At 39.0% G+C, this 72,089-nt stretch overlaps 1 protein-coding gene and 2 pseudogenes across 3 annotated transcripts; all 3 read right to left on the bottom strand.

The window, feature by feature from the left end:
* Window positions 1-13,874: 13,874 nt before the first annotated feature.
* Window positions 13,875-31,650, bottom strand: LOC143540293 (uncharacterized; annotated as a pseudogene). The gene is made up of 7 exons (XR_013136574.1): window positions 31,633-31,650; window positions 31,447-31,588; window positions 16,491-16,994; window positions 16,225-16,356; window positions 15,443-15,590; window positions 14,683-15,013; window positions 13,875-14,569 (listed from the first exon to the last, which is right to left on the bottom strand). The product of XR_013136574.1 is annotated as an uncharacterized LOC143540293 (transcript).
* A 4,979-nt stretch (window positions 31,651-36,629) lies between these two features.
* Window positions 36,630-54,743, bottom strand: LOC143540309 (uncharacterized; annotated as a pseudogene). Its single transcript, XR_013136576.1, has 6 exons — window positions 54,579-54,743; window positions 38,969-39,472; window positions 38,609-38,743; window positions 38,139-38,296; window positions 37,377-37,703; window positions 36,630-37,298 (listed from the first exon to the last, which is right to left on the bottom strand). The product of XR_013136576.1 is annotated as an uncharacterized LOC143540309 (transcript).
* A 5,221-nt stretch (window positions 54,744-59,964) lies between these two features.
* Window positions 59,965-60,684, bottom strand: LOC143540292 (uncharacterized). Its single transcript, XM_077033397.1, has one exon. The coding sequence runs from the start codon at window positions 60,682-60,684 to the stop codon at window positions 59,965-59,967; it is 720 nt and encodes a 239-aa protein (XP_076889512.1).
* Between the last annotated feature and the right edge of the window lie 11,405 nt (window positions 60,685-72,089).

Raw genomic sequence — 72,089 nt, 5'->3', positions numbered from 1 at the left:
CTATCCTCATGTGCAAGGCACATGACCAGATTTAACAAAAAAATATTAACTAGGTTAGTGCCAAAGGACGTAACATGAAAGAAATTTGAAACATGAAATATGTCTTTTGCTATTTCTTTCATTAAAGGACGTCTAATGAAAATTAGGTCAAACGTAAAGGACGTCTTTTGCCATTTTGTCAATTAATGAATTACTTGAATGGAGGCAGAAGTGACAGATGACAACTAGGTTTCGGAATTCTGACTGGCCACACAGGAGACTAAGGAGGCCATCATATTCACATTCATTCAACTTCCAATCTATATTCATGGCCTACCAAACATCAAGTGAAGACCAAATCATCACCATGAGCGGTTAGTCTTCTCGAGTTAGACCCGGGATGTAAAGTATTGTATTTGTTCAGTTTTTCTCATGTTTAAGAACTAAATATCTGTAATTATTGACTGTCGATTTATGAACATTGATGTTTGGTATTATTGTGTACTCAGTCGGTTTAGGTTTATTTCGATTAGAACAATTAGTTTATCAGTTGTTGTGATACGTGCTCCTAGGGTTGCATTAATTAGTTTGAATGTGATAAAGCATACAATTGCCCTTAATTGAGTCATATTGGCAGGGAGCGTTTGATAACCAGTGTTATGTGTTTGCGATTCCTGATGCTCAAGGCTTAACTAGTTGATTAACCAAATTTGATTATTGATAATTAATTTGTTAAATGACATGAGATTGTTGTTTGTTACATGCTTGAACCCCGGGTGTGATTTGCTTTTGTGAATTGTTTGAACTTTAAAATAATTGCTTATGTGACATTAAAAACTAAATCATTACTAGTGTGATCAGCACTCTTAATAGCTACTTCATAATTCTATAAATTAGTTACATGTACATTGACCATATACTTCTCATGATTCGACACCCTACTTACCCTAGTTATTTTGGTGACTTAGGTTTTTGCATGACTCGAACGACGATCATCAAAATCGCGCCGTTAATGGGGAGTTAGTGCTCTTAGTGTTTTCGTGTTACTTGATTTCTTCATTTTTTAGTATAGTTTAGTTGTTATTTTTATTTTTGTTTTTAGTTTTTATTTTCCCATTTTACTTTGGGTGTGTTTTTCGGTAGATAACAGGTTTATGCACACCCAGACAGATTGTCACCGCTTATTTTTGAGCCTGAGATTGAAAGAGTAGCTCGAAACCGAGCTCAGTTTAGAGAATCAGCTATGGAAGGTCAGAACCAAAACCAAAACCCGTACCAAAACCAAAATGTCACACCCCAACCTAAAGCGGAAATGCCGGGGCGTGATCTGATTGCTCACAGCTCAAAGATACTATCATAATATAAATATGACAATATCTATTTAATTATTTATTTCAAATGTGCACACAATATTCAAATACAACAAACAATTCAAATAAATAAACAAATAAATAAATAAATATATATATATATATATATATATATATATATATATAAACCAAAACCCTAAAATTCTATGTGTCGCGATGTGATCGCTCCCTCCTTTTATGGAAGCCACCAGATTGCTTAATTTTTAAATGGAGGCATCTCATTAATTTAACCCAAAATTCATGGGTATGGGTCTTACCAAAACCAGATAGCTTTTAAATGGGTTATAACATCTAATTAAATTAAAAATTAATCTTACCAATTATTTGATTTGAAAATCCTATAAAATAGGGATATACTAAAATTTAATATCCAATTAAAAAAAAGATATTATATATAATTAATAAAAGATTTTATAGTTAAAAAACATAAGCGGGTCATGAGTCACCAAATCCAGATAGCTTTTAAACAGGTTATAACATATCATTTACATATGAAACTCTTTCATCATCAAACCCTAAGTATATTATTAACTTTCTGACAATAAAGAAAATTAAAATCCCAAAAATAAATATTAAAAAATGAAAAATGTAAAACAACTATTCTCTCAAGCCATCATATTGCTTTATTTGTAAATGAAAGCTTCTCACGCATTTGACCCAAATTCACGGATAAAGATCTCACCAAACCCAGATAGCTCTTCAACGGGTTATAACATCTCATTATATTAAAAATTAATCTCATAAAATATTTGATATGAAAATTATATAAAACAGGGATATACTAAAAATTAAAATCCTATTTTATTTAAAAAAAAGATATTATTTATAATTAAAAAATAATTTTATAATAAAGAAAATAAATGGGTAATTAGTATCACCAAACCCAGATGGCTTTTAAACTGGATTATAACATATCATCTATTTGTGAAACCATTTTATCATCAAACCTCAAATATATTAATTATTAACTTTCTTACAATAAATAAAATTAAAATCCAAATAGGCATATATAAATACTGAAAACGAAAATGTAAAACAACCCCCGTAATACGGGGGGGATAAAATATAGTATATATATATAACAAGTTAAATTCATGTTTGTCTTCAATAACCCTAAGGTCTTTCTAAGTGTCCGAACTTCAACTCAAGCAACCTGCATATGCGTAGAAAACAGAGTTTGTCAACAACACATGTTGAGTGAGTTTACCACTAGCTTACCAAAAAAATAATGTTTAATATAATAAATAAGAGAAATAAGCAAAACATAATAAATGCGGTAATGAAATCAAACCATTGCCAAGCGAATCGGGCGCCGGTAAATCAACCATGAGCAAATAATAATAAGACCGTTGCCACGAGAATCGGGCGGTGGTCAATGAGAACCCTCCACAAGGGGATATGTCAAACGAATGCACACATAAACAAGTAAGCACATAACAAGTATATTTGATTAATCACACACCAATTACACGTTTGCTATTATATATATATATATATATATATATATATAGTATGATATACGCATATGTCCCCAAAACGTTGTGAAAATTGAGTAAAATAGGGGAATGATAAAACTCACCTTAGATTAAAGGCAAGTGATTAATAATTAAGATAAACGAACTAAAGATTAAGCGAGTCATCCACTACGCGTTAAACGAGATAAATGATCAGAACCTGAAACTTGGAGATATGCTAATATAAGTAAAAACGAACTTAATGCCACTAGAATTAATCCAAATGGAAGTCTAAAACTCCGGTTATGTTAAATTTAAGATTTAAGCGAGCTGGTACTGACCAGAATCGGAACAGCGATTCAGAAGTCGGGTTTTGGTCAGCAGCCTTAAAATTTCGTTACGAGAATAAAGTCTTCTGGACCGAACGTTGAATCCAACCATAAGTATGAGAAAATATAAAGTCAAACTTGTTGACTGTTTTGCCCTTTAACGAGTTTTAAGCGAATTGACCAGTCAGCACCCTTCAACCACAGAAATTGATTAAAGGTTATTGACTAGGGAATATATATGAACGATTCCTATGTGTATAACTGTCACACCCCGTTAAGCGATTTGCGGAAGCGTAAAACGGTAATGTAACAAACACAACTGGTATCAAATACATTGTTCATAAAGAAACATTATTAACTAATTTTACAATATATTACGTTGTTCTAACATCTTTTACAAACTAGGTGATACAATCAAAACTAGTTCGTTAACTACTTCACTTTATACTTGTATCGGTTTACACGGCCTCGATCACAATCCAAACACGTAGTACATAATTCTACTTCACTTTTCTGAATACCTGAAAAGCATGTTAAAACAAGTCAACTACGAATAGTTGGTGAGTTTCATAAGTTTTAACGAAATCAGTTCTGCGTACCACACAGTCACAGTTTGTATGTACGCGTGTATGTACAAATATATTTATGTTTATATATATGTACATCTGTATGTTTGAATGTATATATGTATGTGTGTAAGTTTAAGATATAAGTTTGAAAACTACGATAAAATCGTGACTGTTTACTCGCACTACGTGCTTCCATTTTTCCATGTAAAATCAACCATTGTGGCCCCCCTTTCGCCCACAACGGTTCCACGTACAATCAACCACTGTGGCCCCCTTTCTGTCCACAAAGGTTCCACATAAAATCAATCATTACACAGAGTATCCATTATATATAGTATTTCCTAAACCTAACCACATAGTATATATATATATATATATATATATATATATATATATACTATGTGGTTAGGTTTAGGAAATACTATATATAATGGATACTCTGTGTAATAGGCCATACTCAACCTTGTTTATTAAGTTGCAGTAGAACTTGGCTCGTAGGCCATACTCAACTTTAGTTTAGTAAGTTGCAGCAGAACTTGGCTCATAGGCCATACTCAACTTTGTTTATTAAGTTGCAGCAGAACTTGGCTCATAGGCCATACTCAACTTTAGTTTAGTAAGTTGCAGCAGAACTTGGCTCATAGGCCATACTCAACTTTAGTTTATAAGTTGCAGCAGAACTTGGCTCATAGGCCATACTCAACTTTAGTTTAGTACTATTGTGGCCCCCCTTCCGCCCACAATAGCCCCATAATCATCACAGACCACGTTATCCCCATGGCCATTACAGACCACATTGTTTCCCAAATTAGTTATGTTTAACATTACATAACGTTTTTGTATAAACATGTTGTCACGTGTAATTTCATTATGTTTTGCAATTCGTATTATCTCCACTCAATATATCAATCAACGATAATAATCATCTTTCATCAGCACGTAGTCAATCATTATGTTTGTAGGGACTTTTCATATATAAATGTTCAGATAATTTATATCCTGAACCGTTTCCAGATAGATAACGTGTATAAACATGCTTTCCACCCCAAAAGTTCGTAAAATAGTTTAAAGAGTGGGGTCATGAAACTCACGGTTTTGTAGGCACTCAGTGCGAGATCAGCACGGGGTTCGTTTCCCTTGCTATCACTTAGTCCCTATAGTCCATATTATAATAATATTAATATTTATAATCTCAGTACTAAACTGGGCTGTATAACTGGAACGCCCAGAAAGTGGCAATAGGCTTAGGTTGTGATGTTGTTCAATGTTTAATACTTAAAACGAAACTTGGCTCAGATTCCCGTTTTCCCAGCTGGGCTAAGTTGTTTGTTTACGCGTTCAGAAAATAGTTATGGGAAAATAAGCTTGGGTAAATGTATTTGTTAATAAAATGATTAAGTTATAAAAAAGGATCACATACTGGGGTACCGGATTAGCCTCGGGGCCCGTTTCCGTTTATTCAGTTTGATTTAAGAAGAAACGCGCACAATCTATCCGGATTGTCCAGGTTTCTCATAGAAAAGTTCGTTTTTACTTAATTAATTCAAAAATATGATTTTTGATCACTCTTGGTGTTTTGATATTCCCGCAGGTTCGTTAGTCGCGAACTTGCCGGTTTTTATAAAAACTGAATTTGTTTAATCTTCAAATTAGCATAATTAATTAACCGTTAATCATTAAATTATGAAAATTTAGCCACTTATCAATTAAAATATGTAAATTTTAATAAAAATATTTATGGAATAATTTACTGATTTATTAATTTATAAAAATTCATTTTATCAGCTATATTTTGCCTGAAAATCGTCCGTTTATCCCAAAAAATTTCCAAAAATTCCACAAAAATTCCTGAATACTCAAATCATGTCCCAAAACAACCTGTATTAATTCCAGAATGTAAAAAAGCTTTTTCAATATTCTTTTCGGCCCAAATTCGGCTATAAAAATTCGCACGAACGCATATGTACAAAACACCTTTAGACCTCTCCAAATGATCTCAAAATTCATATGTGATCAAAATACATAAAATATGAGTTGCCAGAAAAATTTCATAATTTTTGGAGCATTTTAACTATTTTTCCCCATTAAACGTCCCAATTCGGTAATAAATTCGCCAAATATTCTCGGATGGTCAAATAATTTCCAAATTTGAACAGGGACTCAATGACATTGTCTTTGATGTGCCTGAAAAATTTCAAGGCCTAATAATATGCACATCACAACCTTAACCTAAACAGCCCGTAATCGAGTAAATCGGTATTACCTTTGCGGTTTTGGTTCGTTTTCGCTCTCTTAATCCAATTTTTGGGTTCTTGTGCTTCTATGTAGGCTAGATACAAGTCCTATATCACAAACCAAGCAATTTTTCATCAACATAACAGCCCTTAACTTAGGGTTTCGGCTAGTGCACAAAAATGAACTTTTGAATCGTAAAAACGCCGTTTCAACCCTTTAATCCGTGTTTATGGCCAAAAAAACTATCAAACCAAGTTCCTTACCATGTGTATGATCAAAAAATATTTATGGACCATTTTTAGGGTTTTTACATGGTTAGAAATGATTTTTGGCAATCAAACTATGTTTATTTGATATTAATCAATGTTAAATAAGTGTAAAAGTAGCTTATTTAAGTTGTTTACCTTAGGGTTTGAAGAGTTTCTGGAAAATTAGATTGCAGCTGCTTGGACTTGAGCTTTTGGTTAAATGGAATGAATAAATTTGGCTTACATAACAAGTTTTATAAAAATAATGGGGGGTGGGGTGGGCTGGCCGATCAGAAGGTTCATGGGCCCATTTTGGCCCAAATTTCTGATTCTAAAGGCCCAAAAACGAAAAGCCCAGTCCAAATTTAGTTCGGGTTCAGTTTCTGGCGCAAAAAAACTTATCGGGTGCGTTAAACAGTGCGAAAACGAGTGTTTTTCGGCTAGTTTTGTGTAAAATTATAAAAACATACTATATGTTTGTAAAAATCAAAAATTTCACGGATCGCTTAAAACATTTCAAATAAGTGTTTGGTAAGTCTTTTTCGGCTTAACGGATGATACAATACTTGGTTTGTAACTATCTTTCGCGTTTAAATCTATAGCGGGTAGTTAAACGAGCATGTTTTCGTTTAACTTGTTTGCTATCAAACTAAGACCATATTACTAATATTTTAGCTTATATTACACGTATAACACTTATAGATGGCCCCCCGGGATATCTGGGTCATAACCCGACCCGTTCGGTTAATCGTTCGTTTGTTACACAAAAAGCGTTTATTTGCTTAATCGATAAATACCTACTGAGGTGTACCTTGTTTTGGCTCAAATGTCACATTCTCCCCCCGTTAGAAAATTTTGTCCCCGAAATTTGATAAGTCAATTACGCCCCTTTAGGGAGAAAGTTTATAATTATATGTTACGGATTTCATTCTTTTGTTTCCGTACACAATCGATTCCCCGTTGTGGATACTTCCCAAACTTATTCAATGAGATTTTATTGAGTCATCAGTGTTTGATTTTCCCCGTTCAACATTTTCTCGGGTTCTTTTACAGAGTTTAGTTGTATACAAGATTTCAGGTGGTACTAATTTCATCCTGTTGGTAAGGCACTCGTTCTGATTCGATATATATAAAATATCGGGAATGAGGTAATTTTGTTTAATACGTTATGGGATTAACCTTCGAGGCAATTTTGTACAGTTCCATGTATTTTCAAGTTAACTCGTCGGTTTCATTAACTCAACTAACACCTTTCAAGAATCGTCACCTTCTCACATTCGTCGGTATAGTACTCTGGTTAGCCTTAAGCGACTTTCAGTTTGTTTTCGATATTACGAGCTTTATCTATGGTTTCCGGAATCGATTCAGGTTTTGTAATTTGGGGGTCGCCAATTTTCAATTGAATAAGGTAGCGAGTTACATTCTTGCTCGTATAATATCTATATCTGTGTATCGGGGATTGAAATTACTGGTCTCACTTTCCTCTAATGTTTGAATATTAATTGTTTGTTAGAAGATTAAAGACCGTATTTGTGTCGATTAGGGATCTAAGTTTCATACATAACTTACTAAGGATAAGATTTTGTTAAGGCGCGTTTTTTTTTTCAGTTGGGTAGTTGTTACAAATCAGAAGAAGGTATTTGGAGTGGATTAGTCAGGGAACTATCATTCAGCTTGAATTGCTTTCTCGGGATCTTTAAGGAACACGTGTTAAGGGTTCCATTTTAGTTCGTTTCCCACTTCCAATGGGGTATCTCGAATTGTTGTAGCATCTCCGAGGATCTTTAGTATTCCCCCAGAACTTATAATAGTGCACACTTTACAACACATGAGCCTATGATTCCTTCATAGATTTCGCTTGCATCTTTATACTAGTACTCAGTTTATCCAAACATCTAACCTGACTTTTCCTTGTTCATCACTCGGTTATTAAGGCAATAAAAGTTTAAAGTTCAAGTTTCGGTTACGGATAGTATAGTTCTTCTCATCCGTGTTTCGTCATTGGGGTACTAGGTTTTGTTCCGTGTACGGGATCACTTCTTTATCTAGAAGAGGCAGTATAACAGTTCTATTTCTATATATAACCTTCATTTGAACTCAATTAACTAGTCCATACTGACTATTACACAATGACTCCTCACTTCCACCGGGAGTGCATGATAGGGAATAGCTAGTTATTTAGGTTAAGAGGGTAGTTTTTCGGGTAATATGGTTAGTATTTATAGTCTTACTTTTGGCGGCTTCTATAGTATACAGAATTGTTATTTTAATAGACGGTATATTTTCCAAGGTAATAACTTGTAGGAACGAAACGTCTATCATTGTCCGTAATAAATAAACTAAAGTATATTAGGCATTACTAAGAACGTACATGTCACTACATTTTTTCTATCCGTTTTATTCACAATACGTGTCCCCTAGTCGAGTTGGACGTCGATGCCGGTCCTTGCCTTTGTCTTTCCATCGCAATTGGGTTCAATCTAGGGCAGTCTTTCTTGATGTGCTCCATACTACCACACTCATAACAGGCATTACGGTTTATTATGGGTTGGTTTTGGTAGACTGGTTGTTGTCGTGTTGGTTGCGGTTGGGGTAGTTGTGAGTCCTGGAGTTGGGTTGGTGGATTTATATTATTCATAACGGTTCTACAATTTCGGGCATAGTGTCCCACCTTCCCACATTTGTGACACGCATTGGTCCGACATTCACCAACATGATGATAACCACATTTTCCACATCTAGGCAAAGGCCCGTTATACTTATCTTGCTTCACATCGGAACTGATCATAGCGTAATTTTGTATTGCAGGGCGCGCACATTTATTCTGTTGTCTTTCTTGTATTCCCGCTCCATAATTGGTTCGTTTTGTACCAGATGATTCCCCGGGCATTCTTAACGCACCACTTCTAATCAAATCAGAAGTTACAATGCCGGCTTGTAACACGGCATTTTCGAAAGTTACAGGGCCAGTTGAATTAACCGATTAAGCGTGTATCTTCAAAATTAAAGCAAAAACCGAATAAGATTGGTGATTAACAGTAGGGATGATGGCTTGGAATTGTGAAATAGGGTTTAGGGATGATTTATGGCAGAGAATATATGATATGTTTATATAGGATACACTAAATCGAACTAAATATGGTAACTTACTCGTTTAAGAAACCGAATGGGCCTTTAATGATCAAATCAGTATTATAACCAGTAAATTTCGTTCTTGATCAAGGGTTAAGGAGTATGGACATGTATCTAAGCTATATTAGTTTTCTTGGGTCTTAAACACTCGATTATATCCTAAAATAAGCGATTTCGGGCCAAAAACGAACTAGGAAACGATCACAAATGAAGCAGGCTGTGCAGGTGGGTGAAGGCGCTGTGCGACGGGCTTGGGCACTCCCACAGCGTGGCGCTCCGGCCTAGGATGGATGGAGTTTTGATTTTGGCAAATTTTGGTCCTTTTAGTTTGAGAATTGGACAATTAATGAATCTTTTATGATTAAATTAAGAAATGAACTACGTATGAAACCTAATGGGTATAAAATGAATATTAGAAACTTAATTACTTAAATATTTGATTTTGATTAATATTAAAGATCTAAAAATGTTTCATTCATAAACGAATACGGGTTTGGAAAATCCAAAATGTTACACAAAACCCGAACCAACACCTTAACCAGAATCAAAACCAAAACTTACCACCCGAAGACAACATATTTCACCCAAAACATAAAAAAAATCTAGATCAACCCGAAAATAACCAACTCCCACCTATCAATACCAACCAACAGCCAAATAACTCAGCCCGATAATCTAGAAACCGAAATTTCAACAGACCTGGACCATCAGCCCCACATAACACCCCTAACCGCAAAGTTCGGGTAAACCGAGACGAAGATTATGTCAGTATTCACACTGAGGAGGAAGAAGACGGGGAGTGGAATGAAACAAATCCGGGGCAAGACGGTAGTAATGGGGATGATTGGTGAGTCAGACAAAATGATGGGTATGAGCCGATTAATGAAGAAAATGGTGATTGGGATGAAGAGGTAGACAAGCTGGTGAATTGAAGAGGTACCGGGTTGAGGAATCGAAACAAGGGTATAAATGGAATTAGTAGGTATTGTGTTGAAAGAGGACAAGGAATTCAGGTTAACATGGGCGGTTTGGTAAATCAAGGGGGCGAAGGAGGAATTTTGTGGCCCCGGTTCAGGGGGTTAACAGTAGGTTTAGACCGGCTATCTCAGACGGTGCGTCTTCGATTGTCCACAGGTTCATATACCGGGACAACAAACATTTAATTCACGGCCATATTACATAAACATTGTTCCACATTTTCACTGGATGGCGTCTAAGGACCCGTATTCGCATTTTTCAGATTTTTCAGCTATTTGTGGCTTGATTGGTGATGGTATATTTGACCGAGATGAGATTCGATTGTGTTCCACGTTAACCGGGTAAGTACTTTTAAGAAGTGGTAAGAAATATGATTACAAAGTTAGGCTTCCACCACTATTGGTTGAGGGGGTGGTGGAAGAAATTGATGAAACGGTCATCAAGCGATGACGAACCAGAACCGGTTACTTTAACTGAAACTAATAAAAGTGAAAATAAAATTAAAAAACCGGTTCTGAAGGATGGCACCAACAACTCTAAGGACAAGGGGAAGGGTACAACTGTCCGCTATCCCGATGTTTTGTTGGCGCCATCGAAGGTGAAGATGACATCTAAATGAGGCCCACAACATGAGGAAACGTGGGAAACGTTTAAACAGGTCAATGTAATGTTTTCGGGTGCTCTTCCACCCAAGTTACAAGATCCGGGGGCGCCCATTATATCCATTTAGGTGGTGATTTTAAGATGACATGGGCACTCCTAGATCTTGGAGCTAGTATTAGTATCCTCCTGGGAAGTCTATACGATCATTGTGACTTTGGTCCTCTTCGGGCAGCCGCTAGGGCTGGCATATTGTGTATACTCGTACATGAACACGATAAGACACGAACATGAAATGTGTATACCTGTAGAAGGCACGAAAACTAATCGTGTACATGTATCCCAAACACGAACACGAACCTGTTACTACCTGGTATACACGATAAAACACGATAATACATGATAAACTATAAAGATCTAAAAACTAGATAAATAATAGGTAGGTAGTAAATTGAATTCCAAGTATAGAGATTAATAACTTACTAAGTAGGGTTAACGATAAGGAAGCAAGTTGTGACGACTGGAGGAAGCACCGGAGCAAGCACCGTTGACGGCGCTGATGGCTGGAGAGGGGCTGATGGCCGAACTGGGAATGTCGTAAGTTGTGACGGGTGAGAAACAGAGAGTGAGAATGTTTTAGGAATTTAGGGTTTAGGATAACTTATAATTATTTATATATATATACATATATATATAATTATAAAAATCTAAACAGATACTTAACATGTACTTTACAGGTAAACAGGTATTTTACCTGTTTAGACACGAAAATTAACAGGTAGATTCGTGTCTACTTGTTTAGTACACGAAACATATTAAGGCCTTACATGTTACCTGTTAAAGTCGTGTAGGCATGTGTCGTATATCGGTGTCTCGTGTTTAAATTGCCAGCCATAGCAGCCGCCACCACGGTGGTTCTAGCTGACTAGACACTAAACTTCTCTGAGGGATGCTACATAATGTGATTGTTGAGGTGAAAGATTTTTACTATCCAGTCGACCTTTTGGTTCTTGATTATGTTTCGGGTGAGAAAACCAAACGACCCACGATTATACTCAGTAAACCATTTTTGGCCATCGCAAATGCCAAAATTGATTGAAAATTGGTACTATTGACTTGGCATTTAGTAACCATAAGCTTACGTTGAATGTTTTCACACATGTAAATAATTCTCCGGTCGATGACGAGTGCTTTATGGCCGGAATTATTGGCGAGTGCATCCCGTTATGCGACTCTGTCGTGGACACGGATGGCACAACGGAGATGTGTTTTATGTTTGACAGGTTACAGGTGGAAACTGACAAGCAACTGGAGGAGGAAGAAAGCAAGCTGGAGGTTGCAGCTTTGTGAGGAGATCGATCCCCTTGGTTGGTTCAGGTGGAGCCACTACCCGAGAAAATCGATACTGGGTTAAAACCATCATTGCAGGAAGCACCGAAAGTCGAGCTGAATGAATGGCCAAAGCATTTAAAATATGCTTTTCTTGGTAAGAACGAGACTTTACCTATGATTATCGCTTCTAGCTTGTCTTTTGAACAGGAAAATGCTTTACTGGAGGTGTTGGTTGCAAATAAGGAGGCGATTGGGTGGACCATCGCGGATCCAAAAAGGATTAGTCCCTCCACTTTCACGCACAAAATTTTGACAGATCCGGATGTCAAACCCGCACATGATGCTCAAAGGAGGTTGAACCCGAACATGCGAGAGCTAGTGAAGAAAGAGGTGCCGAAGTGGCTCGATGCAGGTATTTTATTCGCCATTTCTGATAGCACATGGGTGGGCCTGACTCAGAGCGGGTATCCAAGTCGTCAAGGACAACTCAAGTAACGAGGTAGCCACCCGGCCGGTAACCGGGTGACGTATTTGTATTGATTATTGAAAACTGAATGCGGCTACATCGAAAGCTCATTTCTCGCTTCCGTTTATCGATCAGATTGTAGAGAAGCTATTAGGTCAGAAATTTTATTGTTTTTTAGACGATTATTCAAGTTAATTATAACCAGATAGCTAGTCATCCTGAAGATCAGGAAAAGACCACGTTTACTTGCCCATATGGCATATTCACATTTAGGGGAATGCCATTCGGGCTATGTAACGCCCCAGCCACCTTCCAAAGGTGCATGATGAGTATCTTTGGAAATCTTCATGGGTGATTTCTCTATTTTCGGCATATCTTTTGAGTCTTTTCTAAATCAGCTTGAAAACGTTTTGAAAAGATGTGTCGAGACAAACTTGGTACTTAGTTAGGGGAAAAGTCATTTCATGGTCCAAGAGGGCATTGTGTTGGGCCAATAAGCCAATAAGCATTTTTTTAAACTCAATCCAAAACATGCTCTTAATACCATGCGCCTGATTTTAATCTACATGCTCCCAGCGTTCCACCACCAACCGAGGAGTATGATACAGCCTAAGGGAGGCTCATGGGCCATACCCTCACTCAACCTTCAACTGGGCCACATGAAATTGGGTTAAAAAATATATAGCTCAAAAAATACAATTAAAAAACAACAGCCCAATGCTCCATCCAAATTCCCTGCTCAAATCAAAATCAAAATCCCTGGTGGTGCAGGTTCCCCAATTTCAAATACAAAATCGAGTTCCAATTGCAAGTTGCTAGAGTGCCGGGTAAGAACGATAGGTTTTTGGTTATTGGAGAAGTTTAAGGATTATCATGCCAAGTAAATTAATATGTGCTCGACTTTGTTGTTATCTACCGCTCGTTCTTTAGATATTGCTGTGAATAAGTGTTATTTTTGTGATGCTTAGTATCATATGAAATGACAATGCACCTTGTTATTTGTTCCTTGTATCTTTATGGTGATAGTTTATAGATGGAACATGTTTGATAGTTTTGTCATGGGTAAATATTAAAGGCAGCAGACAGTGATGTAAATGAACACACTAAAAGTCACAATATTTATGATTTTAGAAGCATAAAAGATAACAATACCAACAAAACATATGCAATGTCCAACCATTTTACAAAGCATAACTTTAAACAAACTTGTTACATTCAAAACATGACCATGTTTAGACCTTTGGGTTTTTATAATACAGAACATGTTTCTTAGGCTTGAAGTGGTATCTAGAGATATATGTTGAGCGAATTACATCGTAAAACAAGCCATATTGAAGCCATAAATATAACAAGACAGGGAACACCCCAAACACACTGAAAAGGACCGGCATCCATAACAAACCTTTATGGTAAAGTACAAAAAAGCTCACGCCAAAAGCAACCGTCATGGTTATGATAGATAGGAAAAGAGTCAATAGACCTGAAATCAACTTTTTGGGTAATGATTCCAAGAAATCAATTTCAGCATAACGAGATGTGAGAATGGATAAAATTATAAGTATTGAGGCAGAAGATGCAAATAGAGAAATGGCATCCGCCACAACAAATACCATAAATGTTGCTTTCTAATGGAATACAGGGATACCATTGTCTTTGTCATCGGTTTGAGCATATCCGCCAGGAACCGTAAACGCTGCAGCAAATACTATGGTAGCAATAAGGGCTGCAACAACCATGCATTGACTAGCAGTTTCTTTCATCCATTTCTCCCCTTGTGTAACCAACTCTTTGTGTTCCTTTGTAAACAACTCATGTGGTGTTAAGCCGTCTTTGTTAACTCGTTCTCTATATAAGGGATGAATCATTTTACTTACTTCCTACAACACATACAACTAGAGTAGTTATATACTACTTTATTCTCCAGTCTACACAAATTAATCATGATAGAAAAATAAAGCAATCTCAAAAGACTAGAGATGAGTATATGTACCTGGAACCATAATAACTCTCTTTGCATTTGTAAAGCAACTCCTGACACATCTTCAAGTTGTTTTTGCTTAGGAATTTGTCCAACTAGGTGCAACATATTGTTACCCCTAGTATCTTTGAGAGGAGTTATCAAATCCTTCATTGCACCTACCTCATGTAAAAGACTATAGATACCCTCGTGACGATATTTGATAGCAATGTGAAATATTGATAGCTTGTCGTCATTTACTTTCCATATCAGATCAGGGTATTTACGGATGAGCTCAACTAAGAAAATTGTATTGCCCATTTCTGCAGCAATAAAAAGTACCCGAAAAGAGTGTGTATCCCTTAAAGGTCGTGGTTCTGTAATTATCTTCTGGGTTTCTGCTTCCATTTTCTTAATTTGTTCTAAAATAACTTGCTTAAGTTTTAGAGCCTGATCTTCCATTTTATTGGTCTCGATAATATTTTGGGTTTTGTCATGCATGATTGCTACATGCTCAAAAATGAGGTTTTGTAGTTTCATAGCCAAACTTTCCTTACTAGAAGTTGGTATGTTGTCTTGCTTGATTGAATCAGGGGGTCCTTTGATTAACTTTTGGGTTTCATCATGCATGCTCGCAAGTTGTTCGGAGATAAGGTTTTGCAGTTGCACTTCTGAATCTGGAGATCTTGTCATTATGTTATTGGTTTCTTCTTTCATTTTTGCAGCATATTTGGAAATGAGTTTTCGAAGTTGCATAGCTTGAATGGACCATCCAGATGCTGTTTTATTGTCTCGTTGAATTGAATCTGGTGGCCCTCTGAGTATCCTATCGATTTCCTTCTTAGGCATTTTTGCAAGATCTTCCCAAATGACTCTTAGCAATGTCAATGCAATACTCTCCTTTTCATGAGCTGCCACCTTTAAACCAATGAAGCCAAAAGCTGAAAGCAACAAATACAAAAGAAGTCAGGGTGATGATACCCATTACCAAATATTAACAAGTTTAGCAACGATAGATACATGAAGTTAGACTATAGTAACTCGACTAATGAAATATTAAGTAATGTTGCATATACATTATTGGTTTAGAAATTTCTGACATTGAAATGAATCACGCCTGAATAAAGATAAAGTTTCAACTTGTTTTATTTTATAAAAGGTTTTAGGCAATAACATATTTTAGAGGTTATAATACGTAAGAAGTTAAAAACCTTGAACACAACCATTTATTATATTTATTATTTAATAATCTAGTGACTCCCGTCATGACAACTTGCCCTTTAATAATGCTACTCACTTTTAAAATATTTACAAAAACAGATTCCTTATCTAATTCTTTATAGTTATAAATCGAGAGAATATAAATTGAAGACCGAAACAGCCCCTATGATTTATGATGGTTCTCGTTTGAGTCGTTTCTAACACACATAAATCTATTTAAGTGTGTGTGTGCGCGCGTGTATGTATGTGTGTTAACTTTAGTTTAAATTTAAAGAGTGCTATGTTTGGATCTCAAATTAAAATGGGGTGCAAATTTTGAGACAGTTGATATATACGGTAAGTAGAGATGTCTACCCGAGTTGATGGCTGTTCGGATGAAGTTAGATCTTGTTTCACGAAATGCTTCAGGCTTTAGAGCCAATACCTTGAGTGCACTCCATTGTCTGCCAAGTTCTGGATACTTTTTTACAATCTTTAGTGCCACGTCTAAGAAAAAGAAATAACAATCCTTCTGTTAATCTTACAACAAAAATATTAAGGAAGATAGAGAACACCTAAAGGTAAATCTTATGACAGACAACAATGTGCAGGTGTTCAATAACTAATGCTAAAATGCTTACCAAACATTTCATTCTCGACAAATCTTTCAAGAAGCCAACCACGATTCTTATGATCCCAACCATCATCACTCAATTCCTTTGATATCTTGTAAAGATATTTAACAACATCATAATTTCCATACAAGGCAGCCGCATACAGTGGCATCATTGTTCGATTAGCACCAGGTATTGTTGGTAAAACCTTGTTCATTTCCACCGTAATCTTAATTGTTTCAACGTTTCCAGCTACAGCTGCTAAATAGAGGGCAGTGTTGAAATTTTCATTTTCTAGTGCCAAGTCTTCTTCTGTCATCAACCCGACCAGATTTTTCACAAACTCTACCACATCTTTAGGATCGGCTTTTGCAGATGCTGCTATGTGAAGCGCTGTTTCTCCATTTTCGGTGATACTATACCTTACCAAGTCTGGTTTCTTATCAAGAATGGCTTTTGCAGCTACCCAATCGCATCTTATTGATGCTTCATACAGAGGAACACCGGTTTCGAGATACCTTTCTCTAGATCCTTCGAAGTAGTTCCAATCTTGTAGTTAGTATCTCATTTTTCACTAAGATAAGGCACAATTTTACTACATAGTTCCGGTTTGGATCCGTCAATTTGGACCAACAAGTTAACTTCAAACATACTATAAATATGGTTTTAGAGAGATCAAAACTAAAAGCAAAGAATGAGAAAGTTCAATAGTTGGCTAATTTAGGACTGAAAACTCACTTATTGACTTATTTCTTTTTGAATGGCCAACAATAAAACCCCGGCTACCTGGGGTAACTCAATGGCAAAAGGCGACCTCATACGCTCGCGATTGCAGACAGTGCTGGGTAGCCCAAGCCCACCATCTCGAGTTTTGGGGAAGCCGCCGCCCGAAGGCCCAGTATGATAAAACCCGGCTGGGAACAAATTCGAGATTTAGACCTTGAGGCCTTGAGTTTGAATCTTCACTTCCCCTTTAATTTTCAACTTATACATTTTGGCTACTTTATTGGCAATTCACTACAAAATTTATTAAAAATAGAACTGTTCGAGAGAAATTATTTTGTTTACTTTTTTGACAATTTTTCCTTAAATTATTACATATGAGAACTAAAAACAATTACACCTCATACGCTATGTATTGTGTATTGTGGGAGGCGCCCCATGTTCACCCAAAATCTTAGTTAAACATCACACCGGGCTAATTAGGGGTGGGGGACCTTTCCCTAGTCACATGTACACACAATCCGTTTTTTTATTCGGTAGTATAAATTTATCAATTCCAGTCAAAAATTTTTGTACATAGTGTAAATTTACCCGTTTTCGACCGAAATTGTGAGCCTGGCCCCATCTGGTTTATGAAAACCTTTATACATATTACGTCCGGCCCCCTCGATCGGTGCACAAATCGAGTTTTTCTAATACCCGATTCCATGAAACCAAGTTCGGGTATGACCTGGTATTGACTATACTCGAGTCGGGTTCGGGTATTGTCACTAAAAGCCATACCTATACACCAGGTTCAGATCGGGTATTCAAATACCATATTTCGGGTATTGAATAAACCTTATTCTCTGATTTTTTTTTCCAGGTTTTTTCATAGTATTCATCGGGTATAGATTGCTCTTTTTAAGGGCTGCACTTTTTTTTGGATATTTTTCAAGTATTTTTTGGTATAGATCGAGTATTTGAAAAACCCAGTTTCGGGTATTGAAAAAACCCGATTCTCGGGTATAGAACCGATTCCGGTTTTCGGGTGACTTCCGGGTACGTGCTTTGGTACTAAATTGCATACCCTATCCGTACCCTACGGGTAGGGTCGGTACGGGTTCGGGTAGTATAAACCTGGTTCTAGGTTTTTTTTACATCTCTACCCCTTGACGTATGTTCCAAGCTTTTAATGAAACCAAAAGGAATTGCCTTGGTAGGCTTTCAAGGATACTATAGGGGACCTAATTTTCTTAAAAGTAAAGTGTCATTTTCGTCCTTGTGGTTTGACAAATAATGTGAATTTAGTCTAAAAAGTTTATTTTTTTGCATATGGATCATCCGCGTTTTTCAATTCTTGCCAACTACATCCAAATCACCTAACCCCGTTAAATTGAATCATTAAGTCAAGGGTAGACATGTCTTTTCACTCTTTCTTTATTATATAAGTAAAGTGTCAAAATCGTCCCTGAGGTTTAGTCACATTTGCGAATTTCGTCTAAAAATATTTTTTTTTTCGCAATTAGACCCTCAATGTTTCCCAACCGTTGCCAATTTCATCCAAATTGTTAACTCGGTCTAAATTCAACGTTAACTCAGGGGTGCTACGGTTCTTTTACATTATTATTATTATTATTATTATTATTATTATTATTATTATTATTATTATTATTATTCTCAGGGGTGCTATGGTTCTTTTACATTATTATTATTATTATTATTATTATTATTATTATTATTATTATGTGTTTGTTTAATGAAATATATAACATCTCACGATTCCTTTGTTTGAATTCAATATAGTATTTGTTTGTTTATTCTTCTTTATTTTTAGTCATATAAAGGGTTTAGCTAAGTGTAATAATAGTAATAATGAAAACAAACACGTCAAAGTACAATAACACCCCTGAGTTAACGTTGAATTTAGGCCGAGTTAACAATTTAGATGAAATTGGAAACGGTTGGGAAAAATCAAAAGTCTAATTACGAAAAAAATATTTTTGGACGAAATTCGCAAATGTAACCAAACTTCAGGGACGATTTTGACACTTTACTCATATAACAAAGAAAGAGTGAAAAAATATGTTACTCCTGACATAACAATTCAATTTAACGGGGTTAGTGATTTGGATGTAATTGGCAAGATTTAAGAAACGTGAATGATTTATATGCAAAATATAAACTTTTTTGACTAAATTCGCATTATTTGTCAAACCAGAATAAATGACGAAGATGATACTTTACTCTTTTCTTAATTATAGAAGTTAGACTATTTAAAAGGTTCTCTTAATTAACAAGTGAAAAACATGTAGCGCTAGTCCATAGTATCTTCTTCTTTTCGATGTTAATATGAAGCGGAAAAAAGCAGTGAAGAGGTAGGTCTCCGCAAAGCCCAGTTGGACCCGCAAGACACACCTTGATGGGGTACGTCTGCGCAAAGACCAACTGGTTCCGCAAAACCCACCATGCTCAGAGAGATGAAGACCTTACACGCAGTAAGCCAGCTGTTCCGGCAGGAAAGCCTCCCTTGGTACAGTACCCTGCCTGTTCCCGCAGCTATGGGTACAAGCTGAGAAGGAAGGCTACCCGCACTAACAGTAAAGCTACACGCATAAGGCACTAACTCTTAATACTTCAGCAATGTCACCTGAAGAAGGAATGAGCAAGGCGGGAATATTCCCGCCCAAAAGAGCCAGTCCGTATACTTCTGGAAGATCTTTTGTACTATACCTGCCAAGGTATGGACAAAATAGACAAGATCTGACCAAAGCAGCCCATGAACCAATCACAGGGTGACAGCTCACCGACAATAGTACGAGGAGGAGCATGCTCCAGTACAAAATGTCACTATCAGCCGCTGCCTACCCACCAACCCTCATCGTGGCACGTACATAGCCTGTAGTTGGTGGAAAAGGAATAGTACACAGCCGGCCATGTCACTATCAGCCGCTGCCTACCCACCAACCACCAGCATGGCACGTACGTAGCCCACAGTTGGTGGAAAAGGAATATTATACAGCTGGCTGTACCTGCTTGGAAACCTACCTTCGGCTATAAATACTCCAACACCTTGGAACGGTATCAGGACAGATCATCTGATATTATCTTATCGTCTCTAGCTATTTCTCTTAATATACACTTATATTCAGAGTAATCTAGTCTGATTCTCACGCCGGAGGGTGGTCACAAGGAGGAACCCCCCATTCTCAGTGACGAGCTCACGGTGTCTGTTTTGCAGGTTGAGAAGAATAACCATCTTTGCCGGACCTAACCCTCGTGGGAAACATCTACTTAACCCTAAGATTATCCTTAATCTGCCGGGGTCACTTAGTGTTTCTTCATTGGCGCCATCCGTGCATAAAAGCTAGAACTAATTCTTTTTCAGTTTTTTCAAAACCTCTGGAAAGATGGTTAAGGTTACTCCGATGCCAAGGCCAACGAGTGACCAAGAAACTCCGGTAACCATAACCCCAGCTACTGGGGGGAACACCGGCGAGCACAATTTTTACGAACACTACCCCGGTTACCCAAGCCGGGGCAAGTGCAGTAAACAATCCTTCACTGGGATTCACCGATACCCAGTTGGAGAGACAACAGACGAGGCTCCCCCGCCAAACACTTGATCAAGTTAAAGCGTGGGCGGAAGCACGTCAGAAGGAATTCCAAGCTGAGTTGGATGAACGCTTACGTTCACTCCAACAGGCTGACGAATTCGGAAGCACTCGAAAACAGCTCAACATGAGCAATGAGTGCGAGTACTTGGACGATGATTGGGAGGAGTCCGACAGTGACGCAAACCCTCGTCATAGGGCGAAAGGGAAGCGCAAGGAAACGGACTTCCAACCGAGAAGGAATTTTGGAGGAACCTTCAAACCAAGGAACGCGGGGGGAAACCCATGTGACTTTTCCAAACCCTTTAGACCAACTGTTGCAAATGCGGGAACGTCCAAGTTTGCAAGGGACATTGCGGAAGCAATCGCCCCAAAGAGTGCCAAACAGATGTCCAACATCGGCACTTATGATGGTATATCCGACCCAGACGATCACTTGAACAGATTCATAGCGGGGGCAACCGTCAGCAACTGAACGGAACCCACGTGGTGTTATATGTTCCAGATGACGCTGGTTGGAGCGGCCAGGGCGTGGTTTGATCGTTTACCGGTCCACCACATCTATGATTGGGCGGACTTCCAACACAAGTTCAGCCAGCACTTCAGTCAACAGAGGAAATATACTGAAGAGCAGTGGACGATCCTCAACTGCGTTAGAGAGGAGGATGAATCTTTACTAGACTTCATCACTCGCTTCAACTCGAAGAAGCTGAGTCTGGGCACCATAAGCGAAGATCTTGTTCGCGTCGCTTTCATCCAGGGCGCCGAATACCCAGAGCTTATCCGCACGTTGACGGGTAAAGACGGCATGCCATCCACATGGGATGCCATCATGACGGCGGCCAAGCGCTTTGCCGAAACGGAGAAGCAACTGGGTAGGAATCTTCCTCAGAGTACAAACCTCTACACGCAGAGGACTAGAGAAAACAACGTCCGGACCGCCCGGCAAAACAAAAAGAGGAAGCTAGGTATTTGGCAGTCAAGGGTAAACTTTGACACCTCATCCAGCTCTCGCCCTCTAGTAGGCAGAAGGGATAAGACGCACCCATCAAGCCGAAACCCCCGGTGGACGCCACTCACCAAAAGCGTCACAGAGATATTTGCCACCAAAAAACTCCCATGGCCAAAAGCTCCAATGATCCGGCAGCGACATAACGCGGATCAGAGCAAATCCTGTGACTTCCACAGGACAAAGGGTCACACCACTGAGGAGTGTACATCCTTGAAGGATATTGTTGAAACATTCGTCAAGGATGGAAAACTTACACACCTTGTGGCATCAATCAAGAATGGAGGGAGGAATGATAACCGATACAAAGGCAACGGACGAAAGCCCGTTAACATCAGCATCCACATGGTTCATAGTAACGTCAGATGAAGAAAAAGACGAACAACAGAACCATGCGCGTGGAAGGAAGCTGAGGTGCGCTTTCCGCGAGTGCCAGGAGGACCCAGCAAAGAAGGCCCTATTGTCATCAAAAGCCAGCTGGGGCACTACATCACTTCCCGCACTCTTGCTGACAACAGCGCCTCGTCAACGGCTATGTACAGGCAGTTCTTCGACAAGCTAGACGACGAAGACAAGGAACGCCTGGAAACGGTCTACGCCTCGATGGAAGGGTTCGACGGCAGCACAAACACCCCCTGGGTATCCTATCTTTCCCCGTCATTCTCACGGACGGGAAACACTCCCGCACAGAAGACGTGGACATTGTCGTAATGAGGAAGCCACACCACACATACGACATTCTCTTCGGGAGAGACGGGATGGCAAGATTCAATGCCGTGGAATCTTCAGTCCACGGCATGATGGGATGGCCAACAGCTGAGGGTGTAGCAATGATCACCGGTATTCCCCAGGTATGCATCGCATCTGTCTCATCTAAACCCAAACCAAAGATGGCTAAACCAACCATCACCGAACCAGAAGAATGGGCCTTCAATGGCAAATACCCTGACCAGGCTGTTACCATTGGCCCAACAGTCACTGATCCTACGCGCACCTTACTCAAACGCTTACTACAGAAAAACGCTGACATCTTCGCGTGGACACCAACTGACATGACTGGTGTACCTCGAAGTAAGGCAGAGCATAAGCTCAAGTGTGACCCGGCTTTTACGCCAGTCATACAAAAGCGCAGAGTAATGGGGGCGGAACAAGCTAACGCGTGTAGAACCCAAGTCAAGGAACTCCTTGACGCGGGCATCGTACGCGTTAGCAGATATCAAACATGGGTTGCAAATCCCGTCATGGTACCGAAATCTAACAAACAATGGCGCATGTGCATAGATTTCAAAGACTTAAACAAAGCATGCCCCAAAGATTGTTACCCGTTACCCGAAATTGACCTTAAGGTAGATTCGTTAGCACCGTTTCGCCTTAAATGATTCCTTGATGCGTATAAGGGGTACCATCAAATCCACATGGCCGTTGACGATTAGGACAAAACCGTATTTCGGACGCCCGATGGCACATTTTGTTATCAAATGATGCCATTCGGACTTAAGAATGCCGGGTCCACATACCAACGCCTGATGGACAAAGAGTTTCATGCCCAAATTGGGAGGAACTTGGAAGTCTACATGGATGACTTGGTCATCAAAAGCCCTGAGCCAGAAGCGATGTTGAAAGACATCGAAGAAACTTTCAACACGCTCAGAAAGATAAACATGAAGCTCAATCCGAGCAAGTGTTCCTTTGGGATGGAAGAAGGGAAGTTCTTAGGAGTCATTGTTACTAAAGATGGCTTCAGAGCGAACCCTGAAAAGGTCGAAGCCATTATCAAAATGGAATCACCTACTACCATCAAGCAAGCTCAGACACTGAATGGACAACTAGTCGCACTTAACCGCTTTTTGGCAAACCATGCGGATAGGTCGTTCCCATTCGTGTCAACATTGAGAAACTGTTTAAAGAAAACGCACTTCCGCTGGACACCAGAAGCGGAAGCAGCTTTTCAGGAAATTCGGTCACGCTTGATCGAACTCCCAACGCTCACAGCACTAGAAGCGGGGGAGGAATTAATCCTATACCTTTCCGCCACAGATAGAGCAACCGGGGCAGTGCTGCTAGTAGAGCGAAAAGGCATCCAGATGCCAATCTACTATGTTAGCCGTGTCCTAACAGACGTAGAAACCCGGTACTCTACCCTGGAAAAATTAGTCTTAGCACTTGTACAGGCTTCACGCAGGCTAAGATGATATTTCCAAGGTCACCCAATCACCATTCTCACCAACTTCAAACTTGCAAACGTTCTAGGCAAACCCGAATTGTCAGGACGCCTAGCCAAATGGGCAATAGAATTGGGAGAATACGCGATAAAGTACAAGCCAAGACCAGCCATAAAAGGCCAGGTCTTGGCCGACTTTATTGCAGAAGTCCCCGCTTCGCGGGAGAAAGAGTGCCAGGAGGCGGCTCAACCCTCTCCAGCACAGGACATCGATGTCTGGCGACTCTACACTGATGGAGCAGCCAACAACGAGGGTTCAGGCGCAGGGTTGAAACTAACCAACCCAGCAGGCCAAGAATACACTTACGCTATTCGAATGGATTTTCCAAGTACGAATAACGAAGCGAAGTATGAAGCATTCTTGGCCGGGCTGAGAATTGCGCGTAAGATGGGAGTGAAAAACTTGGAAGCCCACGTGGATTCCATGTTAGTAGCCAACCAAATAAACGGGACGTACACGGCCGTGAACGACACAATGGCCCTGTACCTCGCACAAGCAAAAACCCTTATGCGAATTTTAACGATTGTAAAGTCATACACGTCAAGCGTAGCGAAAACAAATCTGCGGATGCGTTAAGCAAGCTTGCATCATTAGCCTTCACCCACTTGGGAAAGGACATCTGTATTGAACTCCTTGGAGCACCATCAGTCCCGCACAAGGAAATCTGTGTCATCCAAACCGGCACAGAAACGTGGATGACACCAATAATAAATTACCTTGCGGCGGGTATACTACCAGAGTCAAAAACACAGGCAAGAAAAATACGCTGTAAAGCACTGAACTATCAACTCATCGATGACATCCTTTACAGACGTAATTTTCTTGGCCCACTCCTAAGATGCGTGGACAACCAAGATGCTGGCTACCTCCTAAGGGAAGTGCACGAGGGCATCTGTGGAGTACACGCAGGTCCACGCGCTGTTGTAGCTAAGCTAAACAACGCGGGATACTTTTGGCCGGGGATGCATACGGATGCGCTGGCATACATTAGAAAGTGTAGGTCTTGCCAACTCTACGCACCCAACACGCATCGCCCGAAGAATGAACTTGTTCCAGTCACCTCTTAATGGCTATTTCAGAAGTGGGCCATCGATGTGACAGGCCCATTTCCCATAGCAGCAGGGAACGTTCAGTTTCTAGTGGTAGCCATCGACTACTTCACCAAGTGGATAGAAGCAAAACCCTTAGCCCAAACAACCGCAAAACATATCAAAAAATTTATTTGGGAATTTATTATTTGTCGTTTTGGACTTCCATAGAATTTGGTGAGCGATAACGGCACCAACTTTGCTGACAAGAAGCTACAAAAGTGGCTGGAAGAACTTCAAATCACCCACACCTTTACCTCAGTGGCGCACCCGCAGGGTAATGGTGAGGTGGAAAGAGCAAATAAGAGCATCGTCGACGGCATAAAGAAAAGACTCTTGGAACACAGATCCGGCTGGGTGGACGAAGTTCCACACGTCCTTTGGGCAAACAGAACGCTGAAAAAGGCAAGTACGGGAGAAACCCCGTTCAGCCTCACTTATGGCACTGAAGCCATGGTCCCGGTCGAAATTGGTCTACCCTCACCAAGGGTCTTGACTCAGCCAGAAGACAATGATGTAGAAAGACGGTTAGACCTTATGCTAACCGAAGAACGCAGAGACTTAGCCGCAGCGCGTGAAGAGAATTACAAGCGACAAATGCAAAAATACTACAACACGCGGGTAAAACTCTGCAACTTCAATGTAGGAGACTACATATTGCGTAACAACGAGGCTTCGAACCAAGAGCGCCCAGGAAAGCTGGCCCCGGTCTGGGAAGGACCATACATTATCAAAGAAGTTTTGGGAAATGACGCATACCGGCTCGAAAGGCTCGATGGCACCCCCATCCCAAGAACATGGAATGGAGCTCAATTACGCAAATGTTACATGTAGATCAATTCCAAACTAGTAAAGAAAAGGCCTAGAGCCACTTCTAATGGAAATGATTCTCCTTTATCACATTGTGTTGATAGCCTTACCTTTATACTTATGAACTTTCCACACTGATATGCCGGTATTCACCGCATAAATAAGTGTGAAAAGAAGTAAGTCGTTGCGTGTGAAAGACGACAAAACCCGCATAAGCATAAAAACGGTAAAAATTTCTAAGGAAAAGATGAGGAAAACCTTCACGCAGGTCAGATATAGGTAAAGTTTAGCCATCCTACTAAGTGAAAGTGACGGTCTTACCCGCACAATCACGAAAGAGGAAGCAAAACTTTAACCTATTATCTGCCACGTTGAAAGGTTAACTTATCCAAAGTACTCAAGAAATTGCTAAGTTAAACTAAAATATGCGTGAAACAAAACATATAAGGTTTACAAGGCAAGGCATTAACAAATAATTTATATTCCATCAAAATTCAAATATTACAAGAATTGCTGGGCATATACCCGCATACAAAAATATAAATCTATTCTAACAGTGGGAAGGGATCTAAAGGATCAAGCTTCAGGACCACTCCCGCTTGAACCCGCACCATCAGTTGAGTATGGCGGTTCAAGGAAAGCCTTGAGAATAGCTAGCCCATCATCAGCAGCAGCAATCTCGTTCACCTTCCCCACCACCGGATGCGGGAATGCAGCATACTGATTCACTGCTTGGTCATAAGCAGCTTCAGTATCCACGTCATAAAGAGGGAAGTTGGAAGGCGGGATGCCTTGTTCAACAAACCCTAGACCAAGCAGGAACCCAGCCTTTTCCCCATCCTCATGAGAAACGTTGAGGGATGCGCTCATAGCATTGTCATAGGATGTGTTCGTGAGAACCCGATGCACAACCTACAAAATAAAAATATATATTAAAAACTTTTCTAAGTATAAAGAAAAGCGTGAAGAAACTACGGAACTACGCATACCTGCGACAACGCTTCTCGTAGAAGCCACTCCTTGGTGACCAGAGCCTCCTGGAGGGCAGCTTGAGCTTCATCACGGGCGCGTTCGGCTTCGTTTTTAGTAAGGTTGGCAAGCAACACATCTTTAGCTGCAGCCTCTTCAACACCCTTCAGCTTACGCTCAGTGTGGTCAAGCATGCCCCTTTGGTCCAAGATCTCTTGGAGCTTCTTGGCGTCTTCCATGGCCAAGGCATCATGAGCCTGCTGGAGCTTCTCTAATCTGGCCTTAAGTTCTTCAACTTCAGTGCGTAGAGGCTCAGCAACAGCTTCAGCCTTGGTGGCCCTTTCGGTTGCGTTCCGTGCAGTCTCCTTAGCCAACCTAAGCTGTTCGAGGGCCTTGAAGGCTTTTTCCTTCTCCGCAGCAATGGCGGCAAGTCTCCTGTTCTCCTCCCGGATAGCCCGCGCCTGAGCCACTTCCTGGCTACGCGCCGTCTTTAACTTGTCGTTTTCACGACAAAGCAACTCGACGCGCGGCTGCATCCGGGCAAGGAGAATCTGAAGCTCATTCGTCAGCCTACCCTCCTGGTAGCTAGACATGGCTTCCCCCAACGCACCACTTGGGTCGGCGTGGCGTGCCCATTCGACACAATCCGCAGCAGTCCAGAGGGTCGTTCCCCGGCGGATACTCCACCGAGGAGCGTACACCTCGTTAGCCTACCCTCCTTGTAGCTAGACATGGCTTCCCCCAACGCACCACTTGGGTCGGCGTGGCGTGCCCATTCGACACAATCCGCAGCAGTCCAGAGGGTCGTTCCCCGGCGGATACTCCACCGAGGAGCGTACACCTCGTTGGAATCACGAACTGCAATAAAAAAAACAGTTAAAAAAAAAAGATGATAAAAGGGATAAGGCCAAAATATCCCCACGCACCTGTAGGGTCGACAACAGGTCGATAGGCACCAAACCCATCACCTGAACCCAAAGGATATCCATCCAAAAAAGGTCAAGAAGATGGGAAGGAGGCAAAGATGGGCTAGAAGCCCCAACCCTGAACGTACCTGAGGGACCGGCCGTAGTCGCCGGCGCCGGAGGAGGCATTGTAGAGGCCCCAGCGGTAGAAACCAACGGAGGTGAACTCACTGGAGGTGAACTCACAACCGTGGCCGTCGCTGCGGAAGAACCCGCAAGAAAAACCACCGCCGGCTCAGTGAAGGATTCCGTGAAGATGGCACTGACAGCCGGCGGAGATGATGTTACAGTTGGAACAGTTGCCTCAACGGGATGAGCAACTGAACCAATGCTGCAAACAGGCGCAGCCGCCTGGGTCATCGCCTCGGGTAGGTTGACCAAACCTACCGTCATGGGTCCAGAGATGCTCCTTCCCGCTCCACTCTGGAATGCGGTTGCATCCACGCCTGCACGAAGACAAGATATATAAGTATGATGGCGGAAAGATATGCAGTTAAGCTGAATATAATTTATACTTACGAGTTTTCTTGAGCTTAAAGGTTCTGACAGGCGGGGACGAACCCGATGGAGCCGGCCTCTTCATGCCGGTCACCGTCGTCGTACTGGGCTGCCCGGAGGTGACAGCTGTCTCAACCTCCGGAACAGTGGTCTCACCATCACCCGGGTTCCCCACTGCCTCCTCGCTCTCGGTCTCCGAGTCAGACCGGTTCCCCTGATCGGCAGTGGAGGCAAACTTCGACTTGCCCTTCGCGCCAGCAGCCTTCTTCTTCCTCACGAAGAAAGGACCATCTGCGGATTCCTCATCAGAAGATGACAAAATTAGAGGAATTCCAGCAGAAGTTTGAGCATGGAGAGGGCGAGGGTTAAAGAAACCCTTACCTGGCCGCGTGGCGCTCAGAATCTCGTGGCCTGGCGGGTAGACCTCCACAAACCGATCCGCCGTTTGCTCCAGGATGGGCAACTCGTTCTCATCAAGAGCACGAGTACCCAGCCGAGCGGGACCACCGCTCTCACGCGGTCGCAGAAGCGACTGCAAGTTGTTTCCCTCTGAAAATAAAAAGAAAGAAATGGTTAGAACAAAAACCCTAAATTAGCAAATAATAAGAAGCATACCGTAAGGGATAGAGTTCAAACCGTATTCGAGGACGATGGGAATCTGTGGCGCCTCTGCCCCAGCACCTTTCCACACCCGGCTCATACCGAGCATCACCATCCCAGACTCCGCAAATCGGTAAACCGGAGTCTGGATCCGGGAGATCTTGGTAAACCATTCCGCCTCCTGGTAGTTGGAGGCGTGAAGGTTGGGGAGTGCTCTCCCGTTCTTGAATGTCATCGCAATAGGGACAACACGGGCAGAGATATAGAAGAACTCCCGCTTCTAAGACCGAAGACTGCGCTCGGTAGCACAGATCTTCAAACCCTTGATCCGAGTGACCAAGGTGTACCAGCCTTGGATGCACCTCCAAGAGTAGAAGGTCATCAGGCGGTCGACGCGAGGCTCCACACCTAGAATGAGGCACACCCATTCAAAATGGCGGATCTTGGCGATCGCCATTGGGTGTACCTCCTTCAAGTGTACACCGTGTTTCTCCAAAACACGGTACACAAACTTCGTCAATGGGAACATGAGATTCCCATAGATGAAGAATGCAGCATACACCCCTATCTTGCCCTTGGGGGCATCGTACACCGTCTGGTGAGGCTCAGGAAACTCAGGCTCGAAAGGCTCGAGCATGAACTTCTTGACGATGTACTGATAAAGGTCGACGGAAAGAGCACACTGGCACTCGCCAGCAGTACTCTTATCGTCCTTGTCAGAAGTGGACGTTGGGTTCTCGATATACACGTCGGACTCTTCGGCGGTGACTTCTGGATCGTGAAGGGAAGACATGTTGGGGATGGAAAGAAGAACGATTTCAGGAGAATGCTCGACAAAAGTTAGAGTATTCGCCGGAAATCGCTTAGAAGAAGAAGGAAGTGAAAGTGTGAGTTGAGATGCATCATCTCCTCCCTTTATATACTCATCGCAATGAATGCGATGAATTTAATGCGGAGGAGAGAGGAAAGCGCAGGAGCAATGAGAAGATGACACGTGAAAAGCAAGCTGGCAACAGCTGTCGACAGGACGCGTGCCGTAAGGACGCGCGCCGTAAAATTCGCGCCCACGCGCCCGAAAACTCGCGCCCACGCGCCTGAAAAAGCGTCTGGAATGACCATATAATGTCACGTCGCCATAACTTCCTGCATGTCCTGAAACTGTCAGAAGAAACCGTCGGAAGACGCTAACGTCCCTTCAACAGTTTGGACTGTTCTTATCCTTTCACCACTTCTTCGAATTTCAAAAAGATTCAAAAAGACTCAAAAATAAGAGGGAATATACCCCCTTACCTTGGGAAGTAAAAAACCATAAGACAAGTGCGGGTACAGTGTCAAGGCGAAACCATTCACATACTTAGCACTTGCAGGGAATTGAAGCCAAGAAGGATCTTATGGGCCGTGCTTGCGGAAAGGGAAATAACACCTCCGCATAGCGGGAACGTTGAGAACTAGTATCTTCTTCTTTTCGATGTTAATATGAAGCGGAAAAAAGCAGTGAAGAGGTAGGTCTCCGCAAAGCCCAGTTGGACCCGCAAGACACACCTTGATGGGGTACGTCTGCGCAAAGACCAACTGGTTCCGCAAGACCCACCATGCTCAGAGAGATGAAGACCTTACACGCAGTAAGCCAGCTGTTCCCTCAGGAAAGCCTCCCTTGGTACAGTACCCTGCCTGTTCCCGCAGCTATGGGTACAAGCTGAGAAGGAAGGCTACCCGCACTAACAGTAAAGCTACACACATAAGGCACTAACTCTTAATATTTCAGCAATGTCACCTGAAGAAGGAATGAGCAAGGCGGGAATATTCCCGCCCAAAAGAGCCAGTCCGTATACTTCTGGAAGATCTTTTGTACTATACCTGCCAAGGTATGGACAAAATAGACAAGATCTGACCAAAGCAGCCCATGAACCAATCACAGGGTGACAGCTCACCGACAATAGTACGAGGAGGAGCATGCTCCAGTACAAAATGTCACTATCAGCCGCTGCCTACCCACCAACCCTCATCGTGGCACGTACATAGCCTGTAGTTGGTGGAAAAGGAATAGTACACAGCCGGCCATGTCACTATCAGCCGCTGCCTACCCACCAACCACCAGCATGGCACGTACGTAGCCCACAGTTGGTGGAAAAGGAATATTATACAGCTGGCTGTACCTGCTTGGAAACCTACCTTCGGCTATAAATACTCCAACACCTTGGAACGGTATCAGGACAGATCATCTGATATTATCTTATCGTCTCTAGCTATTTCTCTTAATATACACTTATATTCAGAGTAATCTAGTCTGATTCTCACGCCGGAGGGTGGTCACAAGGAGGAACCCCCCCCCCCCTTCTCAGTGATGAGCTCACGGTGTCTGTTTTGCAGGTTGAGAAGAATAACCATCTTTGCCGGACCTAACCCTAGTGGGAAACATCTACTTAACCCTAAGATTATCCTTAATCTGTCGGGATCACTTAGTGTTTCTTCAAGCAGTAAAGGAGTTAAAAATGGATAGTGATACCTCCAAATAGATACCGGCGAGGTAGATTCGGTATTGATCTCTCTTTTTCAGCTTGTGACGCAACTGGATTAGCTTCCTGCTGCCGTGGTTGTGGCTGGTTATCCTCAACAACTGAGGCTAATTGCACACCTGTTTGGACCATCTGCACAGTCACACAAATCAGTAACAATGATTAAACAAACTGACTGTAACTCCATGATACATTACGACGACTAGAGGATTTGAGAGGGGGCAAATGCAAATGATGATTGATACCTATGCGTCAGATCTAAGACGATCTTGAAATATTTATTATTGAATGGATGAATGAAAACTGAAAGTTGTGTGTTCATTTGAACACCCATTCCATGATTCAAATAACATAAAACTTTTTAAGTCAACGTTAACGTAGATCTTTGAATTATTAGACACTAGGATGGTCACTTGTGAATATGTGATTATAAAAAACGTTAATTATAAAAAAAATTGTAAACTATAATTATACATATGTATAATCCACCAATTGTGGCTACTATAGAAGGCTTGGGTTATCCCGTGGAGACCCAAGTTTGATCCTTACTTATGTCACTTTTGGTGGATTAAGACAATAAATGATTTGAGCTAGGTCATGTGCAAGGTTGTTACTTCGAATCCCAAGCCTACTTGGGTTCTCGTCTCATCGTGTGTTACACCAAAGTTATACCTGAGAGAACATACGTCCAAGCCAAACTCTAAAGCTAGTATAGGCCCGGTTAAAATAACATAGTCTAGCCATACTGGGGCAACGGGCTCTCCAATTTGAGGAGTGCGGTGGATAGGGCTGTTCATGAGCTAAGCCGAACCTAGCAAAGACTTACTCGTTGCTTAGCTCCTTTGCAACCGAACCGAACCGAACGGTTGAAATTTGAACTGAGCAAAAAATTAAAACGAGCCAAAATCAAATCGAACATCAAGCGATTTTCGAGTATTATTTATTTCTTTTTCACTTCACATAGTTCAATAAAAAACAAGTTTGAAGGTTGTAAATAATATATTTTGTAAACAAATTAGTAGTTTATAGACACACGTGCAATAGGTTGTAAATTTTTATGAGAAAAAAGTTTGATATGAAATATAATAAACATATAAATAAACTTTTAGCATTCTGAAAACTTGAAGCGAATAAATGAAACTATAAAATTGACGGAATAGGAAAATCTTTAAGGGTTAAATTAGAATTGTATACTTATATTTATGTGTGTTGTCTATGTATTTATATATTTGTTCATATATAATTGTATATAAAATAAATTAAAAGTATTTGAGCCGAACCAAACCGAACTGAGTACTCGTTGCTTGGCTCGTTTACAAACCGAACCGAGCAGAATGACTCGTTTACAATCGAACGAAAAAACGAGCTAGCATTTTCCGAGCGAGTTCGAGCAGCGGGCAATTTGGACGTCCCAGTGGTGGCCTAAATACAAGAAAGCCGCCATTCAAAATAAATATATTATAAATTATGCCTCATAAACACCATTATGGTCGTCATAAACGTAAGAAGAGAAAAATAATGGTTGAGTTAAGGAAGTCTCAAGTTAGGGATACATAAAAGGATTTAAATTATATCATTTTACTATAATATATTTGTTTTGTTTATAATTACACAATTATTCTCGTATTATTGACCTGTTTACATACGAGCTATTGACTTATATTAATTTTAGGAGCCTAATTTATTTTACTCGTCTAGGGCTTTGAGTTCTTAGGCGGGGGCCATATGGAGGGGTAGTATCCGCTATCCCTCAACTTTTCGTTAGCGGTGTAAATTTTTTTTTTTGGGTTGGTTTTTGTATTTTGCTATCCCTGAAAAAAATATTGTGTTACCCCTATTTGTTTAAATACCAACCAATTTCAAAGTTCAAATTAAATAAAGCCCAAACAAATTTATAGCCCAAAGCAAATAATAACAACAAATCATTTTTTCTTTTGTTTAAACGAGAAAAATTAAACTGAAACATACTCAAACGAAAATAGGCTCAACGAAATCTTCATTGTTTTAAAAATTCAAATCAAATAAAGCTCAAACAATGTTTATAGCCCAAAGCAAATAGAAACTATTAACCTTTCTTTCTTTTGTTCGAACGAGAAACATCAAACAAAAACATGCTCAACATAATTACCATTTTGAGGTTGAAATTTTTAATACGGTTTTGAATATGCAAATTAGATTTAGTGAGGTCTTAACTGGTTTGTTAGAAAATATGTCTGGTTTAAATCTTGAGATTCGTTTTCCAAGTTTAACATATCTAAGATAGTGGCATTTTCAGAAATATATCCGAATGGTTTTAGTAATGAAGAAAGATTGTGCATTTTGGGTGATCGTATGGTCTTTTATCACACTTTAAAGGAAGATGATAAATTTTTAAAATAGGATGAATGTGTGATCTTGCTCGTGTAATGGTGGAAACCGGAAAGCACACCACCTTTTATTTTGTTTATCAAATATTGAAGGTAGCGTTGGTTTTACCGATTGCAATCGCAACCATTGAAATATGTTCTCTAAAATGAAACATATCAATACGGGTTTGCGTAAGCGAATGAGTGACGAGTATTTGAACAATGCTTTAATTTATGCAGTCGAAAAAGAAAGGTTCGATAAAGTAAAAGAACAGGATGTAATGGTTTGATTTCAAGCTTTCAAAAACCAAATAGGAAAAATTTGCATCTCATATATCATGTTTCTATTTTGTTTCATTTATATAGTATGAAATATGATAAAAAAAAAATTAAACGTTACACCTAATATTTATATCTAGATCCGCCCCTGTTCTTAGGCATTATTGGGGACGGCCCTAGCAACCCGTCAAGTCTATGTCCGCTTCCTCCATATGCTCCCGCTGTAGAAAACGAATCAAGGTTAATCTATACATTTATATAAATGATACGAATTGATTTTATCTTGTAAATAAAAAGAAGACTTGAATTCAAACTAATTTTAAAGTCGAAAGTCATGGTTAATCAATAGAATATTACAAGAGGGAAATCTTTTAATAATCTTGTGCTTGATATATAAAATAAAAAAAGAAAAAAAAATTACGATAATCATCTATTACGTTTATATATTTAATTGTAATTTTCATCCCTTATATATTTAAAAAGCTCAATATTCATCCTTTGTGTTTCATTTTTGCCGTAGGTTACATCATTTATCATAAACCTCGTTTATTTTTGCTGTGAACTCATGTCACATGCAAGTCATGCGAAGACATTAATGTCCTTTTGTCTATTATTCTTTAGTAAATTTCATAGATCATCCTTTATGTATAATCAAATTGCAAATTTCATCCTTTAATGATCCCGCTAATAATGCTGAACAATTTCAGCCAAAACCTCCAAACCCTCCAAACACTGATGGCTATTTTGGGTCAGACTTTGAACGTGTGAACCAGCCCAGACCTCGCACCACTTACTTGATGATGAAGATAGTATAGTAAACTAAGAACACTTGCAAAATGGTGGTATAAGGGTTTGGGAATAATATTTGATGGTTTAGGATGAAAGTTGTGCATGGGGTCCTAATTTATAGTTCAAAACAACTGACTCAGTTTTTAGATGGACCATTCGAAGGATTTGATGGTCCGTCTAATTATTGGAACTGCCAAATCACACCTGAGCTATAATACGAATCGTCTAAAGATGACTGCTTTAGTTAGACAGTCCATCTAACCAAGTTTTTGGTCATTTTCATTTTAAACCTTTAGTTTTGACTTTGGAGCATTTATCATTTAGTCTCTTGGCTTCTTATATAAACTCAGGTGAATCATGCTATCATATATTGTACCTGCCACTTCAGGTATATTGTATCAAAGGAGCTATTACCCTATGAGACAAAGAATTGGGTATCATATATTGTACGAGTTGCTTCAGCTATTGTAACGTAGATAATATAATTGGGTATCTAAAGCCACGTATTTAGGTGATTTTATTAAGATTTGGGCCTCAAAGCGGAGATCGTGAACCATGAAAGTGTAGGGGTGATCCATACATTCTGAGTAAGTCCAGGGGTCATTTGTAAATAAAAGCAAGTCCTGTTAAGTATGTTCAGAATTGTTTGTTTTGTTAAGTTATATTATATACTAGTTTGAGACCCGTATATTACACGGGTAATTGATGAAAATTTTAAACTTAATCATTAAGCGAAATAAAGTCAACAACACAATTTTCATATATTGTTAATACAATTATACTTTACATTAAAATTACCGAATTTACAAAACAAACATTATACAAATATGCTACAAATAAGTAAAAATTGTCTTGTACAGTATATTTGTGGTTGTATTGGTCAATATACATTATTTATCGAGAATCAAAATATTTAGTCCATGTCTATAACTCTTGATAAGGCCACGTATGATTGACCATGGTTTTTATTTATGGTCATCGCGAAACATACTGTAAGGTGAAACTGTCGTCTTTAAAATTAAAACGCAATTTTTAACTAAAATCAATAATGGTTTATTGTTTAAAATATATAAAATTAATAGAATTTTTGTTATATTTATAAATGTTATAAATTTAAAACATTTAAATTTTGGTTATATTTAAGGTGTAAATCTTAACGAATTTGCATGACATACAATTTTGCATAGAGAAGAATAAATGTTAATCGATTTCAAAATATATGTAATTGATGTCAATCGACAACCAAAACAATCAATTGTGAACAACTCACGAGATTTACATTTGATATTGGGAGAGGTTTGGACAAAAGAGGCAAACTTAGGGTTTGGAATCACCGAGGTTTTACGACTTGGCGACTGTAAACAAAAGGGGTTATAACAATATATAGGTCCGACAATAATCTAGAGGGTCTATAAAGATACAGGACCCAAAATAAGACCCACATAATGAAAATGGGTTGAAAAGGTAAGGAGCATTGTTAGAGTGATAAGTGGATAGTAAATAGATGCATATGTTATCAAACTGAACCTTTAATTGAAATTCATTTTCTCCTTGTAAATTCCTGTTGTCACTTGCCACAATAATGAGATAGGTATGGAAGCTGAAATCAAGTTCGCAATTGAATCAAACCATCTAAATGAACACCTTAAATTCTTAAAAGCTGATTAATTAAATATGATAACAAAACATTCATTCATATTTGAAATAAATACATAACTTATCATCCCATTTACAAACGCTTTGCAGATAACATATTCAAACAAACACATTAGACATAACTCTGGTTATACCTTGGGGATTTCATAGTAAAGAACACGTTTCGTGGGCTTAAACAGGTACCTAGAACGATACGTTGAGCGAAATACATCAAAAAACAAACCATATTGCAGACATATATACAAGATGACCGGGAGTACGCCAAGCACACAGATAAGTATTGGCACCCATAATAAACCATGATTATAGAGTACGAAAAAGCTGACACCAAAAACAATTGTCATGGTTATAATAGATAGGAAAAGAGTTAATAGACCTGAAATCAACTTTATTGGTAATGACTCCAAGAAATCACTTTCAGCATAACGAGACGTGAGGATGGATAAAAATATGAGAATTGAGGCAGAAGAAGCAAATAGAGAAATGGCATCCGCGACAACGAACACCATAAAGGTTGCTTTCGATTTGAAGACAGGGATACCGTTGTCTTTGTCATCGGTTTGAGCATATCCACCGGGAACCGTAAAAGCTGCAGCAAATACTATGGTGGCAATAAGTGCAGCAACAACCATGCATTGACTCGCTGTTCCTTTCATCCATTACTCACCTTGTGATACCAATTCTTTGTGATCCACTGTGAATAACTCATGTGGTGTTAAACCATCTGCGTTCTTCCGATCTCTATAAGAAGGAGGAATCATTTTCTCTACTTCCTACAAAACATACAAACTAAAATTGTTATGCACTATCCAATTACACTAATACTTTAAAAAATATTAGTCGATGTATACCTGAAACCATAGGAGTTCTCGTTGCATTTGTAAAGCAGTTCCTGACACATCTTCGAGTTGTTTTTGTTTGGCACGAGTCCCGACTAGATGCAACATATTGTTTGCGCGTTCATCTTTGATAGGAGTAATCAAATCCTTCATTGCACCTATCTCATACAATAGGTTGTAGATACCCTCATGACGATATTTGACAGCAATGTGAAATATACTTAGCCCGTTATCATTTACCTTCCATATTAGATCAGGGTATTGACGTATGAGCTCAATTAAAAAGTTAGTGTTGCCCATTTCTGCAGCAATAAACAATACCCGAGAAGAGTATGAAACCTTTAATGTTGTTGCTTCCTTTAAGGTTGTTGCTACCTTTAAGGTTGTTGCATCACGCATTTTGGTAATACTTCTAGAGATGAATTTTTGTAGCTCTGCAGCTGATTGCTTACTTAAGTTATGGCTTTCATGATACAGATTCACAATATGTTCAGAAATGAGCTTTTGTAGATCCAGAGCTTGATCTCCCTTATTGGCAACTAGCGTATTGCTTTGCTTAATAATTTCCTGTGATTCAATTTGCAGGTTGACAAGATATGTAGAAATGAGGTCCTTAAGTTGTTGAGCATGTTCAATTTCTGCAGCAGGTGGGCTGGTGACTTGGGTAGTCGAATCGAACCGCCCTTTGATTATCTGGATTTTAACTTCCAATTTATTAAGATGTTCATAAATAAGTTTTTGCAGTTGGATAGCTTGAACTACCCTTCCGGAAGCTGACTTGTCTTGCTCAATTGGATCCTGAGGCCCTCTGAGTATTCTATCAATCTCTTTCTTGTGTTTTTTTGCAATGTCTTCCCAAATGAATTTTAACAATGGTAACGCTTTATTTTCTTTCTTATGAGCTCTTGCTTTTAAACCAATGAATGCAAAAACTGAAAAAACAACCATAAAGAATGATCAAGTAAAAAAGAATATAGTAGATATTATATATGCTGAAAACACAACAGATCACAATCATTTGTCATATTTGATCTAAACAAATGGATGCTTATTTGGACTTGGTTGGTGTGTAAGTAGAGCTGTTTACCAGACTTGATGGACCTCCCTATGACATTAGATTTTTCTTTAGGAGAGGCTTTCGGGCTTTTGATCCAACTCTTCAACGGCACTCCCCTTAGCAGGTTCTGGATGCTTATTTTCAGATGGTTGATGCACAATAAACATCCAGGAAAAGAGATCTTTACTCATTTTGAATATGGTTTTCTCAATGATAGTAGATTTTGTTTCAGGAAATGCTTCAGGCTTACCAGCCAAAATCCCCAGTACCCTAGTCTCACTACCAAGTTCGGGATACTTTTTCACTATTTCTAGAGTGATATCTGAAAAAGATTCACAATTACTTGGTGAGAGAAAATCTTACAACAAAAGAAACAAGCTAAACAATGAAAGCAAGAATGGTCTTAGCACCATTAACAACCAAAATGTATATGCACAATAGTACCCCTGCACACATATATGCATAAATATGCAATCTAATCTGTCTAATGATCTGGTTCACGACTATAAAGATTATGATAAACGGTGCAATGCTAAAATATGCTTACCAAACATGTCATTCTCGACACATTTTTCTAAAAGCCAGCCACGACTTTTGTTTGTCCAACCTTCAGCATCACACAAATCATTTGAATTTTTATAAAGATACTTCACAACTTCATAATTTCCAAACAAGGCAGCCGCATATAATGGCAACATTTTGCTAGAGCCTGGGATTGCCGGCAAGTTCTTGTTCTTTCCCACCATAATCTTAACTGTTTCAACATTCCCAGCTGCAGCTGCTAGGTACATGGCAGTGTTGAAATTTTCATTTTCAAGTTCCAAGTCTTTTGGTTCCATCAAATCCACCAGTTTTCTCACGAACTCTACCGCATCTTTCGGATCGCCTTTAGCAGATGCTGCTACGTGAAGCGCTGTTTCCCCATGGTCAGTGATACTATACCTTACCCAGTCTCGGTTTTTGTTAAGAATGGCTTCTGCAGCTTTCCAGTTACAGTTAATCGATGCCTCGTATAGAGGGACACCAATTTTGAGGTAATTTTCTCTAGGTCCTTCAAATAAGTTCCAATGCAAATAGTCAGTACCTCACACGTACATATCAGTATTTTTTTTTCACTTAAAAGCATTAACATCAGCAACCCCATTGTCCCTATTACCCAAAATTTTGGGGAAATTACAAAAACTTGTAGTTTTTATTCCACATCAGGTACCCCATCGCCATTTCTCATCCTCTCCCATATATATGAGAATCAACATTACCCCCGGCCCCAATTTTCGGGTTCCACTTTTCTGTTGGTTCGTTTATTTGCTTTCGTTTAGTTTTTAATAAATGCATAGGTAGTTATATTATATTCAAATAAATATAAATACATATGTTTGGATGAATTGCGATGTATTAGACCTGTATTGAGATATGACTTATTTAACTCCTTATTTCTCTATCATATCTTCCTCCCTTTGACCAACATGATTTGCTCTTTTTCCCATCCTTTATTCTTGCTATTTCCTTTACAAGATTTTATGGTTTTGTATTTAATGGTCCTCTGTAACATTTGAAGTATGAAGAAATATAATAAACACAAGTAACCCTTTGATATGTTTTTTATTATGGTATCAGAGCAGGACATTATACCACTTTCTTAGCAAAGCCCTACCTGCCGTTTGCTCCAATATACAATCACAACACCACCTTGCTTCTTCCATGGCCGGTGATAACCTATATCACAAGAAAACCAACCCTTAAAGTTCTGATAACCAGTCTCTGCCATGGGCGACTACCGTCAAAGAGTTCGTTCCGATAAAACATGAAGGCCCCACAAATCAGCGGCGAGACAAACCCGAATGTTGCACTCACTGTAACCGAGATGGGCACGCTCACGAAGGTTGCTTTAAGAGAATAGGGTATCCTGATTGGTGGCCGGGAAACCGTAAACAAGAAGAAACCAAACCCAAGACATCCTGCATCGGTTCAAGTCCTATTCCAGGTTTAACAAATGAACAATATGAAATTTTCTTAAACCTCTTTTCATGAAATAAAGATGGAAATAAACCTACTGCTTGCATAGCTAAGAGAGGTAAATATTCTGATGATTGGGTGATAGACTCAGGATCAACCGAGCATATCACCTACAACGCCGATATCCTCCAAAACAAAACAAAAAAACAGTTGAAAACCCGGGTGTCATTCCAAACGGAAACGCCATACCCGTTGAAGGAAGAGGGGAATGCATTTTACTGGGAGGAACGAAAATAAAAGATGTCTTACATATACCAATGTTCACTTGTAATCTTTTGTCGGTCAGTCGTTTAAGCCAAGACCTTCAAGCAGCCATAACCTTTTTTCCCGATTTTTGTGTTATGTATGAAATTAACACAAGGGGCTTAATTGGTGTGGGTGAACGCCGAGGTGGTCTATACCGAATGGGAATGGTTAAAGAAGAAAAGAAAGCCATGATGGCAACAATTGATACATGACACAAAAGATTGGGACACGCTTCCGGTGAGAAACTCTCACAAATTGATTTTCTTAGCAATTCTCCCTTCAATAAAATTTGTGACTCTTGTTTAAGAGCTAAACACACAAAACAACCATTTTCCGTTGGTGGTATTAAAACTAGTGGGTGCGTTGAACTTATTCATTGCGATATTTGTGGTAAATATCGTTTTCCCTCCTACTCCGGTGCCAGGTATTTTTTGACCATTGTTGACGATTTTAGTAGATCCGTTTGGGTGTTTTTACTAAAATTTAAATCTCAAGCAAGCAAATTGTTGATCAATTTTCTTAAAATGGTGCAAACGCAATTTGGAAAATTGATTAAAAGAATCCGGTGTGATAACGGTGGTGAATTTACGTCTAACGACATGCTAGAGTTTTATGCCGAACAAGGAATTCTCCTTGAAACTACTTGTCCACACACCCCACGACAAAATGGGGTTGTAGAGAGAAAACATAGGCACATAATTGAAACCGCTCGCGCCCTAAGATTTGAAGCCAAATTGCCTAAAATGTTTTGGGGAGAATGTGTATTAACCGCCACTTACATTATCAACCGATTGCCATCCACATCTGTTGACAACAAAATTCCCTATGAAATTCTTCTTAACCAAAAACCCGACTACAACCTCATGAAGACATTTGGGTGTTTACTCTATTTCAGGAACAACGAAACCAAAGGTGACAAGTTTGAAGAAAGAGGAAGACCGGGTGTTTTCCTAGGATACCCACAAGGAATCAAAGGGCATAAAATTTATGATATCCAAACCAGAAAAATTATTGTTTCTAGGCATGTGAAATTTCATGAAAACATTTTTCCCTTTCACAAAATAGGCAATGACGAAATGAATGGAAGTTTGTTTGATCCCTTCATAGTTGAAACTTCAAACAGAAGCTCATCAGAAACAAGTTTTATGCCTACTGATTACATAGCCCACGAAGAGATGCTTGAGCCCAATCAAAATCTTGAAAGCCCAACTAATGAAGACAATCATGAAAGTCCCATTGGGCCTACACATGAACCAGACCCAGGTGCAACAACCCAAAACTCCAAAGAACAATCAACCTTATCTGGCCCAGAACAATCCCAAAATCCCGGTCCTTCTACTGAACCAGCTCCAGCTCCGTCTGGGATAGAACAAACCCAAAATACCGAATCATCTGCCGAATTCCCAACCGAATCTGCTTCCGAAAGTACCCAAAACCACCCCGCTCGTGAAAAACGGGCCAAAACTCAACCAAGTCACCTGAAAGATTTTGTCGTCGAACTTCCCTCCTCGGTAGACCACGCTCAACCTGCAGCAACTCAAGAATCATCTACGGTACACCCATTAAGCAATTTTGTTTCATATAATAAATTTTCTGACAATCACAAGGCCTTTTTAGCGGCTATCGACTCAGTCGATGAGCCCAAATTTTTTCACCAGGCTGTCAAGAATGAAAAATGGCAATGAAACAAGAAAACCATGCCCTCGAAGAAAATGGCACGTGGACCCTTGAAAAATTACCGGAGGGAAAACGAGCCATTGATTCCAAATGGGTATACAAAGTGAAGTACAAACCAAATGGTGACATTGAGAGGTACAAAACACGACTCGTGGCAAAAGGATTCACCCAAATTGAGGGAGTTGACTATCATGACACCTTTGCTCCAGTTGCCAAACTTGTCACGGTTAGACCAATTTTAGCCGTCGCAGTAAAACAGGATTGGCTCATACACCAACTAGATGTAAACAATGCATTTTTACATGGTGATTTACATGAAGAAGTGTACATGAAGATACCTCAAGGCTTTGCTAAAATAGGAGAAACACGAGTTTGTCGACTAAGAAAATCTCTCTATGGGCTTAAACAAGCCTCCCGAAATTGGTACCAAAAATTTACCAATGCTCTTCTTAGTCTTGGCTACACTCAATCAAAAGCTGATCACTCTCTCTTTATCTATCGACATGGTAATATTTTCGTTGCCGCCCTTATTTATGTCGATGATGTTGTGATAGTCGGCAACAACGGAAAGAAAATGCAAGACACCAAAGACAAGCTTAACCAACATTTCAGCATCAAAGATCTTGGAAACCTCAAATACTTCCTCAGTATAGAAGTTGCCCGCACCACCGAAGGACTTATACTAAGCCAACGAAAATATGTTCTTGACATCCTTCAAGATAGTGGCTTACAAGGATGTAGACCAAGTTCCTTCCCTTTTGAACAAAATCTCAAACTTGACAAGAGTGAAGGTGAACCACAAGTCGACGTTGGACAATATCGAAGATTGGTAGGAAGACTTCTTTACCTACAAGCCACCTGACCCGACATCACCTATGCGGTCAATATCCTAAGTCAATTTGTTTCAGATCCTAGACAACCGCATTTAGATGCTGCTCATCGTGTTTTACGTTATCTAAAAGCCACACCCGGGCAAGGAGTCCTTCCACGTGAAGGAGAGTGCAATCTTACGGCTTATTGTGACTCAGATTGGCTTGGATGCCCATACACACGGAGATCTCGAACTGGTTACCTGCTCCTTTTGGGTGGAGCCCCGATCTCTTGGAAAACCAAAAAACAGTGTGTTGTCTCCCGTTCTTCCGCCGAGACAGAATACCGATCTATGGCATCTACCGTAAGTGAAGTTTTATGGGTTCGTTGGCTTCTAAAAGATCTTGGCGTGATCCTTACAAAACCGACACCTCTATTTTGTGATAATCAAGCGGCCCGTCACATCGCTAATAACCCAGTCTTTCATGAGCGCACCAAACATGTAGAGATGGATTGCTATTTCGTTCGAGAAAGAGTTGATAGTCAAGAAATCAAACCTCACACCATTGACACCAAAATGCAAATTGCCGATATATTCACAAAGGGCTTTGGAGCACAACAACTTAGATTTCTACTTGACAAGTTGGGCACTCGAAACTTACATGCTCCAACTTGAGAGGGGGTATTGAGATATCACTTGACTTATTTAACTCCTTATTTCTCTACCATATCTTCCTCCCTTTGACCAACATGATTTGCTCCTTTTCCCATCCTTTATTCTTGCTATTTCCTTTACAAGATTTTATGGTTTTGTATTTAATGGTCCTCTATAACATTTGAAGTATGAAGAAATATAATAAACACAAGTAACCCTTTGATATGTTTTTCTGTTCGTTTGTGTTCATTGATGTTAAATTATGTTCGGTCAATTATGTTAATTAGTGTTCGTTTTTGTTTGATCAAAAATGTTCGTTTTAGTTTTAGTTTTTTTTTTTTTTTTTTGCTTATGTTCGTTTGTGCTTCTTTACGCTCGTGAACTGTTCATTTGGTTTAAAACGAAAGAGCATGAACCAACACGAATGCGCCCATTCTCTTAATGAACGGACATGAACAAAAACATTTGTCCAATAATGTGTTCATATTCGGTTAAAGGTAAATGCACGAACATGAGCATACCCGTGTTCATGTTCGTTCGGTTCATTTACATGCCTATGACGATATCACAACGTTAACAACTATGATTCACAGTATTTGTACCAAACTTTTAAATCCAACAAGGAAAGTCAATATTTTAAAAATTACTTGCATCCTATCATTTGTGATTTTAAGATGATCTCTTCGAGTTATATGAAATTAGTTGTTTAAGTTAATTTTTTTACATAGTGTTTTCAAAATTAGTATGTAAAGGAACTTTTAACTGCAAAAAATTGTTAAGGGACTTTTATAGTAAAAATCAAAAAGTAGGTTGTTTTTTTATGGTATTTACCCATATACAATTTATAAACACCAAACGTCCCTAAATCTCTAATAGAAACTGCTACTTTCTTCTATGCATTCACCAATTAGTGCAAATTGAAAATGCAAATCAAAATCAACAAATTTATGTTTATGAATTTCACAATCCCATCTCATAGTAAGACACAACAAAATCAGTTTCCCAATCCAACAGGGCCGGCCACAAGGTGTGGCGGGGTGGTTGATGGTCACATGCCCGACACCCTGTTAGGCCCGATTTTTTTTTAATTTATATGTATTTTTATTAAAACAATATGCATATTTAGTATTTAAATTCAATTACATTACCACTAGTTTGGTCTAGTGGTAAAAGGGTATTACTCCCAACCAAAAAGTTATGGGTTCTAGTCTCATTTGAGACATGTTTAATTTTATTTTTATACAAAAGTTTTTTACAAAGCCTAAATTATAACCAAGTAAGCCTATATCACGTTTAAACCCAACAATATACCCCTTTTAATTAAGGCCTGAAGAAACACTAACCGGACCCCGGGCAGATTACTGGTAACCTGGGGGTTAGATAGATATTTCCCACGAGGGGTTAGACCCAGAGAAGATGGTTCTTCTGATAACCTGCAAAACAGACACCGTGAGCTTGTCACTGAGAAGGGGGGGTTCCTCCTTGTGACCACCCTCCGGCGTGAGAATCAGACTAGATTGCTCTTTAAATATAAGTGTATATTAAGAGATTGCTAGAGCAGATATCAGGTATAATATGATGATACAAGATAAGATGAGATGATCATACCATTTGGGGTATTTATAGCCGAAGGTAGGTTTCCAAGGAGGTGTGGCCGGCTGCAACAGTATTCCTGTTCCACCAACAGTGGCCTACGCACGTGCCCTGCTGGTAGTTGGTGGGTAGGCAGCGGCTGATAGTGACCAGGCCTGCTGTGTACTATTCCTTTTCCACCAACTGCCGGCTATGCACGTGGTATGGCAGTAGTTGGTGAGTAGGCAGCGGCTAATAGTGACATACAGTACAGGAGCATGCTGCTCGCCATACTGTTGTCAATAAGCTGTCGTATCTTTAGTCAGATCTTTTGCCCATACCTCGTCAGGTACAGTACAGAAGATCTTCCTGTATCGTACGGACTCGCTTATTTGGGCGGGAGTATTCCCCCTCCCGCCCTTGTGCGGGATTGTTCCCGGCTTTGCTCATTCCTTCAGGTGACACTGAGTGATTGAGAGCTAAGTGCCTTGTGCGTGTAGCCTTGCTGCGCGGGTGGCCTTCTCTGATGGCTTGTATCCGAGGCTGCGGGGACAGGCGGAGTCCTTCACCATTGAGAGGCATTTCCTGCGGGAACAGCTTGCGTACTGCGCGTAAGGACGTCACGTCTCTGAGCATGGTTGGTCCTGCGGATCCAGTTGGTTTCTGCGCAGACGTTCCTCTTCAAGGTGAGTCTTGCGGGTCCAACTGGGCTCTGCTGGGACCTACCTCTTCAAGTCCCCCCAGTCCAATGTTCTTCTCATGAGTGTTTAATAAAGTGAGGTGAACTTTTGGACTTAAGCAAAGGGTTTTTGAAAAGGGGTTTTTTAAGGTTTTCCATGGGGATTCTTTCCGCGGAAGTCCTTGTCACTTGCAGAAATTCCCGAGTTTCCTGCTTGATCTTTGGGTATGATGCGGGTAGGCTGTAACCTCCTCGCAAGTCAGGAGCGTTGAGTCCCACTTGTGTGGATTCTCCGTGAGGTTTTGGTAATTTTAAACATAGTGATCAATTATGTTAAAACCACCAATTCCATCCTGGAGCTTCAAACAACGTAGTTCTCGACGTTCCCGCTATGCGGGGATGTTATTTCCGTTTCCGCAAGCATTGCCCAGAAGATCCTTCTTGGTTTCAATTCCCAGCGGAGCGCTAGGTATGTGAAGGGTTTTGCCTTAACACTGTACCCGCGCTCGTCTTACGGTTACTTTACTTCCAAGGTATTCCTGGCGTCAATTCCCTGCGGGTGCTAGGTATGTGAAGGGTTTTTCCTTAACACTGTACCCGCATCCGTCTTACGGTTACTTGTTTGCCAAGGTTTACTTGGCTTCAATTCCCTGCGGGTGCTAGGTATGTGAAGGGTTTTGCCTTAACACTGTACCCGCATCCGTCTTACGGTTACTTGTTTGCCAAGGTTTACTTGGCTTCAATTCCCTGCGGGTGCTAGGTATGTGAAGGGTTTTGCCTTAACACTGTACCCGCATCCGTCTTACGGTTACTTGTTTGCCAAGGTTTTCTTGGCTTCAATTCCCTGCGGGTGCTAGGTATGTGAAGGGTTTTGCCTTAACACTGTACCCGCATCCGTCTTACGGTTACTTGGTTGCCAAGGTAAGGGGTATTTTCCCGCTTACTTTTTGATCTTTTTGAATTTTGAATTTTGAAATTCGAAGAGTTGGTGGAAAGATAAGAACAGTCCAAACCTCTGAAACGTCGTGCGACGGTTTCTTCTGACTGTGTCAGGACGTGCAGGAAGTTATGGTGACGTGACAGTACATGGTCATTCCAGACGCTTTTTCAAGCGCGTGGGCACGATTTTTCGGGCGCGTGGCCGCGAAATTAATGGTACGCGTCCTTTCAACAGCTGTTGCCAGCTTGCTTTTTGCCACGTGTCATAGTTTCATTGCACCTTCGATTTCTCTCTCTTCCGCATTAAATTCATCGCATTAATTGCGATTAGTATATAAAGGGGGAGAGGGTTCTTTGTAATCCACACTTTCACTCTTCTCTTCATCTTCAAAACGATTTCCGGCGAATACTCATCTTTTCAGTCGAGCATTCCCTTGAAATCGTTTTCTTCTTTCATCTGCAAGATGTCTTCACGTGATCTCGAATCTACAGCCGATGACAAAAGTACTGCTGGCGAGTGCCAGTGTGCTCTGCCTGGCGATCTGTACCAGTACGTCGTCAGGAAGTTCATGCTCGAGTCTCTCGAGCCTGAGTTTCCTGAACCCCATCAGACTGTGTACGATGCCCCCAGAGGCAAGATCGGGGTTTATGCTGCATTCTTTGTTTATGGGAATCTTAGGTTCCCATTGACAAAGTTTGTTTACCGTGTCCTTGAGAGGCACGGTGTTCATTTGACCGAGTTGCACCCCATGGCGATCGCCAAGATTCGCCACTTCGAGTGGGTGTGCCGGATTTTGGGCATTGAGCCCTATGTTGACCGCCTGATGACCTTCTACACTTGGAGGTGCATCCAGGGATGGTACACGTTGATAACCCGGATCAAGGGTTTGAAGATTTGCGCAACCGAGCGCAGTCTTCGTTCGTGGAAGAGGGAGTTCTTCTACCTCTCCGCTCGCGCCATCCCCCTTGCCATGAAATTTAAGAACGGGCAAGTACTTCCCAGCCTTCACGCCTCCAACTACGAGGAGGCGGAATGGTTTTCGAAGATATCCCGAGTCCAATCTCCGGTTTACCGGTTTGCGGAGTCCGGGATGGTGATGCTGGGGATGAGCCGGGTGTGGAAGGCTGCGGATGCGCATAAGATCCCAATCGTCCTCGAATACGGTTCGAACTCTGTTCCTTACGGTATGCTTTGTTTCTTTTTGTTGATTTTGAATTTCTTCTAACTTCTTTCTTGTTTATTTCAGAGGGGAACGACTTGCAGTCGCTCCTGAACCCGCGGGAGGCTGACGGTCCCGCTCGGATGGGTACTCGCGCTCTAGACGAGAACGAGTTGCCCATCCTAGAACAAACGGCGGATCGGTTCGTGGAGGTCTATCCGCTAGGCCACGAGATCCTTAGCGCCAGGCGGCCAGGTAAGGCGCTATTCGACCCTCGACCCCTCAATGTTGAAACCTCTGCTGGAATTCCTTTAATCGTATGTTCTGATGAGGAATCCACAGATGGTCCTCCGTTGGTGCGGAAGAAGAAGGCTGCCGGCGGGAAGGGGAAGGAGAAGGTGGCCTCCACTGCCGATCCGGTGCCTCGGTCTGACTCGGAGACCGAGAGCGAAGAGGTGGCGGGGAATCCCGGTGGTGATAAGATCACCATTCCGGAGGCTGTGACAACTGTCACCGAAGAGCCCAGGATGACGACGGTGACCGGCGTGAAGAGGCCGGCTCCATCGGGTTCATCCCCGCCCGTCCGCACTTTCAGGCTCAAGAAAACCCGTAAGTACAACTTCCTTTAGCTTTTATCTTCATAGTTTAATATCGTTAACACTTATCTTCTTTACGCAGGCGTGGATGTTGACGCATTCCAGGGTGGAGTGCAGAGTACCTTTCCGCCAATGACGGTAGGCTTGGTCAGCCTACCTGAGGCGTCGACCCAGGCGCCTGCGCCTGCTTCCGCTGGTTCAGTTGCTCACTCCTTTGAGCCGACTGTTCCAGCTGTGATGACGTCACCGCCTGCTGTGAGTGCGATTTTTACTGCATCTTTCACCGAGCCGGCGGTTACTTTTGCTGCGGATTCCGCGGCGGCGACCGCGGCGGCTTCTACCATGCCTCCGTCTTCGACATCGACGGCCGATCCGTCAGGTATGCATGGGGCTTTTTGCCAACCTCTGCCTCCTTCCCATCTGCCTGACCTCTTGGATGGATTTCCCTTGGGTTCAGGTGATGGGTTCGGCGGCTATCGGCCTGTTATTGACCCTACAGGTGCGTAGGGTTCTTTTGGCCCTTTTCATATTTTTTCTTATCATCTTTTCCTAACTGCTTTATGTTTTTTGCAGTGTCGGATTCCAATGAAGTGTATGTTCCACGATGGAACATTCGCCGAGGAACAACCCTTCGCACCCCTGTGGAGTGCGTGGAGTGGGATCGTCACGCTGCTCCTAGTGGTGCGTTGGGGGAAGCCATGGCTAGCTACCAGGAGGGTAGGCTAAGCAATGAGCTTCGGGTTCTCCTGGCCCGGATGCAGCCGCGCGTCGAGCTGCTTTGTCGTGAAAACGACAAGTTAAAAGCAGCTCGCGTTAAAGAAGTAGCTCAGGCGCGGGCTGTCCGGGAGGAGAACCAAAAACTTACCGCAGTGGCTGCGGAGAAGGAGAAGGCCTTCAAGGCCCTCGAGGTTGAAGTTCAGGCCCGGCTCGAGGCCCGTTCCAAGGCTGCCCAAGTTGTTAATGAACAGCTTCGGCTGGCTAAGGAAACTGCAAGGAACGCAACCGAGAGGGCCACCAAGGCTGAAGCTGTTGCTGAGCCTCTACGCGTGGAGAATGAGGAGCTTAAAGCCAAATTAGAGGCTCTCCAGCAGGCTCATGATGCCTTGGCGATGGAAGACGCCAAAAAGCTCCAGGAGATCTTGGACCAGAGAGGGGTGCTTGACCATACTGAGCGGAAGCTAAAGGGCGTCGAAGAGGCTGCGGCTAAAGAAGTGTTGCTTGCCAACCTCAACAAGAGTGAAGCCGAACGCGCCCGTAACGAAGCTCAAGCTGCCCTCCAAGAAGCTCTGGTTGCCAAGGAATGGCTTCTTCGAGAAGCGTTGTCTCAGGTATGTTTTTCATGTCTTTACGCTTTTCTTTGTAAATAGAAAAGGTTTTGACTTGTATATTTTCTCGTAGGTTGTGCATCGGGTCTTCTCAGAGACCTCTTATGATGATGCCATGAGCGCAGCCCTCAACGCTTCTCACGAGGATGGGGAAAAGGCCGGCTTCCTGCTTGGTCTAGGGTTCGTTGAGAAAGGCATCCCGCCTTCCAACTTTCCTTTGTACAATGTTGATACTGAAGCTGTTTACGACCAAGCAGTGAATCAGTACGCCGCCTTCCCGCATCCGGTGGTGGAAAAGGTGAACCAAGTTGCTGCTGCTGATGATGGGTTAGCTATCCTTAAAGCTTTCCTTGAACTACCACGATCTACTGATGGTGCTGGTCCAAGTGGAAGTGGCCCTGAAGCCTGATCCTGAAGATCCCTTCCCACTGCTAGGATAGATTTAGCTTGTATAGATTTATTTTCTTGCAGGCGGGTAGTTACCCGGCCATTCTTGTAATGAATATTTATGAAATATAAATCTTTGTGCGGGTAAGACCGCTACTTTCTCTGGATTCCTTGCTTTATAAACGTTATATGACTTGCATACTTTAGTTTAAATTAGCAATTTTCCAAGTGTAGAATAAGTTAACCTTTGAACGTGGTAGATAATAGGTTGAAGTTTTGCTTCCTCTTTCGTGATTGTGCGGGTAGGACCGTCACTTGCACTTAGTAGGATGGCTAAACTTTACCTACGTCTGACCTGCGTGTAGGTTTTCCTCATCTTTTCTGAGGATAAGTTAACATTTGAACGTCGTAGATAATAGGTGTGAAGTTTTGCTTCCTCTTTCGTGATTGTGCAGGTAGGACCGTCACTTGCACTTAGTAGGATGGCTAAACTTTACCTACGTCTGACCTGCGTGTAGGTTTTCCTCATCCTTTTCTGAGGATTAGTTAACCTTTGAACGTGGTAGATAATAGGTGTGAAGTTTTGCTTCCTCTTTCGTGATTGTGCGGGTAGGACCGTCACTTGCACTTAGTAGGATGGCTAAACTTTACCTATATCTGACCTGCGTGTAGGTTTTCCTCATCCTTTTTTGAAATTTCTAAGTGTTTAGGATAAGTTAACCTTTGAACGTGGTAGATATTAGGTTGAAGTTTTGCTTCCTCTTTCGTGATTGTGCGGGTTGGACCGTCACTTGCACTTAGCAGGATGGCTAAACTTTAACCTATATCCGACCTGCGTGTAGGTTTTCCTCATCCTTTTGTTAGAAATTCTGTTTTGAATAACCGTTCGACGCGCGGTTGTTAATAGGTTAGTGTTCAGTATCCTCTCATGATTCATGCGGATAGACCGTCACTTTCATTTAGTGGGATAACTGAACTTTTCCCCTTCAACTGACCTGCGTGAAGGTTTGCCGTTTTTTGGGTTTATTCGGGTTTTACCGCCTTCCCCATGCAACGACTTTTCACGTAATTATGCGGTGAAAACCGGCATATCCGTGTTGATAGTTCATAAAAGTATAAATGTAAAATCATCAGCGTCGATGTTTTAAGGAGAATCTTTTCCATTAGAAGTGGCTCTTGGCCTTTTCTTTACAAATTTGGAATTGATTTACATGCAAACTGTGTAAATGAGCTCCCTTCCATGTTGTTGGGATGGGAGTGCCATCGAGCCGATACGCACCTGGTTCGGGATCTCGTTCTTTACGCAGCATGTAGTCTCCACATTGAAGCTGGAATTTTATTCGTGTTTTCCCCAGCTGGGGTTCTACACGCATCAGCCTGCTCAGCGTTCATTGCGCCACGAGGTGCGCGAGCGTCCCATCTCTGACAAATGCTTCGACCATGTCCTTTACGTCTATGCATTCTTCGGTGTTGTGGCCTTTTGTCCTGTGAAAGTCACAGTATTTGCTCCGATCAGCATTGTGACGATGTCGGATTATTTGAGGCTTTGGCCATGGGAGCTCCTCAGTAGCGAATATCTCGGTGACGCTTTTGGTGAGCGGCGTCCATCTGGAGTTCTTGTTTGACTGTACGTTATCCCTTCCGCCTAACCGATGCTGCAAGCCGGATGAGGTGTCAAAGTTTACCCTTGACTGCCAAATGCCTAGCTTCCGCTTTTTGTTTAATCGGGCGGTAAGGACGTTGTCTTCTCTTGTTTTCTGGGTGTAGAGGTTTGTGCTCTGTGGGAGATCTCTACCCAGTTGCTTCTCCGTTTCCGCAAAGCGTTTAGCTGCTGTCATGATGGCATCCCATGTGGATGGCATGCCATCTTTACCCGTTAAGGTGCGGATGAGCTCTGGGTCGTTCGCGCCCTGAATAAAGGCAGCGCGAACAAGATCTTCGCTAATGTTACCCAGACTTAGCTTCTTCGAATTGAAGCGAGTGATGAAGTCTAGCAAAGATTCGTCTTTTTCTCGAATGCACTTGAGGATTGTCCATTGCTCCTCGGTATACTTTCTTTGCTGGCTGAAGTGTTGGCTAAACTTCTGTTGGAAGTCTGCCCAGTCGTAGATGTGGTTGACCGGTAGACGATCGAACCACGCTCTAGCAGCCCCGACCAGCGTCATTTGGAACATGTAACACCACGTGGGTTCCGTCCAACTACTGACGGTTGCCCCCGCTATGAATCTGTTCAAATGATCATCTGGGTCGGATATACCATCATATGTGCCTATGCTGGACACTTGTTTGGCACTTTTTGGGGCGATTGCTTCCGCAATGTCCCTTGCAAATTTGGACATTCCCGCATTTGCAACGTTTGGTCTGAATGTTTTGGAGAAGTCTCGTGGACTTCCACCTGTGCTTTTTGGTTTGAAGGCTTGTCCAAAATGCCTTCTCGGTTGGGAGTCCGTTTCCTTACGCTTCCCTTTTGCCCTATGGCGAGGGTTCGCGTTGGAGTCAGACTCCTCCGAGTCATCGTCCCAGTATTCTTCGAATTCGTCAGCCTGTTGGACGGAACGCAAGCGTTCGTCCAACTCAGCTTGGAATTCCTTTTGACGTGCCTCTGCCCATGCCTTAACTTCATCGAATGTTTGGCGGGGGAGTCTTGTTCGTTTCTCTAACTGGGTATCGGTGAATCCCAGTGAGCGATTATTTACTGCACTTGCCCCAGCTTGAGTAACTGGGGTAGTGTTCGTAAAATTTACTTCACTTGCCCCGGCTTGGGTAGCCGGGGTAGTGTTTGTAAAAACTGTGTTGCCGGTATTCCCCCCAGTAGCTGGGGTTGTGGTTACCGGAGTTTCTTTAACCATCTTAGAAGTTTGAAAAAACTGGAGAAAAATGTTCTAGCTTTATGCACGGATGGCGCCAATGAAGAAACACTAACCGGACCCCGGGCAGATTACTGGTAACCTGGGGGTTAGATAGATGTTTCCCACGAGGGGTTAGACCCAGAGAAGATGGTTCTTCTGATAACCTGCAAAACAGACACCGTGAGCTTGTCACTGAGAAGGGGGGGTTCCTCCTTGTGACCACCCTCCGGCGTGAGAATCAGACTAGATTGCTCTTTAAATATAAGTGTATATTAAGAGATTGCTAGAGCAGATATCAGGTATAATATGATGATACAAGATAAGATGAGATGATCATACCATTTGGGGTATTTATAGCCGAAGGTAGGTTTCCAAGGAGGTGTGGCCGGCTGCAACAGTATTCCTGTTCCACCAACAGTGGCCTACGCACGTGCCCTGCTGGTAGTTGGTGGGTAGGCAGCGGCTGATAGTGACCAGGCCTGCTGTGTACTATTCCTTTTCCACCAACTGCCGGCTATGCACGTGGTATGGCAGTAGTTGGTGAGTAGGCAGCGGCTAATAGTGACATACAGTACAGGAGCATGCTGCTCGCCATACTGTTGTCAATAAGCTGTCGTATCTTTAGTCAGATCTTTTGCCCATACCTCGTCAGGTACAGTACAGAAGATCTTCCTGTATCGTACGGACTGGCTTATTTGGGCGGGAGTATTCCCCCTCCCGCCCTTGTGCGGGATTGTTCCCGGCTTTGCTCATTCCTTCAGGTGACACTGAGTGATTGAGAGCTAAGTGCCTTGTGCGTGTAGCCTTGCTGCGCGGGTGGCCTTCCCTGATGGCTTGTATCCGAGGCTGCGGGGACAGGCGGAGTCCTTCACCATTGGGAGGCATTTCCTGCGGGAACAGCTTGCGTACTGCGCGTAAGGACGTCACGTCTCTGAGCAAGGTTGGTCCTGCGGATCCAGTTGGTTTCTGCGCAGACGTTCCTCTTCAAGGTGAGTCTTGCGGGTCCAACTGGGCTCTGCTGAGACCTACCTCTTCAAGGCCCAATAAAATTTTCGCTTTTGGCCTAAAATTTTTTTTGCTTTCTCGGAGTCGGCCCTGCAATCCAACATATTAAACTCAACTCATTTTTTGCCCCCATAACGAAAAATCCTAGATCCGCCACTACTGAATACATTGCATTCTTTTTTATGTAAAAGATGCGGTGAAAATAATTGTAAAGAAGTTTAATGGAAAGCAGATCATATACCTGCAATTAGATTTCGCACAGGTAGTTTCGGATTTAATCGTTTTTTGTTAGCTTGTGGCACAGCTGAGGTGCTATTCATTTCCTGTTTCTGCTGCTGTGGTTGCTGCTGCTGGTTTAAGATTTTATCCACACCAATTGAGGCTAAATGCACATGACCTGTTTGAGCCATCTGCACATCACAGTACCATTAACATTAATAAATATATAATAATTAAAAACTTAACTGCAAGTCTGCAACTGAATGATTTAAGGGGGCAACTGATCATACCTCTTAGAACGATTTAGAAAGATAATGAATGATTGAATGAATGAGAACTAAAATGAAAGAAAGGCCTTGAGCTGAGTTTAGGTGATCATTGGAAACATTCATTTGCATTATATGTATATACATTATACAACCCATGATTGAAAGTATTTTGTAAAATATCTTTTTTTCCCCTTACAATGATTAGAGTTAATTACAAATATAGTCCCTATAGTTTGCAAAAATAACAGAAATGGGTACTAGAAAGTCTGTTGTTTGTGTTATCAATTTGTAACGAGCTTCGATAATAACACGTCAGTTAAGTTCCAGTGCATTTCAGTCCTTTAACATTGAAGGACTAATTATATAACCTAGTTGATGATTATTTGTCTAAGAGCATTCTCAGCCCGTTCCATAAAAATATGTGAGAATGATTTGTAAATTATATGATATGGTTATGAGTGATTGTAAGTAGAGGGGAGAGAAAATATTATAGGGGAAAGTTAAATTTGAGGTTTCACTATTCATACCGTATAATTTTTTAATATTTTCTAAAAGTGGTTGTGAGTGAAGTAAAAAGAAAATATAATGATAAAGGTATAAAAAGTATTATTTAATTAAACAGAAGAGAGAAAAAACAATGATTTTTAGTGTAATTATATGATATATATGGATATTGAGTAAGGAATAGGCTGCGAATGCTCTAATTACTTATAATAATATATTTATTTCAATCAAATCTCATACACGCCGATCCCTCATCCATCATCAGACCAACGAGGGGTGTTAAAACCGCCGTCAACAGATCTTCGGCTAATCACCGGAAAACAAAAAAGATCAATATGAGATATGAAGATGATGCCACTAAAATCTTTCATGTCTCTACTCTCTTGTTAGGCTTCAGATCTATTCAGTGGGATGTGACAGTTCAATAGGGTTGTGGTCGGGAATATAAGGATGATAGAAAAAGGGGTGTAAATATGCTTTGGATTTATTTTAGAGTTAATTACACGACGTCAGCTTGCATAAATCATTTGGCATATGCTCTTTAACTTTAAAAATTGCATGCATGCTTTAGGGTATGGGCATACCTACACTTATGAGAGGTGACGCCTAGGTCTGTAAACGAACCGAACGTTCGATGAACTATTCGTGAATCGTTCGGCGGGAAGTTTTTTATGTTCGTTTATTTAACAAACGAACGAACATGAACAAAAAATTTGTGTTCGTTTAATTAAACGAACGAACATGAACACATGTTCCGTTCGTTCATTTATGTTCATGAACGTTCGTTTATGTCTGTTTATTTATGTTCATTTATGTATTAATAGAAAATAATTAAATATTATCTGGATAGGTCATCTGATTAAATGTTTTATATTTGTTAATTTGTGTTCTTTAAGTGTTTTCATTTAAGTTCGTTTATATTTGTGTTCATTTACATTTTTTCGTACATGTTTGTTTATCTTTGTTCAGTTATGTTCATTTATATTTTAAACAAACGAACACAAATGTCCATTTTTAAATAAACAAACATGAACATATATATTTGTTCGATTAAGTCTCTGTGTTCTTTTAAAGTAAAATGAACGAACACGAACATGCCCTTGTTCGTGTTCATTCGATTCGTTTACACGCTTTCATTATTCACATTGATGAATACATCGGTCTCAATCTCTAGGTTCTGCCGATTTTATTTGTGTTCGTGAACCGTTCGTGAACACATTAATTTACTTAATGAACGGACACGAACATAAAACCTCGTTCAGTAAGTATTCGTGAACCATTCGTAAACATATTATTTTCTTAACGAACGAACATGAACAAAGTCTTGTTCATGTTCGTTCGGTTCATTTATAGTCCTAGACGCCCCCATTAAATTCTTATTTTAGTATTGCATATACATGAAAATCCTGAGCGCTCCCTATAAAATTCTTAGTATTGGGGGTTCATTATTTTACCCGTACAAGACCCTGACTTTTAAGAATTATCAGAGACGGTACTGTAAGGCATGTGAAGTCGTAGTCTGCTTCCTGTGGACGCCCCACTATGGATCCTTTTAATATCATAGAAGAAAACGAATATAAATTATTCTCTACATTAATATGTGTGTGAATGATACGAGTTAGATTTTTTTTGGTAAATGACAAAAGAACTTGAATTTTCAAACTACTTTTTTAAAGTCAAAAGTCTAGGTTAATTAATAGAAAATTACAAGAGGGAAATCTTTTAATAATCTTGTGCTTAATAAAAAAGAGAGAAACTTACAGTAATCATCCTTTACGTTAATATTTAGCTATAGTTTTCATTCTTTGTGTTTAAAAAGTATCTATTCATCCTTTATTTCTCATTTTTGTTGCGTTTTACACCCTTTAGCACAAACCCCATTTATTTTTGTTGTTAATTCATGTAACATGCAAGTCATGTGAGAAGATTAATGCCTTTTTACCTCTTATTCTTTAGATCAAATTGCATTAAACATCCTCTAGGTATATATCAACTTGCTAATTTTATCCTTTATCTTTAATAATTAGGCAAATTAGAAATAAATAATCTCACCTTTTATGTATTGGCCGATAATAATCACATATTTAAAAATCACTACCAATAGTCTAACATTTCAACATTTTTGTCTCAATGGACCTTCGTTAAAAAATACTTAGCATCGTTAAGTTTTTTTTTTTCGAGTTTCAAACCGATATTTTAAGGCTTTTGATTGGAAGAAGGATACGAGTCGACTGATGTAAAACTTATCTCGAAACGATGATCTAAACGACGAAAAAATATTTCAATTTGGGTGTTTGAATTTCCAGTTACAAAAATCAAGCCATTTCAATCACCGTTTCGAGATAAGTTTTACATCAGTCGACTTGTATTCTTCTTCCAATCAAAAGCCCTTAAACATCGATTTGAAACTCGGAAAAAGAACCTAACGAAGTTAAGTGTTTTTTAACTGAGGTCCATTGAGACAAAAATAGTTGAAATGTTAGAATGCTGGTAGTGATTTTAAATGTGAAATTATTTAAATCTAATTTGCCTAATTATTATCATGAGCGTCCTTTGGACCATATTTATTCACAATCTAACCCAATCTAATATTTTATTATAAAATTAATTTCTCTCTCTTTCACCTACTTAACCCAACCCAATCAAACTTTTCACACTTAGCAACCCAATCTTCATTATTACTTATTGAATAAGTATAAATTATAATTGGTGTTTTTTAATTAAAAGTGATTAGAAATATAGAAAATTTTAATTTTATTTCAAAATAAATAAAAGTTTTAATTTAAAAATATTTTAAAAAGTAAGTGATGATTAATATTTATTTTATATTAGAAATACATTATTGAAAACAAACTTTGTTTTTAATAAAATTTATATCGATGTGTAAAAAAAACTGAAAAAGACTATGTTTTTAGATTTTTTAAAAAACATAATTGTTAGAAGTTATTATAAAAAACCAAGATTAAAGCTAAAACTAATTATCGTAAAAGAAAAAAGAAATTAAAAATACACCCATTGATATGATGACATATGGCAATGAACCGTGTTACAACCTGGGTTAATTTCATGACCAGACTGACAAATTTTTAAAGTTTTTAATTGTTTTTTATTTAAATAGTGTCACAACCTCAACATGAGGATGCCGATGAAAGTAGTTTTATGTTAGGTTCGTACTAACTAAAGTTAGATTTTAAGTTAAATGACTAATATACCCTTATATTAAAAAAACTAATTGGACCATATTGTTTTTTCACTACTATAAAGGCTATATAATATGGGACATGTGATATTTAGAGCATTTCCATCCTATTTTCTATCATATATTCACATATATCATATAATTATATTAAAAATTATTATATTTTTTATCTCCTGTTAAATTATATAATACTTTTTATACCTTTATCATTATTTTTTCTCTCTCATTCACTCACAACCATTTAAAAAAATATTAAAAAATTATATGAAGTGAACAGTGAAACATCAAATTTAACTTTCTCATATAGCATTTTCTCTTTCCTCTACTTACAACCATTCATAATCATACCCTATAATTTACAAAACTCCCTTACAAAAATATAGGGAATAGGCTGAGAATGCTCATAGTTAAATCTTATCACAAAGATTTGATAGAAATTCGTAAAATCCAAGTTTTGGTATAGAAGTGACAAATGGGTTGAATTTTGTATTAATTTAGAAGCAAAATTTACTATCACACTAATGCATGTATTGAAAACTATGGGGTGCCCACAAGTTAAATTGAGTGTAATGATCAATTAATTTAAATGAGTTTTCTACATTTGACCCGAATAAGAGCAAATATGCACCAAATGACAATAACATTTTGGTATTAATTTAAATTCAACATTTGACCCGAATATGCACCAAATGAACATAACAATTTGGTTTACTGTTGTCATAGGTGCTTGCTAGAATCTTGGTGCAAAGAGGAGGTTATCAAGGTGCTAAACTACTTCTACATCATTATTTTGGTTTTTGGTTAAATTGGTAATATGGAAATTGTTTAAATGTGCAAAGTGGCTAAATAGTTGAATGCAAGTGAATTTGCGGTCGTTGGACCATGTTAAAGCCTAAGTAGTTTTTTAATTTATTTTTTCTATTAAAAAAGCCTCATAATTGATAAGATATATTAAGTATGGCATAACTAATAGAGTTTGCATTATGAGCTTATTGTGGATACTTGTTGAGCAGAGTGGCCTGTTACTACATAATAAAGGGCTTTGACAGACAAGTGATACATGTCATTAATCAATCATAGTACTGTTCGAGGAGCCAATAAGCTAATTCCTATATATGTCTATTTGCCGTGGTGATAGCCCATTAGAAACATAATCGGTACGAATTCAAGTCGGTAGGAACCGAGGCCGTGCTAGCCAAAGTCAACCAATCGGTAATCCGTTGATGAGTCATGACAGATTTTTATGAAATTTATTTTCTGTTTTGTTTCCTGCTAACATGAATGGGTAATCTAATCAGAGCTTAACTTGAACAAAGCATTTTACCTGCTAGCTAGATACATAACTATTAACATAAAAACTTGAATCACATTCTCATAAGCATATCAGCTAAAATTTTCTATGCCTATGTACAAGTCCAAAACCTAATTTAGTTTTTTTACAATGAGATAATATTGAGCAGGGTAGCTCTGGTTCCAATTAATCTCCTAAACACACATTCCAACTTAGTTTCCATACACTCAAGCTGGCTCTCCAGTACTTCCAAACTACATTTCGCAATTTGCGTCTTCTCCGGTTGCGCTGATGATCCATTTCTACATAATGTTTGCAATGCATCATCTACACTTTCAAGTTCATTCACAATCCCTTGTTCTTGTTGATCATCACACGCGACGATCCCCTTATGCATCAATTTCGATACTACAATCGACCACTTGCTAGGCTTCGAATTAGGCATCGAGAAGAACAATAACAAAGAATTGAAAACCGAAATAGTCGTTTCACTAACTCCTATCACCGCCTTCATCACCGCCGCAAGATGGTGATTATTCGAATCAACCAAGACTGATCCACCACTGGTGATCATGTTATCAACTTGCTTCAAACTTCCGACCAACAACTTAACATCTTTCTTCATTTTCTTTCTAAAACATGTGTAGTTAATGACACTCTTTTCACTGCTCAAATCGCCTTTTCGCCTCCGTAGAACACACTGAAGATCTCTAACGTGTGCCTTCATTAGTGTCACCATATCCCTTATGCTACCACAAACATCCAAGAACTTAACAGACTCTTCAACTAGCTCTTCCACCCATCTCTTGTTTTGGTCTCCGGTTATCAAAACTCGAGTGGTAGACAAGTTTAAAAGATCATCCATGCAATTATACAATTCCACAAGTTGTGATAAACCGTTGCAAATCGTCTCTGCGGAAGGCTTCGATGCCGCAACGGTTTTCGCTGCGTTAAGCTCTTGCTCGATTCAAATGGTCGTCGGGTGCGATCTGCAAGGCAAGCTAATGGATTTAACACCTTTGCTAACCATTGTTTTGAGGATCAAAAAGCAGATTGATCAGTGTTTTGTATTGGTAAGTTTAAGCTTTATGTCCTGCTATATATATCTGAATATTTTGGTACTAAATATCATTTATTTTAAAAGTAGCTTGCCACATAAGTTTATGGGTGGATGAGGCTGAAAGTGAGAAACAAGATTATTGGTCCAAGTGTGTGATACATGTGATGATCGCATGGTGTTTTTTATGTTGTGTCGGGTGTTGGGCCAACGCAACAGCCTCCCAATTATAGTTGTTGATTTCTTTTTGGACCTACCCCATACTTGATGGTAACGTGTGAATAATAATAATATTTTAGTAAGTTACAGGTCATCTTGTATGCTGTAACTATAAGTTGAAAAGTGATTCTCATTAGTTTTTTTAGTTTCTTTATAAAAGATGTTAAGTGTGCAGCCTTAAAAAGCGCCATCTAGATTTTTGTTGTTACATATAGGTGGCATGTAAAGTTATATCTTTGGAGAAAAGAAAAAGAAATGATTTTTGCATGTGTCATGCTTCATGCTTACGTAATATAGTGAGACCTGGTTGGTCCACGTATCAAGTTTTTGGATGAATTTAGAAAATGGTTTATATTAGGGGTGTGCGTGGTGTGATTCAGTATGATTTTGGGCTAAAATCAAACCGAAAATCAAAATTTCTGTTTTGGATATTTTAAAACCTTTCGGCTTTGGTTTTCCGGTTTCGGTTTTTGTTTTGGTTTTGGATTTTCCATTTGAGCTTGAGAATTTTCGACCGAAAAACAAGATGGCCGAAAATAATGCATTTAGGTATAAATAACTTTGTTAATTGTTAACTAATAGATTATTATACAGTCACAAAATATTTATTAAATTCTTATAAATTATTTAAATAAAAAAAATAAAAATTTAGAAGTTTGGTTTAGTTTAGTTTTTTCGGTTTTTATTACATGCAAAACCAAAACCGAACCATTCGTTCGGTTTTTACAAGAAAAATAAAACCAAACCCTCGGGTTTTGTTTCGGTTCGGTTTTTACAGTTTGGATTTTTCGATTTTTCGGTTTCAAATCGGTTTTTTCAGTTTATGGCACACCACTAGTATTTGTAAACGATAATAATTTTAGACGCGTATTGCAACAGATCGGTTAATTGCATCGCATGTTTGAAAGTTTATAAAGTTATACATAATAAAGTTTTTTATACAAACATAATAGCGTAACCAACAAACATCAATCCGTGTTTTGTACATATGAGCCTCTTTATAGCAAATTCATACGTTTGAATTCAAGATTTACATTTTCAAACATTTAAGTTCACTATTTTGAATAGCAAGATAGGGGTGTGAATGAAACCGTCCCCCCCCCCCCCCCAGCAAAAACCGATGGTTTATTGTTATGTTTTTGTAAAAACTGAACTTATGGTTTAGTTTTGCATGTAATAAAAATCAAAATTCCAAAGCGAACCGAACCGAACAATAGATTTTTATTTTTGCTTTATACTTTTATTTTAATTCATTTATAAGAATTATAAATATGTAATCACTAGCATTTTAGTTCAAAAGAATAATAACCAAATAGAGAATCTTATGATTTTTCAATCTTAAGTATTCAAAAAAAAACAAAAACAAAAAAAAAAGGAAAAAAGAATCTGAATTTGAAAAACCAAAACCGAGAGGTTTTCATAATTTTCCAAACAAAAGTTTTGATTTTTAGTTTAATTTTAATCCAAAACAGTTAGAAACCAAACCGTGCTCACCCCTAGATAGATTTACAAGAAGAAAAAAGAAATTAAATGAAAAAAAGAAAACTGTTTTTCACTCACATGTTGCCCATACAAGTGTTAGTCCATTTTTAAGTTGGGGTTCTAAGAGCATTCTCAACCGGTCCTTTATTTCTATCTCTGTAATAAGAGTATGCATAACCGATAACCATATCAATATGCTAGTTACTGGATAATTATAATCATAACCATAACTGATCCGTTATGACGGTTTCAATTAATCAGTTTTGAAGGTTATAGCAAGTCAGTTAACCATAACTAAAACAATATAATTAGGCCTAAAAGTTTGATACCAAATATTAGGAAAAAAAAACGACTTGACATAATTCAATAAAATATATAATCCATAATATTAATATCAAATATTAAAAAAAAAACGTTATATAATCTAACAATGAAATTTAAGTTAATTTGATAACAAAAGTTTAACGAACACATCAAAATATTATAATCCGACAATATGTTTGTTTAAAAATAAATCCAAAACATATTTTTGGTTAAATAAATGGGTCAGTTTGGTTATGGCGGGTTGGAAGAATCTTTAACCAAAACCGACCAGCTTTTGACGGTTTTTATAAATTAATTAAAACCGACCCACCGGTTATGACAGTTATCGGTTAAAATCGGTTCAATTATGACGGATATGGTTCGGTTAACGGTTAAGTTGCTCACCCCTACCATGCTGTTACACTAAACTACAATGTTACAACTACATTCTACCAAATAGAGAACCTATCTTGAATGCTCTCATAAAAATATGAAATGGTCCAATAATCCCAGGTTCATGCCTTACTTTCTTGGAGCGGATTTCGTGGAAGGCCATAACGCATTAAGGATGGGGCAACTGCGTCGAAAACAGTTGCCGAGGAGATGAATATTAAGAAAGCGACAAGATCGAATAAATGATGTATTATTATGTGAATTTTATAAGTGCGCATGCTTGGACCGTCTCGTTTATGTTTCCTTACACTTGTTATGACAGCTTTTAGATCGTTTAGTTTATATAATTGTCAGATTTCTACTCTACTGCTTTGCTGGATTCAACAACTTTCAAGTGTTTATACTTCAAGTTCCACTTCTGGTCTCAATTTATAGACTACTAATCACTACACAACAAAACATAAGATTCTCTATTTCACAGGATGATTAGAACTTGTCTACATCAATGCCTTTTAGGTTTCAGACCAACCACGGGAGCTTTTTTAAATAACAAGACAGACACGACACAATAGGAAACGTCACAATAAGGCATTATTACCTTTGGTGTAACATCTCGAATTTTTCAAATTCGTATTCGTTTACATGTAACCTGATTCAAGAACATTGTTCGGATCCTTATTATTTACAAAATCAAACGACTTTAAGTATTTAAGAAAGTTTTTTTCATTTTATGCCCTTCATGTTCTTAAAGATGTTCATTCTTTGTTTAAACTTTAAAATAATAAAAAAAATGGTCATTTTAGAAAGTTAAAGGACCAAAATTGTAAAAAAAAAAACAAAATCTTCCTTCCCTTGCCGGAGCGCCGCGTGGTGTCAGTCCCCTAGGGTGGCCCCGAGCCGCCACCACCACTCTGCACAAATCGTTTTCGTTTAACTTGTTCCATAGTTCGTTTTTGAGACTAAATCGCTTATTTTTGGACTAAATCGAGTGTTTAAAGCCCCAAGAAAAGTAATATAGCTTAGATGCATGTCCATGTTCATTACCCCTTGCCTAAGAATGAATTTTTCTGATTATTATATTGTTTTGATCATTAAAAGCATATTCGGTTTCTTAAACGAGTGAAATAGCCTTATTTGGTTCGTTTTAGTGTTTCCTATATAAACAACACATATTTTATTTGCCACAAACTTTCTCTAAACCCTAATTCATCATTCCCGGCCGTCACCTTTTCTGGCCTTCATCATCTTGCTCGTTTTTTCCGTTTTACTTGAAGATACAAACCTTGAAGGTTAACTTTGCAATTGTGTTGATCTTTGACTCCTCTTAACGGTTGATTCATTCATTATCTGGGTAAGTTGTCTTCTGTAAAATCATTCATACATACTCCCTAGTCAATAAACTTCAATTAATTTCAATTGTTGAAGGGTGTTGACTGGTCAATTCGTTTAAAACCCGTTAAAGGGCAAAACAGTCAACAAGTTTGACTATTCATTTTCTCATGCTTCTGGTCAGAACCAACTTTCGGTCCAGAAGACTTTTATTCTCGTATGCAATGTTAAGGCTACTGACCAAAACTCGACTCCCGACTTGCTGTTCGGATTCTGGTCAGTATCAGCTCGCTTAAACGTTTAATTTAACATACCAGAGTTCTAGACGTTCGTTTGGAACGATTCCAGCGGCATCGAGTTCGTTTTTACTCATACTTATTTATCTCAAAGTTTCAGGTTTATTTGACTAATTTTTTTCGACGCGTTAGAGGACGACTTGTTTATTACTTAACCATTTATTCTTATTTTTGTTCACTCGCTTAATCATCAAGGTGAGTTTGATCATTCCCCTTTATTTTACTTTTTTTAAACTTTTTGGGGACATATGCGTACCTATTCATACTTTATATCATATATATACAAAAATTCGCAAACATAATTATTATGTGTAATTCAATTAAATGCTAATTGCTATTTGTTTATATGCTAATATCCATTCATTCATATTTCGGAGAGGTCCATCATAATATATCTCAGTCAGTATGATCATACACCGTCTTAGTAACCTGAGCCCGATTTGCTTGGCGATGGTAAACCGACAATCTTAGTCAGTCATTGTAACTAATGCTCATTCGCATGGCAACGTTTAAATGGCACACCAGCATGTCTATTGTTTGTTTATGGTCTGTTTATGGTTTGATTGATTATTACTCACATATGTTTGTTTGCGTATTTAAAATTTATCATATTATATATATATATATATATATATACACACACACTATTATTATTATTTTCATAAAAATTGGTGATCATCACACTCAACATGTGTTGTTGACAAAATCTATTCCATTTTCTACGCATATGCAGGTTGACATTTGAATTGAAGTTTGAAGTGATGGACATCTAGAAAAGACCATATGGAACTTAATGAAGACAATCTTTATTAAAATCTGGATTGGATTATTTGTTTTAAATTATTTGTTTGTGTTATGAATATCTGTGCATTGTAATGTGAAATAATTAATTTAATAGATATTGTCATTTTATTTATGATAGTACATTTGAGCCGTGAACAATCGGCTCTCGTCCCGAAATTTCCGTCTTAGGTTGGTGTGTGACATTTGGTGCTTGACACAAATATGATGGTCGGTTATTTTGTATGTATTCTAGTTCATTAATTGTTTAGTTTTAGTTGTTTATTGCATGAATTTCGATACTTCGTACATGTTTTGTCGTATTTCAGGTCACAGGTGATTAATGATGTTAAAATGGACCTATACAAGCATGGGATGAAGAACCTGGATGACTAGCACGCGAAACGAGGCAAGAATGAAGTTTGCTGGTGAGAAGACCCGTCGCGTATGTGATAGGTGTGAAGACAGTCCATCGCGCTACGCGATGAACTTGTTTTATTAACTTTTGACTTTTTGGTCCATCGTGTTATGCAATGGACCTGGGAAGAACCCATTGCGATACGCGATGGGTGGCAAAATCGGGGAACCTAGGGTTTTAAATAAAATAACATAATGACGACCTTAATGGCATTCATTCCACTCCAGAGCAGTTTCAAAGGCTGAAGAGACCATTTCCACCCTTCCGAATCATCGAGAGATCATTACATGGCTTACCTCATCATAATTGAAGACTTTTCAATGTCAAGGCGCGGCTAATCTCCTCGAATCATACCCTGGATGTAGAGTATTGTATTTTATAGTTTTTCTCATGTGTTAAGAACAAATTATTTGTAATTGTTATTGATTAATCTATGAGTATTGATGTTTGATATTACTGTGCATTCAGTTGTTTTAGGTTTATTTCGATCAAAACGATTTGTTTGTCAGTTGCTATGATAATTGTTTATAGGGTTGTTTAGACTAGTTTGAATATGATGGAGCATACAATTGCCCTTAGTTGAGCCACACTGGCAGGAACTGTTTGACAACCAGTGACATGTGTTAGCTATTGTTGATGCCTAAAGTTTACCTAGTTAGACAATCTGAATTGATCATGGACAATTAATCTGTTAAGTGAACATAAGATTGCTGTTTATTTACTTGCTTGAACCCCAGGTGTGATTTGTCTTTGTTAATTGCTTAAATTTTGCTTAGTTTACTTGTTTAATATTAAATACAATCTTTTGCTAGTGTTATTAGCACTCATAACTGTTTTCTTCATAATTTGAGAAATTTGTTATACGTTACACTGACCATATACTTCTGGTGGATGTGATACCTGACTTACCCTATCAGCTTAAGTTAATTAGGTTTTTGCATGACTAAAACGACAGTCATCATAATACAACCTAATAACTAATCATGCCATTTCTTCAAGTACAGACATGATATATGCATTGGAACAAAAATTGCCAAAAGTTAATAAAAAAAGTAAAGTGTCAAAAACATCCATGAGGTTTGATTAATCATGCGACTTTTGTCCAAAAAAGTTTTATTTTTTATTTTTTGCAGTTGAACCATCAAGGTTTTCCAATTGTTGCCATTTTTGTCCAAATCATTAACTCTATTAAAACTTTCGGTAAGTTTTTACAAAAGGTCCATCATACCGTTATTTATAAAGATATTATTTTTAAAAAGATTATATTTATAAAATATATACCCCGTTCACACTTAAATCTCTCTCTCTCACTACCATGCTTAACTGTCAGTATCCCACCACAGTTGCCACATCTGAGGTTACTGGCAAGGTGAATCCACTTGTTAACGAGACTTTAAACCTCTCCTATGTTCTCGCTGCTAACACATTGACTCGATCGCATCTCAATTCAATCGCTTCAATGGTACAATTCCACCGTTAAATCAATCATTGTTTGACATCTTCAGCGTCTCCCTCAATTTTCTAAACGGTCATGATGAAAGTAGCGGATGCAACGGCTATGGGGTTATGATGGCTGATTTGGTCGTGACAATGGTTATGATGGCCGACGGTGGTGGTATAGACGGAGAAGAAGTGGTGGCGGTGGTTGGGATTTTATTTTTCCTTTTTAAATAACAAAACAAGATCGACCATCGATTTTTCGGTGAGTTCACCGCCGCCATCGATTGCTTAAGTCTCCATGATTGCGGGTCCGGCTCATCTTCGAAGGTGAAATGGTAGCAGTGATTGAGATTTTATTTCCTATTGTTGTATACGTCTCCTCCCAGAAAAATCAAAAGGCGGAGCCGCTTTTTAGAGCTTTGGTGGTTCTATGTTAGATCGAGGACGGGGGGGGGGGGGGGGGGGGGGGGGGGGGTGGGGTTTACAAGATGTTAAAAAAATTTTATCATTGGAGTTCAAAATAATCAAAATAAAAAATAATTAAAACAGAAAAAGACCATTTTTACCCTTTAGTTAAGGTCTAAAACTTAACTGGGTTAGTGATTTGGATGAAATTGGCAACAATCCAGATAACTTCGATGGTCCGACTGAAAAAAATAACTTTTGTGGACGAAAGTCACATAATATCAAACATTATGGACGATTTTGACACTTTACTCTTAATAAAACCTTAATTAATACATAAATACATAATTCTAAACATAATAATCCTTAACATATTTGAAAAAAAAATCCATTAAAGTATATTCATTAATACATAACATACTTTAATAAATATGAAATCATAACTTCCTTTAAAAATAATTTCGAGTTCTAGCGAGTCTTTCTACTCATATGCAATGTTTTAAAAACCAGTATTTTACTCGTGCCGAATTTAGTTTACAAATGGTATAACCGGTTGAATTGAAATGCATCGAGAGGTTCAAACGGGTTGAATAATTGAAATACAAGATGTTAAAAAAATTTTATCATTGGAGTTCAAAATAATCAAAATAAAAAATAATTAAAACAGAAAAAGACCATTTTTACCCTTTAGTTAAGGTCTAAAACTTAACTGGGTTAGTGATTTGGATGAAATTGGCAACAATCCAGATAACTTCGATGGTCCGACTGAAAAAAATAACTTTTGTGGACGAAAGTCACATAATATCAAACATTATGGACGATTTTGACACTTTACTCTTAATAAAACCTTAATTAATACATAAATACATAATTCTAAACATAATAATCCTTAACATATTTGAAAAAAAAATCCATTAAAGTATATTCATTAATACATAACATACTTTAATAAATATGAAATCATAACTTCCTTTAAAAATAATTTCGAGTTCTAGCGAGTCTTTCTACTCATATGCAATGTTTTAAAAACCAGTATTTTACTCGTGCCGAATTTAGTTTACAAATGGTATAACCGGTTGAATTGAAATGCATCGAGAGGTTCAAACGGGTTGAATAATTTACCTTGTAATTCCATATAAATACAATTTCAACTCAAGAAATAACCCAAAAATACATTACTAAACATCACACAGTTACCAAATATCACACGTGAAAATGATCGAGTTAGATAGAAAGTTATACTTTGTATACGAAATTAGTCAATTACAAAAGATGCAAATAAACCAACATTGGACTTGCATGACACAAAATTGATTGATTAATGAATCGTCGTTTTCCGTGTTTATTCGTTTCAATTTTATCCCACTATGCTAAAAGTCGTTTTTAAAAAATATGGGCCGCAAAAAATATCAACAATCTCTTGGGTTTAAAACCGGTTTCCGGTTTAAACCTGTATTTTTTTAAAAAAAAACCGGCGGTACGACATTCTAGCAAACTGTCCAAAAATACCGGGATCTAAATACCGGTTGACTTACGAAAATTCGGTATAACCGGTTTAACCGACCGGTACGTAGTGGTTTTAAAACATTGCTCGTATGAGCATAGCGAGTCCTCTCACTTTTCCTCATTTTGGCGACTTTATCTCGCATGCCACATCAACATCACATCAGTTTTTTTTCATCTTTTTCCGGTTTCTTCCTGTTTTCACCTAAAGAAATGATGTCTCCTTTTTTTCTTAGTTTAATTTAATTTTAAAATACAAAAGCAAATTATTTCTCAACTAAATTAATATGAGACAAGATGTAAGAATAAAAACAAATAATCCATAAATATAGAAATTAAATAACAATAAAAATATAAGCAATTATTTAAAGGGTACAATTGATATAAAATGATCCAAATGCTCGATGAGATCTGATCGAAGGTTGTGATGGATTGTTCGGGGGTAGAGATTTGAAAGAGTAATATGTAAAAATTGAGTGATATAAGGTTAATTAACAATTTTTTTAACGGTAACATGATCATTGGTATTGCCATTACCCATTCCCCGTGAATCGGTGATGAGCCTATAGATTCCATAGAAAAAACGACACCCCCCCCCCCCCCCCCCCCCCCGGGGTGAGGAGTGGTGTTCCCAAAAGCTTCCGGCCAGGAGTTGGAATTCCCCAAGTTTTCAAGGTTGCCACTTCTTGTCCTTTAACTTCAAGTTCAAGCATTCACACAAAATCGCTAGCAACTTTGTAGAGGTTACACTTGTTCAAACTTGCAATATGAGTATCCTTTTTAAATTAAAAATACACGCAGATTATCAATAGGTTAACAAGTGTTTAACATGTTAAGATTTGAATTTAAACAGGTCAACATGTTTAAGACACGAAACATGCTAAGCTCAAACTCAAACACGCTAATATTCATGTCGTGTTGCATTAACAGTCTGTGTCATAAATTGTCCTATGCGGGTTTAGCCACTAGTCATTCTTGGGGTATTTCAAAAGTAAATTTTATAGAAGTTGTTTTCTACATTAGATAGATAAATAATGTCTTTCTACGACTCTCATGAGTCGTGGACAAGCACAAATATGAGATGATATGGGATAAAGTTAAAATTACCAACTTGATTAGTAAAGAAATCTGGGCTAGTTTAGTCGATTTACATTTACGTGAACTTTGAGAACAAATTGCAAAAGCTAATTAGACTGTTATACATAGATATCTGTCATATAATTGTAATTGGTATCTAGATATTAAAAATGTATAGAATCATCTCTCAAGTTAAAATGCAAACGTAACTTATCACGTCAATCGAATGAATCAAGCTATATCCATATTCCATATGCCCTTGATTCTAGTTATACTTTACGGGCGCATTCGTTTCACAGAATGGAATGGAATTGTAATTGGAATTTACATAGGATTTGGAATTGAAAGAAATTGGATTTGGAATCTAAACATTCCAATAGGAATTGAATTTGAAGGAATTGAAATCCAATCAATTCCATTCTTGATGTGTTCGTTTGGCAAATGAATTGGAATCGTTTTTTTTTAAACGAGGATAAAGACGAAAATATTTTTGTTTTTTATTTATATTTTGCGTTATGGTTTTTTTAATGATTTTTTTAAATTTTTTTAAGGGTTTTCTATTAAGATCAAATACCCCTAAAAACATATTTAAAAATAATAATAAAAAATTCATAACTCAAAATATAGATTAAAACAAAAAAAAAAGTAAAAAAACTAAAATGCTTCATTATTAATACATACACAAAGGAACTTTTGCCCCTTCTGTGTCTCTAATTTAAACGCCCCTTTGTGTTTTTGAAAACCCGTTACAGACTTATACTAAATATTAACTTCTTTTAATGATTATTATCTTTAGACTTTTTCTTGTTTGCAAAATTTTGTAAATGTTCACGTAAATTCAAATAGAAACATCGGTGCAGCTAGAAATATTTTAAAATTTTGGAAAGTTAGTATGATTTTAAGCAATTTTTATCACATATAGTGATAGAACTTTAGACAAACTAAACTAACGCTTAATTTATTTATTTTAACATGGTTTGGTTGTTTGTATTCTTACTTAAAACTCTTATCATTTTACTTGGAGTGCTATTTTTTATTTTTATTTTTGGCTATAAATCAACGTAATTTGTTGACACGACCCATTTGATTTTACTCATTGTAATATGACCTATCCCCCCCCCCCCCACACTGACGAAAGTTCTGGTTTCGCAACTGCCAACTAGTCAGCAATAAACATTGGAATCACACAAACGAAAGCAGTATAAAAGACAAGAATTTTATGTGATTCGAATCCGATGTGAATCCTACGTCTATGACTGCGGCTATGGTTTTCTCTTTTATTTATTATGCTCAATACAATATTACAATTACATGATACAACTATATAAATAGACTAGACTAGAATTAGGATACAACCAATTAAATATATGAACCAGCTAGCTATTTTTTTTTATCTTCTTCCGGTCGACCACAAGCCTAGTAGTATCTAAAGATCGTCCCTTTTAAATTTTAGTGATATCTTTTTCACATTTACATCATGCATGTATCATCAACGAAGATTTACTAGTGTAACCAAATTCTGTAATTTGATCTTCATGGAACCTGTGACGAGTATTTAACTATAGCTG

This window comes from Bidens hawaiensis, unplaced genomic scaffold (assembly GCF_021521415.1).
Source record: "Bidens hawaiensis isolate Kalapana, Puna unplaced genomic scaffold, B.hawaiensis_p1.1 tig00012186_1, whole genome shotgun sequence".
In the NCBI taxonomy this organism is placed as follows: Eukaryota; Viridiplantae; Streptophyta; class Magnoliopsida; order Asterales; family Asteraceae; genus Bidens; species Bidens hawaiensis.
This window is presented reverse-complemented; position numbering and strand designations above follow the sequence as displayed.

Excerpts from the sequence above, each read along its gene's own strand:
- LOC143540292 (XM_077033397.1), bottom strand. The coding sequence starts at position 60,684 with ATGGATGATCTTTTAAACTTGTCTACCACTCGAGTTTTGATAACCGGA.